Below are 72,089 nucleotides of genomic sequence, written 5' to 3' on the forward strand. Positions count from 1 at the left end.
TGTGGGCCTGCCTACAATTCAAAAAGTGAATATCAGCTCACTGTTTCACTGCTATCAAACTTTATATTTTAATAAAGCTTTGGTGATGAAGATTTATTTCCAAGCAGTATCAGGAGCCGAACCATTTATCGACAATTTTGACTTCGCGATTGTATTGGGCAGACAAAAAAAGCCTTCATTGAGAGGAGGGAAGGCTATGCTTGGATTATAATAAAATAAAACATGGAAAAACCATTCGTTATTATGTTTCTACATATGAAGTATACAGGCACTACAATTGCATTAAGCTACTCTTGTTCCATGCGCATATGGGCTGTGTGCATCACGTCTCTATAGGCTGCGTTTTCGCTGTCAAAATTCAAGCCATAACCAACTGCGTTACCGCTAAACACTTAAATATCCCTATCAGCGCTGCCTGAAATGATTACTTTGGATCATGTTTTTAAGGACACATCTCAAATATTTTCACCTGCCCATCTGAGCGCAAGAAGCTGATATGGCTGATTGGTGGCAATAATGGTGCTTAGGTAAAATCACTAGGGAAGCCAAGCCAGGAAAATGTTTGTTCTTTAACCTGTTAGTTCATTTACCTTGCCACAATGATATATAGGCCTAAGGCCGAGACAATAAGAACACACCTTATGCAATATAAATTCAACCACACCTCATCACAAAACCAGGAGAGCAACATCTGTCCTCTGAAATCCACAAAGAATGTTGCATGTAAAAAACTGTTACATGACATACAGCTTGGTCAAGCAAGTTAATGTTCTCAACATTTTCGGACTAATAAATAAGCATTGATTTAGAACCACGGAGAGTTACTACAAGTCACAAAGAAAACAGGAGCTGCCTCAACTATTCCAGTACCATTTCAACTTCAACATTTCCACATCATCAAATCACCTATGCATACAGTGACAACTGAAAGATAACAAAAACAATTTAGTCAGCTAAATATAATGTGGCTGTCCATGGTACTGATTTGTGTGTGGTTTGAAATGTGGCTTGACATATCTGATTCCCTGTGCTTTTTGGTTGTTCACACTGCAGGAAAAATAACAGATTGCAAAACTTTAGAGGTGTCAAATCCACAAGTGGCTCCGGATTAAAAATCATAGGCCTGGGGCATTCCTCTGGACCCAAGCCTCTGTTACCAGACCTCTCATACCCTTCACCAGCAGGGGACAGTGCATGGGGAACACAAAACCACAACTAAATACCCTCTCCAGTAGAATATTACCTTAGAAGCGCCTGCTGTGGCATGGAAGTTGAGAAGGCAACATTCAATCCAGCCTCTAGGCCTCAGACTCCCCTCTGGACTGTGTGAGAGGCTGCGAGGCATACATAGCCTGCAGAGCGCTCCTCTGTGTATGTGTCACTCTGAGGGCTCATCACTGTAATCCCCAGCTGGATTGATGACCTCAGGGGGAACGGTGGGAAATTAGTGCAGCTATTACTCTCCTGTCTGACATGACACTGCCACTGTGCCCCGAGAGGAATCCCTCTGAGGCCACTGCCCTGTCAGTACCGTGAGGAGTCTGAAGTGGCCAGAGTGGGCCCTGTCAATCACCCCAATGAGGAATAAGGTGTTGAAACACCCATTCATGTCTACTTAAAAGACAGGTGTCATGTTGTGCCTTGTCATAACACTCTTATGGTATAAAACGGTTTCTAGTGGACAGCGCAGGGCCCATTTAGCAAAAGGTGAGTACCCTGTCAGATGCAGGCAGCACAGCTTCAATACTAAATCCCAATCACCACAGGGCCTTTGGTTTCTTTTAACCACTACATTTTTCCACTATGTGGGGAGAGAGAAGTGGAGCAGAGGGCCCTCCAGCTAACTGCTGCTGTCTACACATGCCTGCTTTAGCTGGTCCTCTGGTTCCCTGTGAGGCAGAGGGCCCTCCAGCTAACTGCTGCTGTCTACACATGCCTGATTTAACTGGAGTCCTCTGGTTCCCTGTGAGGCAGCGGGCCCTCCAGCTAACTGCTGCTGTCTACACATGCCTGATTTAACTGGAGTCCTCTGGTTCCCTGTGAGGCAGTTAAGGGGTTGTTGTAACTCCTAACAGTATGGTGTCCATTAAGACTGTTTATCGGGTCATTCCTATCTAGATGGCTTTAAAATTGGAGACTTATGAGGCTCCTCATGTTACCCTGTATTACTGTATAAACCATACAGTGCCCTTTAGATGAGGAATGCTCAGATCTGAAAATGAGATAAAGTGAGGTTTTATACCTGACACCACAGCAGTGGACCATTCACCTCCACATCGCCCTGTGCTCCACTACAGTAAGGCACAATCTGAGTGTGACAGGTATCAACAGCCTCATTGTCCTGTTTGTAAGGGTTCTCCCATTAAACGTTATCCCTGATGCCTTAATCCCTGTGTGAGAACATAACCTCAAATGATTGTACAGGAGACAGAGAGACTGCCTGGCATGGAAAAACCTGGACAGGAAGAAGGCACAACAGGCTGGGCATTATTCTCCATGGCAGAATCCTGCATTCTGTGAACACACTGGTCAGCTGTGCCAACCCTAGATAGGTGCCAGCCATGCTATACTGTTTGTCTTACTGATGTCCACATTACACTGAGTCTGACACAGCCCTAAGAAGAGTAGCAGTATAATGAATGGGAGAGTTGTTGAGACCCAGGCTGGGTTGGGTCCAGCGATTTGGATGGACATCTGGAGCAGCAGCTGTGTTGTTGATTCACTTCTTTAATGATTTTTGACTGTAGCTTTACCAGTGTGACTAAAATGACTCTTCTAGTAAACATACCATATTGCTTTGACAGTCTGTTGATTGCTCCTTTGGAAAGGGACATCAGGCATAGACTACTCTTACTGGAAATGAGCAGGCTGTTAAACAAGAATTGTTTGCTGTTTAATGGACCCAAACAGAGATCTCTTATACCCAAGGGCATGCCCAAGTACTGCCTGCCAACAGCCAATTCGCTAGCATACCCTGTTGTCACACAGCCCCCTATGCCCTTTAATGTTGAGGCTCAATGTTAATGAGTTGAATCCATGCTCCTTGGCACAAGCTCTCATTTCCTGCCAGCTCCGAGCCTGCAGTCTCAGACCTGCACCTCCTCAGTTATTAGGGATTGACTAGTTCCAAAGGTCACTGACAGTGCAAAGTGTGACCTACTGTATGTGCCCAATATTGGGCCCTCTGCTTTGTGGTCTGTGTTTCAGAGGAGAACAAGGGGAATAGGGTCAGGGCCATCCCAATACTGTCTGTTACATTGCCTGTAGCAAATTATAATTTGGCTGTACTAATGGTTCTTTTGCATGGGTTGAATCTGATCGACCAACAATGAAACTGGTAATTACTAGGTAATAACCAGGTAAATACCTAGTAACAAAAAGTAAATGCATAGTAACTATTTAGTCCAAAACATACTTACTAGGAACCAAGCAAGTAAGTACTACATACTTATTGAGTAAATACAAAGTAAGAACTTGTAATTATATATATATATTTAGTGCCCAAGGTTAGTATTGAGGACTTTATAAGTAACTACAAGGTACTTACTGTACTATGTAAATACCTAGTCACAAAATCTATGTGGCATTTGATTTATTTATTACCACATACTTACCACATGAATACCTTCAAGTCAGTAATGCTGATATTTCTAGTCTCTCATGTTGTTTCTACGTACTTTACCTTTAGTTCTAAGATGTTTATATTAAAAGGGCTGTAAAATAAAATGATGTCTGTTTCCAGGTAGACACAATGTAGTTACTTGAGAAATCCCATCCCATGCAGACAACAGCAAATCTGTCTGCGATCTTATCCTGTTGCTTCATGTTACCACCTTCACACTTACAGGTTAGGCACAAGGTAAGAGGGCTGTAAAATGAAGCTGTTGCGAATACCATGTAAATACCAGATACTTGCAGATCAACAAACTCTCCTTATGAGTAAGTGAAATGATTGTGTAGATATAATGTTCCAATCATTTCCCTGTAGTTACTAAGTATGTATGTTGTAACAGGGCTGTAAAACGAAGGTTTCCAGGTACATCCCACGAAGACAGCAGCAAATCTGTCTGTGCTCTTACCCTGTCGTTACATAGTACAACCTTCCCACATAGGGTAGGTACGGTATAAAAGGGCTGTAAAATGACTAAGTGGTAACATTTCACAAGCACACGACTCAGAGTGAAGTTTATTTAATGAAAATCAACCAGAGGTCAGTAGAAGTACACTTTGTTAGTGTACAATCATATAAAAGTGCTAGCACATTTATTTTTATAAGGTCCTCAATACTAACCTTGGGGGCCAAAATATGTACTATATAATCACATTGTTACTTTGTACATACCAAGTTACAATGTAAAGAGAAACAATGTAGAGAAACAGACTCTTGTCTTTGTCTAAACTCCATGGAAACTGTTCAATCTGCAAGTCATCATACACAGTACATGAGTATTAGAATTGGACAGGTTCCAGTCGGCCAACGTGTGTTCACAAAAAATACAAATTCTAATATATGCAGGGTCACATTTGGTATAGAAAGTGCAAAGCAGTATGCTACAGTAGTCCATTTTCAGTTTACATAAAGACTACAGTATATTGACATGGATTCCATCCTAATTGTCCACACTACTAGAGGTATCTCTCAGCCAAAGACGTGACCTCTACATTGAATTCTGGTGGTGGTAACTACTTATATGTGTATACACCAATCAGCAGGTCACCTTTCAAAATTGCCATCTGACCCAATTCTGATGATGTGAGTTCCAACCAGACAATCTGGGCCCATGTGCTGGAATGTGACAGGACATATGCTATTTCCATCCCCATTATGTAATCTAACCGTGATGAGCTATAGACACTACTTTCAACTTTTTGTTATTTTGACCCCAGTGGCATGCCTCCCACATCTCTACAACTAATATTTTGCTTTCATAAAAATTCCTAATCCACTTTGCTTTACATTTAATGGGAGGAATTATTGTCTTTTTTTTTTCCTACACACACTGTGCGAGAAGATCAACACAGGACTGCGGTAGCTTTGTTCCGGCCGCGACCCCTGTGTTGTGTTTGTTTCAGATTTACAATGGTGATTAGCTTTTCAAAACATGCGCTCCTCCGGTTGACACAACATTCTCGAGTCCTGTAAATCAATGCGATTGTTATTAAGAGAAGATCTACAGCAGGAATTTGGGGAGATGTGCAGTGCATTGTAGTGGGCAGAGGGAAACTCTCTCTCATATCTCTCGAGGACAGTGGCATTGTGGACATGCAAGCACACTGGGCTTCTGATTTGATTACATCTCCCCACCGAACATCTGAGAGCTTGAATTCATAAAAAATTTCCCAGTTCAACTCCACAGAGAGGCAGGCAGTAGGCTCTCCCTGGTGTAAGCTGTTCTCCTCTTGATCTCATGTGGCGAAAAAATACCACACAGAAGTTGTCTCTCGTGGGGAATTTGTTGTTGAATGGAATACTTGAGACTCTTTTGGAAATAGATAAGCAGTGAGGATTAACCACAGTGCAGTTCTGAGGAAAGTTTGGAGTGTTCTAACAGGGATTCTTGATGGCTGTTTTGAATATAAGGAGATGTTTGCTTCCCAGTCTCACATCTGGTCTATCTGTGGTCATCACTGGAGACTGTTAACCCATCAGCCTCGTCAGGACAAATATGTAGGTATAGTCGTGTCATTACTAATTAGCTTGTAGTGGTAAAATGGGTGAAGATGGAAGTAGTTAAGTTAGTTAATTTCTCTTAACCCATACTTTCAGGGTGAGGGACCATCTAACATAAAGTTGTAAAATAGTGAACTACTCCTTTAATAGTTTCCAGAGCCATGCAATCTGATGAGGAATAACAAGGTGAATTCCACTGTGTTCATTTGAGAAAAGTGAAACAGCAGGGTGACCCTCTCTACTTCCTATAGGCCATGAGGAACTGTCAGCCTATCACAGCAAACAGTAACTTTACTAACAAACTATAACATGGACTGGGAGTGGCATTCAGGATTTCAAAAAGTGTTTGAAAGATCAAAGATTCCATTACACCCAAACTGCTTGCTTTTATCTTGCCAAGTGAAAGGGCACATTCCTCTCAGGGAGTTCACAAAATGAGCACAGAAATGAAACGTTCACCATCCATTGAACAAATGTATAGTGAAGAAATGTTCAAGGACATGCAATAAAACAAAAGTCCCTGTAGTCAAGACAGAGCAAGAATCATTTCTGACCTTTAACCACAAACCTGCTGTGTCTCTGCCGTAGACAGTAATAACCACATCGTATTTCAAAAATAGGCATGTGATCTAAAGTGACATGTTATTTTGTCCCTGAGTTTTTATTTTAGTTGACAAAATCACATGAAGTCAAAGACAAAGAAATGTGAATACCATGTGCTACACTCATTCTTAACAACAATAACTTTGAGCTTACAAAGCAGACCCCTCTATTTTATTTAGAAATGAGATGTACTGAATATCGTCCTCGTGCAATTTTAATGTACATTAAAATGATGATTGATGATTGAGAAGATGATTGAGAAGGAAAACAGCAGGCTAATAAATGGTGGTCACCAATCATAGTAAACAAACACAATGTCTCAAGATACACAGCAATTCAACCCCCTACATCCGATCCCATTCTATTCTGTGGACAACTTTTTCCTGTGCACATCAGCACAGGGTCTCTGCAATATTTATTTGACCTTTATTTAACTAGGCAAGTCAGTTAAGAACAAATTCTTATTTTCAATGACGGCCTAGGAACAGTGGGTTAACTGCCTGTTCAGGGGCAGAACGACAGATTCGTACCTTGTCAGCTTGGAGGTTTGAACTTGCAACCTTCGGATTACTAGTCCAACGCTCTAACCACTAGGCTACCCTGTCACCCCAATATACTGAGTAGAGAGTCAAAGGACAGGAACATAGTGGCATAGGGGCCTTCTGAGTCAATATACCATTACATAATACTCTTACATAAGGGAGTCTGAGATGGCCCGCCAAGTGCCTGCTGCTTCTGGAGAAAAACACTGACACAGAGTTACATGGAAAAACAGGATTTATTGATGCTAGCTACAAAGTCTGACACCTTGTTTTACACTAACATTCTTAACTAACAGTATGGTCAAATAAGATGATTCAATCAGTGCATTTTCCTACTGGTGCTTTAAACACCAGTTTGTTTGTTCCATTCTCACTAACATGACATTTTAACTGATGTTAGACATTTTCAACAGATACTGTACATAAACATCTCGGAAATATGAGTAGACAGTTATAAAATGTAGGCCCCTTTTCACAATTTGTCAGGGGAAACAAGCCAAATTGTTTTCTGATTGAATGAAGCTTTAAGTTGTAGGGCGTTATTATTGTGATCTATCAAATACCTTTCACCACAGGTTTGTGCCTTTCCCACTGTGCTCAACTGATTCACTCATTCCATCATGATTCTGGAATAACCCATTTACTAAAGAAGAGTGAACAGCATATATTTGAGCAGACAGAGTTTGAAATCTGAAGTTTCGCCCTTCCTCCCAATGTGAAACGTGTGTCTAATCACTAACGGTCCTCCAAGGCTGGGCCTGTGTGTGAAGATTTCCATATATTTCCAATATTCGGAGAATAGTAATGTATTTGATTGATAGCAGCTAGATAGCAGCTAACAGTGCAGTTCACAATAATTAAGTTAATTAATATCAGGAATCAAGGTAAGACCCAGATGCAGACACGTCAAATTGACAATGGTTTAATATTCCAACAGGGGCAGGCAATAGACAGGTCAAGGCAGGCAGGGGTCAGTACACCAGGGGTGGGGCAACGGTACCGGATGGCAGGCAGGCTCAGGGTCAGGGTCAGGGTCAGGCAGAGGTTAACAATCCAGAGTTGAGGCAACGGTACCGGATGGCAGGCAGGCTCAGGGTCAGGGGCAGGCAGAGGTTAACAATCCAGAGTTGAGGCAACGGTACCGGATGGCAGGCAGGCTCAGGGTCAGGGGCAGGCAGAGGTTAACAATCCAGAGTTGAGGCAAAGGTACAGGTCGGCAGGCAGGCTCAGGGTCAGGGGCAGGCAGAGGTTAACAATCCAGAGGTGGGGCAAAGGTACAGGTCAGCAGGCAGGCTCAGGATCAGGGGCAGGCAGAGTGGTCAGGTAGGCTGGCTCAGAGTCAGGACAGGCAAGGGTCAAAACCAGGAGGGCGATAAAAAGAGCGACTGACAAAAGCAGGAGCTGAGAACAAAAACGCTGGTTGACTTGACAAACAAGACAAACTGTCAACGGACAAACAAAGAACACAGGTATAAATACACAGGGGATAATGGGGAAGATGGGCGAGGAGACAATCACAAGGACAGGTGAAACAGATCAGGGTGTGACAGTTAGTGTGTTTCCTGAGAAGAGAAGAGTTGTTTTGATAAGTTGGGAGTCCTGGGTAGAAAGTCCTGGTTAGGGGCTTCAGAACCAGGCTGAGAAGCTGTGTTTTTCCTTCACCATCCAGATGCTGTCGATCACCTTACCATACTGAAAGACAAAGAGGCATTCTCCTTCATCACAAAACGGGATAAACATGCCAATGACTTCTGCCTTCCTGTATTACATAACATCAGTAAGATATTGCAGAAGGCCATCCACTTCACAATTAGGTGTAGAATTGAGGTATTCTCGCTCTGCTCACCTGGTCATCGGACACCTGCTCCAGATACAGATACAGATAGATGGATGGTGTTGTGTACCTGCATGCAGGTGTATCCATAATCTGTACTGCAGAAGGCACTACAGTCCCTTGGATTAGATATGGCACAAACAGATATGGCAGCTCTGATTCTAGCTCCTAAGTAACTTTGCAGTATTTTTTGTGTGTGTTATTTCTTACATTATTAGCCCAGATTTTTTTTGTATTATTACCTACAGCCGGAAATAACTTTTTGATATCAGAGCGGCGGTACCTCATCAGCATTACAATCCGGAATATAACTTTCCCGAATAGGGTCCTTTGTTCGTACACCCCGGGGCAATTTAAGTTATTCTAGAGGATGCTCCAAAACACCGCCGGCGGAGAAGAGGTATTCGGGGTGGACTCAGGAGGTGTGCACACCATCCACCGCTTCCGAGTATAGTACTCCCTAATGTTCAGTCTCTATATAATAAAGTAGATGAACTCAGGGCGAGGATCTCCATCCAGAGAGACATCAGGAATTGTAACATACTCTGTTTCAAGGAAACATGGCTCTCTCGGGATATACTGTCCCTGTCCATTCAGCATGCTGGGTTCTAAGTACATTGCACATACAGGAATAAAGAACTCTCCGGGAAGAAGAAAAGAGGGGGTATATGCTTCATGATTAACTACTCATGGTGTGATTGTGATAACATACAAAAATTCAATTCCGTTTGTTCACCCGACCTAGAATACCTCACAATCAAATGCCGACCATATTACCTCCCAAGACAATTCTCTTTGGTTATAGTCACAGCCGTGTATATTCCTCCTCAAGCCAATACCACGACGGCCCTCAAAGAACTACACTGGAATTTTTGCATACTGGAAACCACGTATCCTGAGGCCGCATTTATTGTAGCTGGGGATTTTAACAAAGCAAATTTGAGGAAAACGCTACCGAAGTTTTACCAACACATTGACTGTAGTACTCACTCTGGAAAAAATTGGACCACTGCTACTGAACCTTTTGAAATGCCTACAAGGCCCTTCCCCGCCCTCCCTTCTGCAAATTTGATCACAACTCCATTTTGCTGCTCTCTTCCTATAAGCAGAAACTTCAACCAATCGGAATCCATGCATCAAGATTGTTTTGATCACACGGACTGGTATATATTCCGGGTAGCCTCTGAGAATAAGTTCATCAGGAAGTGTATAGGAGATGTTGTACCCACTGTGACTATTAAAACCTACCCAAACCAGAAACCATGGATAGATCGCATCATTCGCGCAAAACTGAAAGTGCAAACCACCACGCATTTAACCATGGCAAAGTGACTGGGAATATGGCCGAATACAAACAGTGTAGTTATTCAATCAAGTAAGGTAATCAAGCAGGCAAAACATCAGGACAGAGACAAAGTGGAGTCACAATTCAACGGCTCAGACACGAGACGTATGTGGTAGGGTCTACAGACAATCACGGACTACAAAGGGAAAACCAGGCACGTCGTGGACACCGACATCTTGCTTCCGGACAAGCTAAACACATTCGCCCGCTTTGAGGATAACACAGTGCCACCGATGCGGTCCGCTACCAAGGACTGTGGGCTCTCCTTTTCTGTGGCCGAAGTGTGTAAGATATTTAAGAGTGTTTTAACCCTCGCAAGGCTGCCATCCCAGATGGCATCCCTAGCCGTGTCCTAAGAGCATGCGCAGACAAGCTGACTGGAGTGTTTACGGACATATTCAAACTCTCCCTATCCCAGTCTGCTGTCCCCACTTGTGTCAAGATGTCCATCATTGTTCCTGTACCCAAAAAAGCAAAGGTAACTTAACTAAATGACTATTGCCCCGTATCACTCACTTGTGTCATCATGAAGTGCTTTGAGAGGCTAGTTAAGGATCATATAACCTCTACCTTACCTGATACACAAGACCTAATTCAATTTGCTGGAGATCCACAGACGATGCAATCGCTATCGCTCTGCACACTGTCCTATCCCATCTGGACAAGAGGAAAACCTATGTAAGAATGCTGTTCATTGACTATAGCTCAGCATTCAACACCATAGTACCAAAAATATCATCAAGGACTTCAACCCCGCTATCATCCAGAAGGTGAGGTTAGTACAGATGCATCAAAGCTGGGACAGAGACTGAAAAACAGCTTCTATCTTAAGGCCAACAGACTGTTAAATAGTCATCACGAGCCGGCTTCCACCCGGTTACGCAACCCTGCTCCTTAGAGGCTGCTGCCCTATCTACATAGACTTGGAATCACTGGCCACTTTAAAAACCCGTTTGGGGCTAAAGGGCAGCATTTTCACTTTTGGATGAAAGGCGTGCCCAGAGTAAACTGCCTCCTACTCTTTCCCAGATGGGAATATATGCATATTATTATTACTGGTGGATAGAAAACACTCTGAAGTTTCTAAAACTGTTTCAATTATGTATGCGAGTATAACAGAACTCATAGAACTCACTTCACAGATCTCCATTGTAAAGGGTTTAAACGCTATTTCCCATGCTTGTTCAATGAACCATAAATAATGAATGAAGATGCACCTGTGGAACGGCCGTTAAGACACTAAGGGCTTACAGACGGTAGGCAATTAAGGTCACAGTTATGAAAACTTAGGACACTAAAGACGCCTTTCTACTGACTCTGAAAAACACCAAAGGAAATAGGCATGCTGCAAGAAGGCATGAGGACTGCAGATGTGGCCAGGGCAATAAATTGCAATGTCCTTATTGTGAGATGCCTAAGACAGCTCTACAGGGAGACAGGACGGTCAGCTGATCATCCTCACAGTGGCAGACCATGTGTAACAACACCTGCACAGGATCAGTACATCCGAACATCACACCTGCAGGACAGGTACAGGTTGGCAACAACAACTGCCCGAGTTACACCAGGAACGCACAATAGGCTGAGAGAGGCTGGACTGAGGGCTTGTAGGCCTGTTGTAAGGCAGGTACTCACCAGACAACACTGGCAACAACGTCGCCTATGGGCACAGACCCACTGTCTCTGGACCAGATAGGACTGGCAAAAAGTGCTCTTCACTGACGAGTCGCGGTTTTGTCTCACCAGGGATGATGATCGGATTTGCATTTATCGTCGAAGGAATGAGCATTACACCGAGGCCTGTACTCTGGAGCGGGATCGATTTGGAGGTGAAGTGTCCGTCATTGTCTGGGGCAGTGTGTCACAGCATCATCGAATTGAGCTTGTTGTCATTGCATGCAATCTCAACACTGTGCATTACAGGGAAGACATCTTCCTTCCTCATGTGGTACCCTTCCTGCAGGCTTATCCTGACATGACCCTCCAGCATGACAATGACACAATCCATACTGCCTGCTCTGTGCGTGATTTCCTGCAAGACAGGAATGTCAGTGTTCTGCCATGGCCAGTGAAGAGCCTGGATCTCAATACCATTGAGCACGTCTGGGACCTGTTGGATCGGAGGGTGAGGGCTAGGGCCATTCCCCCCAGAAATGCCTGGGAACTTGCAGGTGCCTTGGTGGAAGAGTGGGGTAATATCTCACAGCAAGAACTGGCAAATCTGGTGCAGTCCATGAGGAGGAGATGCACTGCAGTACTTAATGCAGCTGGTGGCCACACCAGATACTGACTGTAACTTTTGATTTTGACCCCCCCCTCTTTGATCAGGGACACATTATTTCATTTCTGTTAGTCACATGTCTGTGGAACTTGTTCAGTTTATGTCTCAGTTGTTGAATCTTGTTATGTTCATACAAATATGTACACATGTTAAGTTTGCTGAAAATAAACGCAGTTGACAGTGAGAGGACGTTTTGTTTGTTGCTGACTTTATATACTGTATTCTATTCTACTGCATTTTAGTCAATGTCACTGCGACATTGCTCAATCTAATATTGATATATTTCTTAATTCCATTCTTTTACTTTTAGATTTGTGTATTGTTAGATAATACTGCACTGTTGGAGCTAGGAACACAAGCATTTTGCTACAACGGCAATAACATCTGCTAAATGTGTGTATGTGACCAATTAAAATTTGATTTGATTAGGGGCGGCAGGGTAGCCTAGTGGTTAGAGTGTTGGACTAGTGACCGGAAGGTTGCAAGTCCAAACCCCCGAGCTGACAAGGTACAAATCTGTCGTTCTGCCCCCTGGCAGTTAACCCACTGTTCCTAGGCTGTTATTGAAAATAAGAATTTGTTCTTAACTGACTTGCCTGGTTAAATAAAGGTAAAATAAAAAAATTTAAAAAAAATCATACACTCTCCATCAATGTTATGGATATACTGATTATTCACATGGGAACTGACCTTGTAGCCATAGACAGGCTCCTGGGCCCATAGCTCCAGGTCCAGTCCTGGAAAAAATACATTTCAATAGTTGATATGAAACTTTAGATACAGTATTTATCTACAGACTATGGATACCATCACAAAGGACAAAGAGCAATTGCTGGATCACAAGGCCTTTTCATGCCAATATTGTATTATGAAAATATTAATTAGTTAACCCGCATATAACGTGCATCACATGTTTTGCCTATTTATTCACATTTGCTATCCATCAAAGAGCACTAAAATATAATGGTTCCCAATAGCTTAGACCACTCAATAAACTCTTAAAGGCAACAAACAAGCTAGAGAAATGTATAGGAAAACCTTTGGATAAGGGCTTTTTGGGTAGCGTCCAAACCAGCAGTCTGTCGTTGTAATAAAGGAAATGTGTTTGGATTGCTCTGCTCGCGCCATTGGGTCATTAGTCTGTCTGAGAGGACAGATTTGTGAGCGTAACACCTATTTGAGCGCAGTGCTATTGTGTGAGGTCATCAAATGGAGACCATACTGTGGAGGCATAATACATCCTCCAGACCCGGTGCAGGCGGTTTGGTGTCGTTCTGTCCGAGTTGGACCTGAAACAGAGCAGAGAGACAGACAGACAGATAGCATGCTGGGAGTAGGATCTGAAACCTGAAATCTGGTGTTGCTCTCTCATGCCAGGCTGTCACTCCATATCCATGCCAAGTGCTGAATGAAACTGTGGTTCAAATTGCTGTGATTACAACATCTAACACATACAGACGTGCTTCAGTGCTAATGTGGACTAGCCAGTTGCCTAAGATGTTACAGGTCAGACCCGGCAATTCATGTGTCCAGCAACACAGCAGAAAACAAATCCTGTAGATGTTTTCACGTAGCATAGAAGAGCCCGCTGGGACACAGCCTAGCTGTTCTTCACATATCTAACAATGCTATGTCAAGTAAATCATCAGGACCATGTGATTTATAAAGGGTATTAACAGAATGATATAGAGCCCCCTTGGCCAGACAATAATAACAATTGAATGAGTAAAAAGTTGTATGAGGGGGAGCAGGGAGTTATTCCTGGTTGTAAATCTTCTCTTATGATCAGTATAGGGGATGTTTGGCCGGTCGACCGGTTGTTGCTCAGATTTGGTCAGATTTACACCCCTCGGAATGAGGAGCGATCAGAGTGTTTCTGCATGGCGCCAGCGGAGCTCGCTTCAGTACCAAGCTCAGTCCCCCTCTGCCTCGCTCCCTGCTGGACTGCTGCATGCCGCCTTCTACTGACCTGTCAGGCCCAGGGTGATCTACACCGCAGCCCTCACCACGTCTGACTGACCAGACCACTCCAAACACCTTGATTAATAGAGGCCGGCTGTGTTCATTGTCGTTACACGTTTTGGATGCTCCCACTCTAAAACCCCTTGTACATGTTAACAATAGTTGCTGTTGAAGTTTACTTGTTAAAACAATTGCACATTAATTAATCTAGGAATACCATTCCTGTTCACAACTAATACAGAGAGTATCATTCATCCATCTATCCATGTAATTGCCCCCCCTCTCCCTAATCAGTGAGTGGTTTTATGCGGTACATACAGTACCGGTCAAAAGTTTGGACACACTTACTCATTCAAGGGTTTTTCTTTACTTAATTTTTTTTTTACATTGTAGAATAATAGTGAAGACATCAAAACGATGAAATGACACATATGGAATCATGTAGTAAACAAAAGCAAACTTCTGGCCCATAGTCCTGCGTGGCATCGACTGTGCCACAAAAGCATACTGAAGTGGCAAAATTAGGGTTGCTACAGTTATTGTTATTTTTGGTCGTAAACATTATTTTGAGTAAATTCTATGAGGGTATTCAATGTATTTTACAGTGAAAGGGGAGGGTCACGTGAAAACATATATAAAGTCTCCGTCAAAAGTTTGGACACATACTCATCCAAAAAAGTGTTAAACAAATCAAAATATATTATATATTTGAGATTCTTCAAAGTAGCCACACTTTGCCTTGATGACAGAAGTGTCTTGGCATTCTCTCAAACACCTTCATGAGGTAGTCACTTGGAATGCATTTCAATTAACAGGTGAGTCTTGTAAAATGTTTATTTGTGGAATTTCTTTCCCTCTTGATGCATTTATTTAATAGTTTTGATGTCTTCACTATTATTCTACAATGTAGAAAGTAGTAAAAATAAACAAAACCCTGGAATGAGTAGGTGTGTCCAAACTTTTGGCTGGTACTGTAAAAGTGGCTCTAAAAGTGGGTGCTGTCGTCTTTGTTGTTGTTAGAGCAGTAAATGGATCTGTTTCCTCCCATAGTGATGATCCAGGGACACTCCCCTCGGTTCCCTAGCATGTTGGCCTCCTGAGGAAGGATCAGACACCAGAGAATGAGTCACATCGGTGTGTGTGTGCGTGTGTGTGTTTGTACTGTTTAGAACACCATGGTCCAGTTCATGTTTTTCTTCATTGTCATAACATAGCTACTCTAAACAAAAAGTGTGTTACTCAAGATATTACATAATCCTAAAAAGGGCATTACTGACACTGCCAAGTCCACTAATACTGGGACTGTCAGTTAAAGGCTAAGTGCAATCAAAACCTTGATTTCCCTGTGTTTCATATACAGGTTACATATCAAGTCGAAAGGTTACAAGTCGGAAGGTTACATATACTTAGGTTGAAGTCATTAAAAAGCATGACACAAGTAATTTGTCCAACAATTGTTTATAGACAGATTATTTAACTTATAATTCACTGTATCACAATTCCAGTGGGTCAGAAGTTTACATACACTAAGTTGACTGTGCCTTTAAACAGCTTGGAAAATTCCTGAAAATTATGTCATGGCTTTAGAAGCTTCTGATAGGCTAATTGACATCATTTGAGTCAATTAGAGGTGAACCTGTGGATGTATTTCAAGGCCTACATTCAAACTCAGTGCCTCTTTGATTGACATCATGGGGAAATCAAAAGAAATCAGCCAAGACCTCAGAAAAATAATTGTAGACCTCCAAAATTCTGGTTCATCCTTGGGAGCAATTTACAAATGCCTGAATGTACCACGTTCATCTGTACAAACAATAGTACGCAAGTACAAACACCATGGGACTACGCAGCCGTCATACCACTCAGGAAAGAGATGCGTTCTGTCTCCTAGAGATGAACGTACTTTGGTGCGAAAAGTGCAAATCAATCCCAGAACAACAGCAAAGGACCTTGTGAAGATGCTGGAGGAAACCGGTGCAAAAGTATCTATATCCAAAGTAAAATGAGTCCTATATTGACATAACCTGAAAGGCCTCTCAGCAATGAAGAAGCCACTGCTCAAAAACCGCCCAAACCCGCAACTGCACATGGAGACAAAGATCGTACTTTTTGGAGAAATGTCCTCTGGTTTGATGAAACAAAAGTAGAACTGTTTGGCCATATTGACCATCGTTATGTTTGGAGGAAAAAGGGGGCGGGTTGCAAGCCAAAGAACACCATCCCAACCGTGAAGCACGGGGGTGGCAACATCATGTTGTGGGGGTGCTTTGCTGCATGAGGGACTGGTGCACTTCACAAAATAGATGGCATCATGAGGCAGGAAAATGATGTGGATATATTGAAGCAACATCTCAAGACATCAGTCAGGAAGTTAAAGCTTGGTCGCAAATGGGTCTTCCAAATGGACAATGACCCCAAGCACACTTCCAAAGTTGTGGCAAAATGTCTTAAGGACAACAAAGTCAAGGTATTGGAGTGGCCATCACAAAGCCCTGACCTCAATCCTATGGAGAATTTGTGGGCAGAACTGAAAAAGGAATGGGCCAAAATTCACCCAACTTACTGTGAGAAGCTTGTGGATGTCACATCTGCTCCCCCCCGCCTTGGCGATTGAAGGTGCCAGGCTGCACTGCATCACGCACTCCTGCCAACAATTACTCACAGCTGCCTTCCCTCGTCATGTGCATCAGCGATATTGGACTCACCTGGACTCAGTCATCACCTGTTTATTTCCTCCCCTATATTTGTCAGTTCCCTTGCTCTGTTCCCTGCTGCTGCATTCATTGTTTTTTGTCTATATTACTCATTTGCTGACCCTGTTCCTGACTCGTTCCATGTCCGTTCTTTATTAAATGCTTGACTCCCCGTACTTGCTTCGTCTCTCCAGCGTCATCCCATATGACAGAATGCAGCAGCCATCATACGAAGCATCGGGGAGTACTGGCATTCCGGTTGTTGGTGACATCGGCTCTGGGTCGCGGCCGATGGTACCGGGGGAACCTAGCCAGCTCGTCGGGCTTCCATGCCCTAGCTGGCTCGAGAGGTATCCTTGCACCGGTTGGCTTGGATGACGCCCATCCCACCTCGGGCCTCAGCCGGATCGTCAGTTCTTGTTCTCCCAGCCGGTTCAGGAGTTTCTTTTGTTTTGTTGGTGACGTTGGGGTGGATTCTGCCGCCGATGGAACTGGGGGTGCCTAAGTCAGCCCGTCAGGTTTCCACGCCCTGGCTGGCTCGAGAGGTTTCCTCCTCTCGGTTGGCTCGGCCGTTTCCATACCACGTCACACTCCACCAGGCTCCCTATCTGCAGCGGGATCGACAGGTGTCTTGCCTCAGCCGAATCGTCGGGTTTCCATGCCTCAGCCGGCTCTCCAGGCGCCCACGCTCCTGCCTGTTTGCCCAGCGCCCATTTCTCGTCCGGTTCGCCCAGGCGGGTCGCCAGATGGGGGGGGGTACTGTTACGTCTGCTCACGCTCTCCCCCCCCCCAGCGCTTGAGGGCGCCAGGCTGCCCTGCATCATGCACTCCTGCCATCTATTACACACACCTGCTTTCCCTTGTCACATGCAACAGCGATATTGGACTCACCTGGACTCAGTCATCTGAGTTTATTTCCTCTCCTATTTCCTCCCCTATTGTTGTCAGTTCCCTTGCTCTGTTCCCTGCTGCTGCATTCATTGTTTTCTGTCTATATTACCTGTTTGCTGAAGCTGGTCCTGTCTCGTTTCATGTCCGTTCTATATTAAATGTTTGACTCCCCATACTTGCTTTGTCTCTCCAGCGTCATCCCATGTGACAGTGGAAGGCTACCCGAAACGTTTGACCCAAGTTAAACAATTTAAAGGCAATGCTACCAAATACTAATTGAGTGTATGTAAACTTCTGACCCACTGGGAATGTGATGAAAGACATAAAAGCTTAAATAAATCAATCTCTCTAGTATTATTCAGACATTTCACATTCTTAAAATTCCGCTAGCGGCACCCCTCAACAACATTCCGCTGAAAAGGCAGTGCGCGAAATTCAATATTTTTTGGGGGAAATATGTAACTTTCACACATTAACATGTGCAATACACCAAATGAAAGATAAACTTCTTGTTAATCTATCCATCCAAGCACAACATATGATTATGTTTGGTCAGAGCCAAGTCACAAAAATACACACAGCTGTTTTTCCAGCCAAAGATAGGAGTCACAAAAAGCAGAAATATAGATACAATTTATCACTAACCTTTGATGATCTTCATCAGATGACACTCATAGGACATCATGTTACACAATACATGTAAGTTTTGTTCGATAAAGTGCATATTTATATCCAAAAATCTGAGTTTACATTGCCATGTTACGTTCAGTAATGTTTTGCTTCCAAAACATCTGGTGATTTTGCAGAGAGCCACATTAATTTCCAGAAATACTCATAATAAACATTGATAAAAGATACAAGTGTTATTCACAGAATTAAAGATAGACTTCCCCTTAATGCAACCACTGTGTCAGATTTTTTTTTTTTTAAACGGAAAAAGCACACCATGCAATAATCTGAGTACGGCGCTCAGAGACCAAACCAGACAAAGAAATATCCGCCATGTTGTGTAGTCAACATTAGTTAGAAATAGCATTATAAATATTCACCTACTGTTGATCTTCATCAGAATGCACTCCCAGGAATCCCAGTTCCACAATAAATGTTTTATTTGTTCGATAAATTTAATCATTTATGTCCAAATTCCTCCTTGTTGTTAGCGCGTTCAGCCCAGTAATCCATCTTCATGAGGCGCGAGCACTAGGTCCAGACAAAGTCCAAAAGTTCCGTTACAGTCCATCGAAACATGTCAAACGATGTATAGAATAAATTTTTAGGATGTTATTAACATAAATCTTCAATAATGTTTCAACTGGAGAATTCCTTTGTCTGTAGAAAAGCAATGGAATGCCGAGCTACCTCTCAAGTGAACGAGCGTCACGAGTTTGTGGCACTCTGCCAGACCACTGACTCAAAGAGCCCTTATGAGCCCCTCCTTTACAGTAGAAGCCTAAAACAAGTTTCTAAAGACTGTTGACATCTAGTGGAAGCCTTAGGAATTGCAATTTGACCCCATAGACACTGTGCTTTGAAAAACTACAAACCTCAGATTTCCCACTTCCTGGTTGGATCTTTCTCAGGTTTTCGCCTGTCACAGACATCATTCAAACAGTTTTTTAGAAACTTCAGAGTGTTTTCTATCCAGATCTACTAATAATATGCATATATTAGCAACTGGGACTGAGTAGCAGGCAGTTTACTCTGGGCACGCTTTTCATCCAAACGTGAAAATGCTGCCCCCTATCCCAAACAGGTTAAAAGAAAGTGGTGATCCTAGCTGACCTAAGACTGTGAATTTGTACTAGGATTAAATGTCAGGAATTGTGGAAAAACTGGGTTTAAATGTATTTGGCTAAGGTGGATGTAAACTTCTGACTTCAACTGTATATCTCCACACTATGAGGTTGGAATAATACTGTGAAATTGTGAAAATTTTGATAATGCCCTTTTAGAAATCTCAGCCTGTTTTGGTGGTGGGATGGAGTTTTGGCTTGCCTGGCGACATCACCAGGTGCTAAATTAGTTAATAGACCAATAATAATGAAAGTTCCAAACCTCTGCCAATTACACCTAGTTTTGTAGTTTTCCCCTCCCTGCTCGGACCACTTGCAGACAGTCTGAGCAAACTTCTTGCTTGAGAAACTCTTTGATAAGAAGCTATTTATGCTTTTTTTTATAACAATTTTAATTAAAAAAACAATCACCATAAGGTACTTAATTGTCACCCAGAAAATATTTGATATTGAGATAAAAATGGCTGCATTGGCCCTTTAAGTACTTTACCTCAAGATCCTTAAGCCACTCGTACTGCTTGAAGATGAGGTCTACGCCATAATCAAGAAAGAAGTAGATTTCATATGTATGTAGTGTGCAATCTAGGTGCCTTAAATATCTCAGTGAGATAATTAGCGTCAGAGACCTTCGCTTTCTCTTATCATTTTGTGGTTCTCTTGTCTGTACTCGTAAGCAAAGCTAATCTTAGACAGCTATTCAGAATACATTCTGCAGAAAGATTCATTCTATAACACAATGAGACTGTTTTTCTAATTGCTAGACAATTGTGGTCATTACCTCTCCCTCCCTCCCACACTCACATTCATCATGGAGATGACTATCTCTCCTAATGACTACAGAAGTAAAACATCTGCTTTAAACCTGTATGGAATACAGCCATTTATCAGACAGATGTCCACGTAAACACTACACCATTCCCCTGCTATAGCAAAGGTCTGTCAGTGGTCACCTCTCCAGACAGGACAGGATGCGATCAACCGATATTTCCTGAAATGCCACCACCTCTACCGCTGGTAATATTTCAACACTATAGCACCAGAACCACCAGACCGGAACACACACAGATAGAACCGGTTCCCATAATGAAAGAAGACCCAAACCCAAACCTGTGCCTTGGAGAGTGTTGTGTCTTTGGCTATGCCGGATTAATTGCTATGCCATGCTATTCTATAAAATAATTTCTCTGTAATTAACCTGATTGAGCTAATCATGTAAATGTAATTAACTAGAGAGTCAGGCACCACAAAATAATATTTATAGAGCTGTTATCTTCCGAATAAACTCTTAAAGATTTAGCAATATTTTACATCAATAGCAGTCAACATTAATCGTCATCTTACTTCAGTCTCATATTCTGAAAGTTGTCAATTCCTGGTTATCTGCAAGAATCCTGGCTAACAAGTTGAATCAGCAATACAAAATTGGGTTTAATTATTTATTTACTAAATACCTAACTAATCACACAGAATAACATATACAAATAATTAATTATACCTGGATAATTCTTTACGTCATAGGAAACGTCCCTAGCGGGCGGAACAGATATGACAGCTTGTTACACAAAGGAAAAGGGGCTGGGTTTGAGTGAAAGAGCGGGAAGACTGAGGAACAAAGGGAAGAAGCTGTGCTATCGTAAATACAGTATCTTGTGCATTCTAAATTACCGCCCATTTGGAAAAGGAAAATGCAATAAATATTTCCTCTGAGCTGCGCTTCAGTAGGTTGGTGGCAGATGGAAGACCGTGTTGCCAAACCGAGTCCTTTGAAGAATGTCTCTGGTGGTCACTTGGATAAGTTGTAGTAATGTCGTTGTGTGGTAGATGGGATACTCTGTCTGTTCTTTCCTAACCTGCGTTTGCAGCTGTGGTCGCTAACTCAACAGCTAGGAGGTATCACTTCTGTCGTGAATAAGAGTTCAAGGTTCATACCATTCGCAACCAAAGCTCATGCTGATGTTGGCTTCATTCTGTAGTTTTTATCTGAACCATTCTGACATGGGATCGTCATCTCACATCCGCGGAACAGGAAGTTATGTTGTCGTCAAGAGCTTATATAGGAAGGAAGAGAAGGGGTGTGTGTGAAAAGTTTACAACCTCTGTCTCTTCACGTGGGCAGGCCACTGAGTGAGCAGCCCTAACTTATGAAAACCCACATCTCACATTTTAGAAGCTAAAATCACATTTCATCCCATCACAAATAATTTCATATTCAAACATTTCAATTGAACAACAATTCCATGTGAATCTGATAACTCTGATGTATAGACTTTCCACTGTGGAGTTTATGTCATCTTATCATTGATGAGAATGTCTCAGATGACAACCGAACTGACATCATATTCATTAAGTACCACTGCATATGTTCAATTGTTCGGATTACCAGAATATAGTTCATTTCCTCCCACATACTGATGTTCCCAGATTCTCTGTTAACCAAGTTTTTTTTAAAATGTAACCATAGTAGGTTAGAGAAGAGAAAAGAGGGGAAGAGGTATTTATGACGGTCATAAACCTATCCCCCAGGCCAACGTCATGACAAGAGCGTCAGTCCCAGGCGTGCTATCCACCCACCCAAACACGTGCCATTTCCACAATATTTCAATTGGGGAAACCTGTGTTGACACACAGCATGTAAAAAGAAAAGCCTTTCTAGGAAGACGGTTACTAACAACGGCAGTCCAAGCCAAGAGCTAGCCGTGTCTTTATGAGTTTAGAGATTTTAATTTCACCAATAAAACTGGGAGCCAATCTTCCTTCCAGTTAAAACAGTAAAGTACGTGGTGAGGTGATGGGGGAGTCTGATACCTCTCCTGGCTTATGTAAGAGGCAGACAGGGTCGAGCAGCCCACCAGGAGAGCCCTGAGTGAGTATGGGTGCTGGAGGTCAGCTGACAGGGTTATTTACCCTTTACCAATTAGGTTAACTGAGAACAAACACTCTATTTATTTTACAGCAACAACCTGCGGAAGAGTCACAGAGGGGATGAATGACATCGCATCTTTGTATCTGTCCCATTATGGTGTCTGTGATTGCACAGGCAGCGCCATTAAGGCCATCTCCAGTTTGAAGTAGCCAATTGTCTTCGACTACTACGTCTATAAGTTGGCAAACAAACTGAAAGGGTGCATACTGCCACCTGGAGTGTGTTGTTTGAAGAGGTATAAAGTCAAGGTTGGCGATTTACTGCCAACTGCAGTTATGGAATGTTCGCTCACAAGTATAATTCATTGACTGATCTCTTCTGGTGACCTGGGTGGAATTATGTGATCCTTCCTTAACCCATAGGAAGTCCTACCCAGTTGACTACTTCAAAATGGTTTAAGTCCTCAATGGTGCTGTCCAGTGTGCATGCTAAAACAGGATTTTGGGTACTATGTCCACTATGGAACTTAGCCAGGACCCCAGGGTTAAAACCCCTACTCTTATGATAAGTGCCATGGATCTTTAGTGACCCCAGAGAGTCAGGACACCTGCTTTAACATCACATTCTAAAGACAGAACCCTATGCAGAGAAATGTCCCCTTCACTGTCCTGGGCATTTGGGATCAGAGGGAAGAGGTATCCCCTACTGGCCCTCCAACCCCACTTCCAGCAGCATCTGGTTTCCCATCCAAGGACTGACCAAGAGAAACCCTGCTTAGCCTCAGAGGCAGGTCAGCAGTCGGATTCAGGGTGGTATGCAGAGTTGGGTAACCAGAGACAGTTCCGGACAGAGATTAAAAGGAAAGGTCAGGTTCAGGATAATAGAGGATCTCTAGTCAATGGGATAGTGCAACCTAGGGGTTAAGATGACATGGTCAAGGTAAAAGCTATGATAACTCAATAATTGGTGGTTAAACCGTTTGTAACAAAAGACCGGTCTACCATTTGCAACAAAGATTCTGACATAATCCTCATTATGCTGTAACATACTTGATAATCACAAACCATCCTGTGTGAGTTAGAATGGGAGCCACAGCAGTATGCAGCAGTATGAAGGAGCCTGTGAACCCCTGTGAGCGGCACAGTCTGAGTCAAAGGTACTGTATTTAGTCTGGTTAATACCCCCATCTTGTGGTGGCTAGGCAGGGAAGCAGTTGACTGTCTGTTGGATGGACACGAGACCCAAGGTCTCCTTCTGGGACTCCACTTACCGCATACATCAAGCAATATACATTTAGGAGACCCTGGACAATACAAATAAAAAAGCACTTCTGTTAAGTTCAATAACATATGGACTTGTTTTGGTCAAATACTGAATGATATACTGTATGTGCATGTCTGAAGAGAAATAACTAGAACTTCCTAGAACAATAGCTCAAAAGTGTTTCTTTTTTTTCTCCTATTGACAGTGGAAAATCTGATTAGCATAATGTAATACGCTTATTTGTGTCATTAATGGATATTGTGTCCCCATGACAAACAGTGAGTCATCGGTTGTTAAAAAAAAGAGTATTTAACCTTTATTTAACTAGGCAAGTCAGTTAAAATAACAAATTCTTGCTTACAATGACGGCCTAGTTGTAACTAGAAAGGCTGTTTCCATGTGTGCTTTATTTTCCTAGAAAATAATATCAAGATAAAAATCTGAGGGGAGATGTTCCAACTTTAACCTTGTCAAATGCAAAGTGGATGGACTGATTCCTAATCCTAATCAACGTTCCCCCCAAAGTTAACTGTTTAAAAACCACACATACTAACCAATCAGATCTGCCCTTTCATGTCACTGATGAGTCTGTGCTACAAGGTGCCCACTTAATCCAGGCTCTTTGAAACGTTAAAGAAACAATTGCTGTCTGAATATCACCAGCTCACGTCATGGCTCATTGTTTCAAATGGCACCAGTTACATCCTATTGCCTCAGATGGGCCAGTGATCTATATGTGCAGGGGAACAAAGGCGCTCTTGATAGTGGCCTTAGCATCTCATGTGGACACGCTGGTCTCATGCAGCTGGAATGCTAAGGACTCTTGTGGTCAGCCGGGCTTAATTGCCTTTCACTCTGTTGGTTTTGGGCGTAAAAAAAAAGCTGAAGCAAGCTGCCACGAGTTTAGGTTCTGACGAGCGCCACAGAAAAAAACGTGGTGTTATCTGAGTGAGGGGAGAGGGTACTGATTTTTGATTTCATGTTCTAATGTCTGGTGACAAGGCCAAGAAAAACAGGCTACAGTTAGCAGCTCCTTAATTGAGGCCAGACAGTAGGCAGACTAGGCACATTACACTGGGAAAGAGTAAACCAGGCCTGGGGATACAAGGAGCACAAACATTATGGTGCATGATTAGATGTTTTGCATTCAATCCCCCCTGATGCTAACACACTCACATCTGAAAGCACATTCTCGCATCTGCACACAGATGAACAAACACAGACACACACGGTATAAGCATTTGAGATGTGTTGGCAGCTGATCCTCTGGATATGACACATCTGAATGGTTGAGCCTGTAAATCTCTGCCCTTTTTATGCAGATCTCTCACTGAGCTGATAGCCTAAACCCAGATTCCAAGGACTTAAGCTCTGGAACTCTAATATCTAAGGGGCATCAAGGTTGTCCATCATGAACTCAGGGTTACACAGAGTATGATTAGGCATAACGTTGAGGAATCTGACAAACGTTTATCAATAGCTATTATTAACGATCAGGACATACGATCAGGACTCACAGAAAGAAATATCAAAACAAACTATGAACCAACTATATTAATTTGGGGACAGGTCGAAAAGCATTAAATATTTATGGCAATTTAGCTAGCTAGCTTGCTGTTGCTAGCTAATTTGTTCTGGGATATAATCATTGGGTTGTTATTTGACCTGAAATGCACAAGGTCCTCTACTCCGACAATGAATCCTCAGATAAATGGGTAAACCAAGTTTGTTTCTAGTAATCTCTCCTCTTTCAGGCTTCTTCTTCTACTTTGGACTTTATGGCGGTTGGCAACCAACTTTAAGGTGCATTACCACCACCAACTGGACTGGAGTGTGGACCTCAGTTCATCTTTCAATCACCTACGTCGGTATATGCTCCTAAAAACCAATGAGTAGATGGGAGAGGCAGGACTTAAAGCGTATGGCTACGCAGACGCTCATTGACGCGCGTGAGAAGTGTGGGTGCAATGATTTAATAACATGTATGTGTAAGTGTATTTTGCAACGCTCGCGCACGAGACGCTGGCGGTGTGGTCAGCATGTTAGTCCCCTCCTGAACTCCCTGTTCACCCACGACTGTGCGGCCCCGCACAACTCCAACACCATCATTAAGTTTGATGATGACACGACGGTGGTAGGCCTGATCACTGATGACAATGAGACCGCCTATAGAGAGGAGGTCAGTGACCTGGCAGTGTGGTGCCAGGACAACAAATTCACCCTCAACATCAGCACGACAAAGGAGCTGATCGTGGATTACAGGAGGCCCCCCTCCACATTGACAGGGCTGTAGTGAAGTGCATCTAAAGCTTCAAGTTCCTCGGTGTCCACATCCCTAAGGAATTCACATTGTCCACACACACCATTATAGTCGTGAAGAAGGCACGACAATGCCTCTTCCCTCTTAGGAGGCTGAAAAGATTTGGCATGGGCCCTCAGATCCTCAAAACGTTCTACAACTACACCATTGACAGCATCTTGACTGGCTGCATCACCGCTTGGTATGGCAACTGCTTGGCATCCGACCACAAGGCACTACAGATGGTAGTGTGTACGGCCCAGTACATCACAGGGGCCGAGCTCCCTGTCATCCAGGACCTCTATATCAGGCAGTGTCAAAGACTTCAGCCACCCAAGTCATGGACTGTTCTCTCTGCTACCACATGGCAAGCGGCACTGATGCAGCAAGTCTGGAACCAACAGGACCCTAAACAGCTTCTACACCGTACCATAAGACTACTAAATAGTTAACCAAATAGCTACCCAGACTATCTGCATTGACCTTCTTTGCAACTCTTTTGACTCGTCACATATGCTACTGTTATTGTTTAGTATTTATCTGGGTGCCTGATCACTGTACCCCTACCTATATGAATATCTACCTCAATTACCTCGTACCCCTGCACATCAACTCAGTACTAGTACCCTGTGTATATAGCCAAGTTATAGTTACTCGTTATGTATTTATTCCTTGTGTTATTATTTTTCTATATTTTTCTCTCTCTATTGTTGGGAAGGGCTGATAAGTTAGCATTTCACTGTTAGTCTATACCTGTTGTTTACGAAACATGGGACAAATGCTATTTTATTTTATTTGAGCCCAGTAGACTTTGTCTGAGAGTCATTGTGGGGTAAATAGAGTTTCCGTCAGTTGTTTCCATTGGCTTAAACGCAAGATAGGAAACTGATCTGTCTCAGCCAGTGTTTATTTTGGACAAGGATTACTTGTTTAGATGGAGGTGGTTCTTGAACCAGCTCCAGACTTAGAAGCTGAAATAGCTCCCATATGTTCCAATGGCACAGTGGAGTTGACGAAAGTGTTTTCTACAGTGGAAAAGCTGTGGTTGCTCCACTCTGACCAAAAAGTTGTTTTTCTGAGATTCTACCCCTGCCTCACAGTACAGTAGCACATTATGGATACCAAGTCTGGGGAGGTCTGGCAGTCTGTCTCACCAAAATGAAATGCAGAATGTACTGAGTTTTTACCCAAACCATGTAATAATAGCATTGATTAGATGTGACCTGTACGGAATGCACCGAAATATGTACCAGGAGCGAAAAGCATTGGCTAATGGGGAGCAGAGAGTAAGCAGACTTCAACCATGTTGACTCACTGTTTATGAAGATTTCGTAATACTGTCCGTTTTTATCATCAGTTTAACACTGAATGACTGGTGCCTGTGTGTGTGTGGGTGTGTGTGGGTGTGAGAAAGTGAGAAAGTGAGAGAGCGAGAGAGAGAGGAGTAAATTAGTAGATAGGGTCAAGTTCAGGTCCTACTCACTATGCAGCCTCGTGGTTCCCAGGACAGGTCATATAGGGCACGTAGACAGCTATGGACTGGATCTGACGCATGAACTCATCTCCAATCCTACCGTTGCCCTGAAAAAGTTTGATTTAGTCATTTACCACAGCATAATACACAGTATTAGTGCTAATGAAGTCTGAAATAATAACGCTGACAGAATAAATGTAAAAAGCACATTCAATTATCTAAAGCTAAAGTACTGTAAATCTTTCCAGACAACTTTAGGAATGTTCCATTTGCATACCAAACAAAACCCCAATGAAACCAGAACTGTTAATTTCACAAATATTCTAATGGTGGCAATTGAGCTTATGTACACACTGTGGTGGATGGCATGGCCGTCTTCTGGTTTTCAGTGGCCATTGCCCTTAATGAGCTTTCAGACAGAATTTCTATTTCTGTTTTTCTATTTATAATATCAAGGAAGCCGCGGAACAGAGTTAGACATTCCAGTTCAAACTCAGCATGAATTTGCAGTTATTAATTTTTGAGGTTGTCTGCTCATTAATGTCCAGCATTTTTCTCCATGTTTGAGAAAAGTATAAAATGAGCCAACTTTGCTTTTTAATTTCAGGGAAACAGCAGCCGCTGATGTATACCACTGGGGATTAATACCCGTATATGTCATAGTAATTATGAAGTGGTCTAGGCTCATGACGACAGAGCCCACCTATACATCTTACCCTGAGGATACCATAAGCTTTGAGTGTGCCCCTGTATGCCATAGTTTAACTTCATGAAAATCCCATGAGAAAGTGCTTAGCATAAATGGTATGTGTATCATTCTACCAACTGACCAGTGATGGACAAGCGTGTACAGAAAACAAAAATATTTTAAAATTTTACCTCATGCATGTCATATGCAAAGTCCCCTAGAAAACAAAAAAGCACATATTCGTCATGCTTTGCACAATTTTTCCAAAGTGTGCTTCATATTTCACCTATCAGGTTTCAGGTAAGACCCAAGTGCAGACTGTGTTGAAGTAATAATGGTTATTGCAACAACAGGGGCAGGCAAACGACAGTTCAAGGCAGGCAGGGGTTGATAATCCAGAGTAGTGTGGCCAAGGTACATGACGGCAGGCAGGGTGAGGTCAAGCAGAGGTCGGTAATCCAGAGTAGGGGCAAAAGCACAGGAAAGCAGGCAGGCCCAGAGTCAGGACAGGCAAGGGTCAAAACCAGGATGACGAGAAAAAGAGAGACTAGGGAAAAGCAGGAGCTGAGACAAAATGCTGGTTGACTTGAACAAACAGGAGACAAAGGGCTGTGAGACATGGGTTTAGATCTAGACAGATGAAAAGTAGGAAGTATATGGAGGGTACGGGGCAACAGAGGAGGAACAGCAGACGGGCTATTGATTTCAGGCAATGGGCATGGCAGAACGGGCTCGATGGCACCAGTAGATCAGTCAATCGAGGGATTGTGTCGCTGGAGCCAAGAGAATCCCAATACCACAGGAATCTGCAGAGACTCAATTAGGAGCAATTGGATCGTCTCGCTGTGATTCCCTGACACTCGTAGGTTGTTGGGGATGGTATGGTGGGTGACCCGGCCTATAGAGTGCCCGTCCAGCGCTCTAACATCCATGGGAATGGAGAGGGGTTGAGTGGGGATGCCCAGCTTGGATGCCAGGGTAACATCCATAAGACTCATATCGGCCCCCGACTCGATGAGTATCTGGAGAGACTTGGACTGGTCGCCCCACCACAGTGGCATAGAGAGGGAGGTGAGTAGGGGAAGAAGCAACATTATCCTTAAGACCCACCAGAGTACTCATTCCTACCAATGAGCTAGGTCTCTTGAAGGGACAGGTAGACACATAATGACCGACAGTACTGCAATACAGACAACTCTGGGTGTTAAGTCTGCGTACTCCTTCGGCTGCATCGGCTAGGGGCAAATTGTCAGTCTTCGGAGGCTCTTGGAGGAACTCGGGTAAACTCAGATCCTTTTGGGGACGAAGACACCGGGGACTTCCGGAGTTCATCAGATGCAAGGTGGGATCCTTGAGTGAGCGATTGGGACCGCAATCAGGCCTCTTCTCCCTCCTACTTTCCCGTAGCCGACCATCGATCCGGATAGTTAATGCGATGAATAAGTCGAGATCCATCGGTAGTTCCTTTGCTGCAAGATCGTCCTTTACTTCCTCTGAAAATCCGTGCAGGAACGTGACAACAGCTCTTCCGGGTTCCAGGCACCCTCCTGGATGCCTGGAACAAGCACAAGGACAGGTGAAACAGATCAGGGTGTGACACAAAGTTAACCACAATTATACACCACTATGATTGAAGTTATTATGCAACGGCAACATTGATATACTATTCACTTATGACAATCAGTCGGGAGTTAGCCGCATAACCACTTAGGATGAGATCATAAATGCTGCCGACCTGGGTCTACTACTGCAGTCTGGCCAGAGACTGAGGGTTCTCATTGCCCATGTCCCCATAGATGGAAAACCTGGGACTCCAGCTAATGCTCTCATTCAGAGCAGTAAAGGAGAACACATCACTCCAGCCAGCCTCACTGCCACAGTGGTACACTGCAGTGAACACAGGAAAGAAAACACTGTTCTATCAATACTATGATGATGACCGAATGTGACAGGGCATAAACATCCATCATGCTAGTTCGGTGAACATGGAACCCTACCATAAGCAGAGGCAGGTCTCAGGGCAGTGAGTGTGACCCTGTGTATGTGGATCTCCCTCACTTCTGATCCCGTCCATAAAAAAATCTGTTGTTCTGCCCCTGAACAAGGCAGTTAACCCACTGTTCCTAGGCCGTCATTGAAAATGAGAATTTGTTCTTAACTGACTTGCCTAGTTAAATAAAGGTAAAATACATTTTAAAAAGAGTTGCGTTGCTCTTGGCGGTCAGCTCAAACAGTCCCCCTCCACAGGCCGTACTCCATGGTGCTCTCCTCTGTCTCATTGATGGTGGTCCAGGTCATCTCCATAGAGGCAGGGAGTCCTGGGGAGAAAAGCCCCAAAGTTATCCAGCGAGGGGGCCTGCTGATCAGACTGCTCACCCTGCCAACCTGGGTAGAGTTACCTCCCTGGATACTTACTGATCCACTTACGTAAGCTGGGAGAAACTCGCTTAAAAGGCTGCTATTGTTCAATAACTCGCAAGTCTGTGCTTTTGATCTCCCTGTTGACAGGATTTGTGAATTAAACATTTGGTTAAACTCACTGGATATGACTTGTTAGTACAGTAGTGCTAGTGTAATATACAGTAGTGCTAATGGACTATATAGTAGTGCTAGTGTACTATAGTAGTTTTAGTGTATTATATAGTAGTGTTAGTGTATTACACAGTGGTGCTAGTGTATTATACAGTAGTGCTAGTGTACTATACAGTAGTGCTAGTGTACTATACAGTAGTGCCAGTGCACTATACAGTGGTGCTAGTGTGCTATACAGTAGTGCTAGTGTATTATATAGTAGTGCTAGTGTACTATATAGTAGTGCTAGTGTACTATACAGCGGTGCTAGTGTACTTTATAGTAGTGCTAGTGTATTATACAGTAGTGCTAGTGTTTTATACAGTAGTGCTAGAGGACTGCACAATCAGTCAGTGTGTCTCTGATAAGGAAGTCAGAATCAGTCTACCAAACGGATGAAACAGCAGCCTGTGGAGTCAGCAAATGCAGTGTGGCAAGGCATGATGAGTCAATAAAAGCAGATGTGATAGTTGATGTGTGCTTGTGATTGTTGATGTGTTCTCATTTAAAGGACAATTCATTCACTTTGAGTTAATATGTTCTTGCATTGGCTTTCTAACTGATGAGAACGGTCACTTTGTGATTGCCTCCATACAAGCAGCCTTAACGTTCTATTAAAATAGTATTTTAGAGTGAAGCAGTGAAAGATCCAATCCACTACGAGAATAGGATGAACATAAAAGTTAACAAAAATAGATAATTCATTAATTCTGTATTTGAAGTAGTTCATATTTACATTTTGAATTGGACTGCACAAAGCATGTTGAACACTAGGGGGTGCACAACAATAGTCCATTATTCCTATTGTTCAATGAGTGCATTTATGAATCCCCAAGAGTGTCTGGTCATTGTTGAGAAAAGTAACAGAGGCTCCGGTTGGGTTAAGAAACGGTAGCAAAACCAGCCTTGTGAGATCAGAAAATCTTAGAACGTCTATCAACACTGACAGGTAGGTAATTGCAGCTATAGCAAGCTATATATTACAATAGGTTAGCTCGAGGAAGTTTTAGTTATCTAACAAGCAACGTTAATGAGCTCATCTGTAGCTATCCTTCCACATTCTACTGCTGTCTCGAGCTCGCTTGCTGCAAATGTTTAAACTACAATGCCGGTTTTACTGTCTGATAACTTTAAGAGAGATATGTATCGTGACAATGGTAAACGGACATTAGCTTCCTATGAATCGAAAATGTGCAACATAACCAAAAGTGGCACTAAACATAGCTAGCCAAACTTGCTCTCCTTTTCTGGCTACGTCATTATTAAAAATTAATAAACAACGTGCCCGCGAGGAATTGTGGGTAAAACAGGTTTACCCAGCTGCATGGTGTAGCTAGATATGTAATTACACATTCTTTCCCTATGCAAACATAGGCCCAAAGAAAAACCTGGGAATAATTTAGCCCCTTAATGTATCTCTGACTTTTTAAAGTGTATGTTCAGTGTGATGTAATTCAGGTTCTCGCTAGGCTGTCAACCCTTCAAACAGTTGTTCTTATACAAACAGCTGTACATTCTCTCTCTGGTTATTCCCATTACAGAGCTTTGTGTTTGTGTGAGGAGTTTTGATGTATATTGATTACAATGTGTACTTTACCCTCCAGGATATTGATGATGGACTCGGACGAGCCAGAGGAGCATGATAGTGAAGAGGAAGAATATCAAAGCCTTGAAGAGCAGGACATGGTCCAGTACAGAGTATGCTACTCTCATCCAAAGTACACCAAGGAGGTAAGTTTCGGCAGGGAGGGGTTATGATTCTTCTCAATTGCAGTCTATTATATTACTGTTACAACACATTATAGACATTATAGAACTGTATCAGCAATGTTTTGGTAACACCTCCATACAATTCATTGAAATTGATTTTGTAATATGTCTTTACCTTTTAGTTGGATTTCTGTAAAAAGGAAGACGTTAAGAAGAAGAGGTAGGTTTTTGCCATTTCAAAAGTACAGGTTTAAAGGGGCAATCTGCCATTGCTACATTCATCTTTGTATGTATAAATTAATGATACCTATGGATTCTTCAAGAATATAACTTTTTTTTGCCTCATGAGCTTAGTTCAACTATTTTACCCCATCAGAACCAAATATAAGCTTGTCTTACTCCAATGTTTGTAAACAAAGAAAATGTAACAAACACTATATAGCCTCAAAACATGGTTATAACTATAATTTTGATATCATGAAAGGTCAGTCATTGCATCCATAGCTCTATGAATTTGAGAGTGGTTACATTTCTCCAGCCCCATCCTGCTTTTTACCAAAACAGGGGCGGGGGTATTGTTCAATTGCTGATTGCCACTAATGAAATCTTCAACTGGAACAATGTACACACCTTTTTTCATTGTTTCATATAATTTATGATTGAGTGTAGTATTTCTGAGTATTCAGCCATATTTATGTTTCATACTGTAGATGTCCGGTAGGTCGTTCAGGGAACAACCCTGGGAGACAGAAGCGGGTTGTGTCGTGTAAGAGGAAGACCCACCATCTCAATATCTGTCGAAGGAAGCAGCCAGCCACATGGAAAACGTGTGATGTGGCCAACAAGGAGAACGAAATGGCCTGTGTGCAGGACATGGAAGAGATATTCTATATGGACCCATGGGAGTTTCCACTCACTGCCCCCCATCCTAACAAGACTGATGAGGCTGGTTCAAAAAACAGTGACTACTTCATAGAGGTGTGAAATATCAGTAGTGTATTATATTTGTCTAATGAGTGGGTTGTCTCATTATCTTATCATCGTGATATGCTTGTTGTCACAAATATTTGAATGTATTCCACCACCGCTCTGCTGTTTTTCAGTTATCAAAAGACCACAACACAATGACAGAGGTGCTCTTTGGAAGAAATCTGAGACTGAGTGTAGCTTTGACCCTGTGGCAAAGAAATGTTGGAGAACTGCTTACGTATTTTTTAAGGTACGGTAGAACGTGTCAAGATTGAAATATCTAAGGCTTTATTGACACAAAGTTGTGATTCTATAATAGCACAGCTCTTTTCTCCCTCAGGATCCAAGACACTGGTGTGTTTGTTGATTTTCTTCCAGTGATAACAAAAAGGTACATTTCTCATTTTATTTTTAGGGGTAAAAAGCAATGATTACAGTTGAAGTTTCATGACATTTATTTTCTATCTTTCACCGATAGCCTTGATGGTGAGTCAGAGTCACCCAGCGTTTCCATTGGCTGTTGTGTTGACCTTTTCCCCCTAGTGAAAAAGGTCCTCACTACTCCATATGAAGAGTGAGTACCACCGTTAATGACACACTTTTCATTACAAATTCTTGAAAATCCAACTAAACTAATCCCATGTGGTCTTGCAGGCACCTGGTAGCTGGTTTACGATTGGTACAGTCAGTATTAAGACATTGGTGGCCAGAGCTCTCAGCAAGTGGAGGAACTGACACGCAATCTATGGATGGGTATGTTTACTTAACATGCTGACTGGAAGCTATGGAGATGTGTATTCTTTGTGTAACTAAAACCTCTCTGTTTTTAATGATCATTGCAGAAATATCCAAGTGTTCAAACAGCAGCTAAAGGAGTTTTGGAACCAGGAGCCTCATTTGAGTTCAGTTCCAGGAAGTGCAGGTGAAATAGCAAAGGTGGGTTCTAATTTACGGTACATGGTCATTTGAATATATCTAAGACAAGTGCAAATAGTGTTAGTGAAATTTCTGTCATCTTCGTTCTTGTTTTCTAGGTTATAGACTATTACCTGGTACAATTGCCCTGATCGCAATGGTGGCCCATGCCAAGCTCCAGTCTAGTCCTGATGACATGTCGTTGGAGAGTTGGAAACCACATAAGAACACAATAGACTTGTGACACAATGATCTGCACTACTTGACTTTTGATGTGTGCAAAAGCATTACCAAATTAATTTGAGGGCTCCTGAACAGTGCCCAAAGAGTGCCTGCTGTAGAGTGCCAGAGAGCACAGAATTTTAATTACAATTTGAGATGACCAACCCTTGTCCACAATTGCTAACATGACTTAACCTCACTAAATTTCAATGGTATGAAATTAATCCAAAGGATGAAAGTGTGTGCAATTGATTGGTTACAGTAGAGAACCAATTGAAGTTGTGTTGGATGAATTAAAATGGTACTTGAAATTGTTTTTATTGTAAATTGTTTTTTTTTTTTTTATAAGTGAAAATGCCAGTAAGGTTATGTGACACCTTTGTGTTCAGCCAGGCAGTGGTGTTTCAGAGTGGAATGGTTGGCTGTTGGTTGATGGAGTCGGAGAGAAAGGGTAGAGAGAGGGGGTACACTGAGTGGTGAGAGAGAAGAGGTGAGTCTCAGTGGGAGCATGTGTTGGTCAGTGCCGACAGCTCCAGAGTGACTGCCAGCCGGGCAGCAGTACAGCACAATTAGTTATTAGCAACCGCCACTGCCCCGAAAGCAAAGCTGAACTTTTCATGTATTTTTAGTCAGGCTATACTGAAATACTCAAGCCCTAGTTAGAGCTGATAACTAGGACTGAGAGTATAACTACGTTTTTATTTGTCAGGTCACATGGTTAGGAAAGATTACTTCCCCTATTCATAAGGTACTTGTATGTGTTGTCTTAGTGCAGAGGTACTCCAAAATAATGAAGAAATGTGTTTCAATTGCAAGATTACGTTATAATACTTGTATTGCATCAAATGGTTGTTTTATTCAACATAATAGAGTATTCTTAACTATTGTGTGTGTGTGTTCTGCTGAGGATGGGCCTCTGGGAGATAACACTGACAGGAGATCTACGATGTCTTTTGGGTGATAAAACCTAAAGAGCGTTCCAGAGTATGAGTTAATGTTTTTGTTCTATACCGTACCAGGGAGAGATGGTTCCAGTTTGGAGTCGGAGGGCCAAACACTGGTCTATACAATGATAACTGTTGGAAAGCCATTTGGATAATGGCTTTCCATAGACTAAGTCTATTTTCCTATGACCATATGGGTACAATCATTTTTCTTTATGGAGTTCTTAAGAGTAAAGATTTTAATTTGTTAAAAATGGGGAGGATACAGTCCTCTGAAGTTTTGGATTGAAGTTTACACACCTTGAGTGATGTGTAGGAGTGTATGGAGTGATATGTGAAGGAGTGTATTGTTGTGTTGTTTGTTCTGTTCCCAATGGGTTATAGGTCTAACGTCCTGATCCTGTGGTTCTGCAATGAAGTTGACAGTGATAGGGAGTATAAGCCAATTTGAAATAATAGTTTCAATAGAATGTGTTGTTATTCGCTTTGAAAGTAATAATTTATCATATAGTTAATGAACGGAACTAAACTGTTGTTCTGATCTGTCCTCTCGAGGCTATCATGAAAAGTGACATCAGACGGTATCTTAATGCATGGAAGAGATAATTGGACCGAACAGTGTGTGTACCTCAAAACCCCCTCTAACTGGCTGAAGAAGAGTGACAAAGGCGTTCAATACGACCCTGTCCGCACCACTTCTACCGAGAGAAATGAGTCCGAGCCAGCAACCGGTGTACAGCATCCAAACTAAGCTATCAACTGCTTTTCTCTCATGTCTTTTCTCAGGAGTGTGAGAGGAGTCCACATGGAGTGAGCATGGGGAGAGATCTGTTCTAAACTTATCTTGTGTTGCTGGTATACTGGTTGACGAATGGACAAGACATAATGAGTGGTAAAGGTGATGGCGGCTCAGGTGAGACATTGAAATTGGGACATTATCACGACCATCCACTTTGAACTGTAAAAATATCTGAAGAAGCTGAAAAGGACGCCAGAAGAATCAGTGCCTGAAGGAGGGCGTTTGTCAACTGCCCAAAATTGTTTTAGACTTTTGGGATATCAGGTTGATTGTAGAGGTCTACAATACATAAAATTATAGTAATTTAGATTAAGAATGCATTGAGATACTGATGTGTATTATAATCGTGATACACAAATTTAATAGTAGAATTATGGGATAATTATACTGGATGTTAATTTAAATGTACATTCTGCCAATGTTGATGTGTGTTAAATTGAGTTTTTTTTACTTTGAGTGTTAGGACCAATTTGAATCACTGAGCAATGTCATTCAAGATTTGGGTTGGATAATTATTTTTTATTATGATTTGGAAACAGAATGATTTTTAAAACGGAAGGATTGATTTGAGTTTAGTATGTTAATAACTATATGAGTGAAGCCATGAATGTATTAGAGATTGATTGTTTTGATTGTTATGAACTAAAGATGTTGACACTATTCTCAGCATGCCCTGGTGAATGGAGAGGCTGAACTCTCATCTGGAGAGGAAACTGATCCTAATCTATTTGCTCTATAGGCATTGCCTTATAAATAGTGGAATCATGATGCTTGTCTTGGGTCATGTTCATTAGGCACCAATGGAATACATTTTACTTTAACTAGGAGTCACTACCTGGATTTGTCCAACAAGATATGCTAATTTTAGTTTCTGGGATGGAAATAATCATTTCCACCATACCATGCTGATCCATTGGAGTGTGATAGATAACTAAAGCTTATTTTATTAAACTCCATTGTTGCATGCACTGCATTATGCATTAAACATGTGCTTTTCACTGTCTATGAAGATATAGCTTTGAATCTCATAAACTGTATGCATTTTTAGTTTTTCTTCATGGGTTCGTGCGGGTGACTGTATCATAACCTTCCCAGACAAATTGCTAGAATGCTTTGAAAAAGTGTTGGTGGTTGAAATAGGAGACCGTGCTGAGTTTCTTGGAAGGAGGCTGAGCCAGTGCTACAGCAGCCGGTCATGTGCAGGAACCCATGCAATGAGTTATTGCTTTTATGCTTCTTGGTTTATGTAGAATACACTGTATATACATTTGACGTGAATGAATGTTCTTAAATCTTGTAATTTTCTTTTAAGTTGAGAGGACTCTTGAAATGGGGGAATGTGAGAGCAAAATTGCAAGATTACGTTATTATACTTTTATTGCATCAAATGGTTGTTTCATTCAACAGAATACAGTATTCTTAACAGTTGTATATGTGTTCTACTGAGGATGGGCCTCTGGGAGATCAAACTGACACGAGATTTACGATGTCTTTTGGGTGATAAAACCTAAAGAGCATTCCAGGGCATGGATTAATGTTTCTGTTCTATACCGTACCAGGGAGAGATAGTTCCAGTTTTGAGTCGCAGGGCGAGACACTGGTCTATACAATGAAAACTGTTGACACAGCAGATCCCTATAATACATAGCAGAATGTATCTTTCATACAAATCTTAACCTTTGGCCCCAAGGTTGAAAGGGGTGTATCTTGGCTATAAAATACCTTTTTTTACTTTTGTCTCGGGGCTCTCAAGGAATCATCAGAGACGGTGATTCGTCGACCAGCCATCGCTATTTCAAAGCTCTCCCTAATAAAGGTTCAGTTTAAGTATAACTCTGTCTTGTGTGATACGTTTGTCTCTTCTCATTTGATAATACAGAAATTAACCACCACACAATTTACTGTATATTTAATCATCATGAAGATAAGTTGCTTAGGCCTTATCATTATGGTGCTTTGTTAAGGCCTTATCATTGTCCTTACCTCTGCTGTCCCTCTGCTGTTTCCTGAAGTCCACAATCATCTCCTTAGTTTTGTTGACGTTGAGTGTGAGGTTATTTTCCTGACACCACACTCCGAGGGCCCTCACCTCCTCCCTGTAGGCCGTCTCGTCGTTGTTGGTAATCAAGCCTACCACTGTTGTGTCGTCCGCAAACTTGATGATTGAGTTGGAGGCGTGCGTGGCCACGCAGTCGTGGGTGAACAGGGAGTACAGGAGAGGGCTCAGAACGCACCCTTGTGGGGCCCCAGTGTTGAGGATCAGCGGGGAGGAGATGTTGTTGCCTACCCTCACCACCTGGGGGCGGCCCGTCAGGAAGTCCAGTACCCAGTTGCACAGGGCGGGGTCGAGACCCAGGGTCTCGAGCTTGATGACGAGCTTGGAGGGTACTATGGTGTTGAATGCCGAGCTGTAGTCGATGAACAGCATTCTCACATAGGTATTCCTCTTGTCCAGATGGGTTAGGGCAGTGTGCAGAGTGGTTGAGATTGCATCGTCTGTGGACCTATTTGGGCGGTAAGCAAATTGGAGTGGGTCAAGGGTGTCAGGTAGGGTGGAGGTGATATGGTCCTTGACTAGTCTCTCAAAGCACTTCATGATGACGGATGTGAGTGCTACGGGGCGGTAGTCGTTTAGCTCGGTTACCTTAGCTTTCTTGGGAACAGGAACAATGGTGGCCCTCTTGAAGCATGTGGGAACAGCAGACTGGTATAGGGATTGGTTGAATATGTCCGTAAACACACCGGCCAGCTGGTCTGCGCATGCTCTGAGGGCGCGGCTGGGGATGCCGTCTGGGCCTGCAGCCTTGCGAGGGTTAACACGTTTAAATGTCTTACTCACTTCGGCTGCAGTGAAGGAGAGACCGCATGTTTTCGTTGCAGGCCGTGTCAGTGGCACTGTATTGTCCTCAAAGCGGGCAAAAAAGTTGTTTAGTCTGCCTGGGAGCAAGACATCCTGGTCCGTGACTGGGCTGGGTTTCTTCCTGTAGTCCGTGATTGACTGTAGACCCTGCCACATGCCTCTTGTGTCTGAGCCGTTGAATTGAGATTCTACTTTGTCTCTGTACTGGCGCTTAGCTTGTTTGATAGCCTTGCGGAGGGAATAGCTGCACTGTTTGTATTCAGTCATGTTACCAGACACCTTGCCCTGATTAAAAGCAGTGGTTCGCGCCTTCAGTTCCACACGAATGCTGCCATCAATCCACGGTTTCTGGTTGGGGAATGTTTTAATCGTTGCTATGGGAACGACATCTTCAACGCACGTTCTAATGAACTCGCACACCGAATCAGCGTATTCGTCAATGTTGTTGGCTGACGCAATACGAAACATCTCCCAGTCCACGTGATGGAAGCAGTCTTGGAGTGTGGAGTCAGCTTGGTCGGACCAGCGTTGGACAGACCTCAGCGTGGGAGCTTCTTGTTTTAGTTTCTGTCTGTAGGCAGGGATCAACAAAATGGAGTCGTGGTCAGCTTTTCCGAAAGGGGGGCGGGGCAGGGCCTTATATGCGTCGCGGAAGTTAGAGTAACAATGATCCAGGGTCTTTCCACCCCTGGTTGCGCAATCGATATGCTGATAAAATTTAGGGAGTCTTGTTTTCAGATTAGCCTTGTTAAAATCCCCAGCTACAATGAATGCAGCCTCCGGATAAATCGTTTCCAGTTTGCAGAGAGTTAAATAAAGTTCGTTCAGAGCCATCGATGTGTCTGCTTGGGGGGGGGATATATACGGCTGTGATTATAATCGAAGAGAATTCTCTTGGTAGATAATGCGGTCTACATTTGATTGTGAGGAATTCTAAATCAGGTGAACAGAAGGATTTGAGTTCCTGTATGTTTCTTTCATCACACCATGTCACGTTGGCCATAAGGCATACGCCCCCGCCCCTCTTCTTACCAGAAAGATGTTCGTTTCTGTCCGCGCGATGCGTGGAGAAACCCGCTGGCTGCACCGCTTCGGATTGCGTCTCTCCAGTGAGCCACGTTTCCGTGAAACAGAGAACGTTACAGTCTCTGATGTCCCTCTGGAATGCTACCCTTGCTCGGATTTCATCAACCTTGTTGTCAAGAGACTGGACATTGGCAAGAAGAATGCTAGGGAGTGGTGCACGATGTGCCCGTCTCCGGAGTCTGACCAGAAGACCGCTTCGTTTCCCTCTTTTTCTGAGTCGTTTTTTTGGGTCGCTGCATGGGAACCATCCCGTGGCGCTGGTTGTAAGGCAGAACACAGGATCCGCATCGCGAAAAACATATTCTTGGTCGTACTGGTGGTGAGTTGACGCTGATCTTATATTCAGTAGTTCTTCTCGGCTGTATGTGATGAAACCTAAGATGACCTGGGGTACTAGTGTAAGAAATAACACGTAAAAAAACAAAAAACTGCATAGTTTCCTAGGAACGCGAAGCGAGGTGGCCATCTCTGTCGGCGCCGGAAGTAAATCCTGCCAACACACTGTCAATGCCACTGACTCTACTCCAGCCACTTTAATCATGGGAATTGACGGGAAATGATGTAAATATATCGCTAGCCACTTTAAACAATGTTACCTTATATAATGTTACTTACCCTACATTATTCATCTCATATGCATACGTAGATACTGTACTCTATATCATCGACTGCATCCTTATGTAATACATGTATCACTAGCCACTTTAACTATGCCACTTGGTTTACATACTCATCTCATATGTATATACTGTACTCGATATCATCTACTGTATCTTGCCTATGCTGCTCTGTACCATCACTCATTCATATATCCTTATGTACATATTCTTTATCCCCTTACACTCTGTATAAGACAGTAGTTTTTTTGGGAATTGTTAGTTAGATTACTTGTTCGTTATTACTGCATTGTCGGAACTAGAAGCACAAGCATTTCGCTACACTCGCAATAACATCTGCTAACCATGTGTATGTGACAAATAAATTATTTGATTTGATTTGATTTATGGTGCTTTGTTTAGGCCTTATCATTATGGTGCTTTGTTTAGGCCTTATCATTATGGTGCTTTGTTTAGGACTTATCATTATGGTGCTTTGTTTAGGCCTTATCATTATGGTGCTTTGTTTAGGCCTTATCATTATGGTGCTTTGTTTAGGCCTTATCATTATGGTGCTTTGTTTAGGCCTTATCATTATTGTGCTTCGTTTAGGACTTTATAGTTGAAGATCATCTATCTTTGTAATTCGTTTTTAAAATCACAAATAGCTTTAAAATACCTCTTTGCATAACAAGGTGAAACAGGAGGTGTGGGGATGGGGAAACAAATGTACGGTATGCGTGTGATTGATAGTCAATTTTAAAAGATGTTTTGTTTGTTGTTCCACTTGATCAACTAAAACAAACTGACATTGCAACACCAAGACTAAGGTCGCAATCTCTACTTCCCAAGAGTGGAGGAAGTGTTTGGAAGGTGAGATATGAATCCCACTTGACACAGATAAGTGAAGGCTGGCTTTAACCCTTGGTGTTTCCTATTGTGACATGAAGGAATCTTAGGCTGAAGTCCAGTCGTGACTGGCCTGTAGAGGCTGTGTGGAAAGGACTGCACCTCCGTGGACTCTGGGTCTATGGTTGGCAGCCTGATTAGCCTTGTTTGCTCTCTCTCTCTCTCGCTCTACCCTTCTCTCTCTGTTTAGTGCTATCAAAGTACAGTTGACTGTATGTTTGACAGCTTATAGTCACAGAGCTCAGCACACACAGGCAGTGGTGCAGTAACAGTGAAGGTAACAGTTTAGTAAGTTTCATTGTTACTAAAGTAGGATTTCTAGTCATTGTATACAGTGGACTGTTGTGCTATGAACTGTGACAGAAGTAGAATTACACATTTTTGTCCATGTATGAAAATGGATAATTATCTCTTGAATGGGTGTAGTAAAATTGTTTGAGAAATGATGCATTGCCACTCGGTGAATCCACATGTCTGTTCACCATGAAGGAACATCCAGTTAGAAGAGTTTTGGGACATGGACAGTGGCATTAGCAGCAGCACTGATGATACGTCTGATGGGAGTACACACTGAATCCCTGCTAGCTGAAAGGACACGTCTCCTGGCCTCTGAAGAGCACAAGGTGGTCCTCAACCAGGGAATTAATGGTATGGACATTCATGTAATGTCATTACTAACAAAATGTAGAGATGGATTCTACAGTACAACGTGTGGCTGTATCTGTAGCAGACTTGGGTTCAAATATGTGTATTTGAATATTTTCAAATAATGTGGCCTAAATCAACTACAGCTTTTGGAAGTATTTGAATGTACTTGTAATGTGTCTGTGTGTAGCTGGTGTAGATGAGTCAGGCGCAGGACAGCAGATGTGAGTAATGTACGCAATTTAACTGAACAATAATCACAATACACGTCAAGTAATCCAAGGCCAATAATCACACAAACATGGGGGAACAGAGGGTTAAATAATGAACAAGTAATTGGGGAATTGAAACCAGGTGTGTAAGACAAGGAAAAAACAAATGGAAAATGAAAAGTGGATCGGCGATGGCTAGAAGGCCGGTGACGACGATCGCCGAACGCCGCCCGAACAAGGAGAGGGACTGACTTTGGCGGAAGTCGTGACAGTACTTTCAAAAATGTTCTATAAAAAGCCTAATATTTGAAAATATTTTCAAGTACTTACTTCCAAATATACCGAACAGACCTGGGTTTAAATGCATGTGTTACGGCTTTCTAGTTGTGATGAAGGAGAGTCGGACCAAACTGCAGCGTGTCGATTGCGATCCATATTTATTTAAACAAACGTAAACACGACTAAACACGAACACTACAAAACAATAAACGAAAACCGAAAATAGCCTATACTTGTGCAAACTAACATCAAACAAGGACATCAAGACACTAAGGACAGAATAGGACAATCACCCACGACAAACTCAAAGAATATGGCTGCCTAAATATGGTTCCCAATCAGAGACAACGATAAACACCTGCCTCTAATTGAGAACCACTCCAGACAGCTATAGACTTTGCTAGATAACCCACTACGCTACAATCCCAATACTAACACCAAAACCCCAAGACAAAACACACCCCAATACAAAAACCCCATGCCACACCCTGGCCTGACCAAATACATAAAGATAAACACAAAATACTTTGACCAGGGCGTGACAGAACCCCCCCCCCCTAAGGTGCGGACTCCCGAACGCACCTCAAAACAATAGGGAGGGTCCGGGTGGGCGTCTGTCCATGGTGGCGGCTCCGGCGCGGGACGAGGACCCCACTCAGTCAAAGTCTTAATCCCCTCTCCCTTCGTCCCTGGATAGTCCACCCTCGCCGCCGACCATGGCCTAGTAGTCCTCACCCAGAAACCCACTGGACTGAGGAGCAGATCGGGACTGAAGGACAGCTCGGGACTGAGGGGAAGCTCGGGAGTGAGAGAAAGCTCAGGGAGTGAGAGAAAGCTCAGGGAGTGAGAGAAAGCTCAGTAGTGAGAGGAAGCTCAGGAGTGAGAGGAAGCTCAGGAGTGAGAGGAAGCTCAGGAGTGAGAGGAAGCTCAGGAGTGAGAGGAAGCTCAGGAGTGAGAGGAAGCTCAGGAGTGAGAGGAAGCTCAGGCAGGTAGGTAGATCTACCAGATCCTGGCTGGTTGGCAGATCCTGGCCGACTGGCGGATCCTGGCCGACTGGCAGATCTGGAAGAGACCGGTTGACTGGCAAATCTGGAAGAGTCCGGTTGACTGGCAGATCTGGAAGAGTCCGGTTGACTGGCAGATCTGGAAGAGTCCGGTTGACTGGCAGATCTGGAAGAGTCCGGTTGACTGGCAGATCTGGCGGTGCTGGGCAGACTGGCGGCGCTGGGCAGACTGGCGGTGCTGGGCAGACTGGCGGTGCTGGGCAGACTGGCGGTGCTGGGCAGACTGGCGGTGCTGGGCAGACTGGCGACGCTGGGCAGACTGGCGACGCTGGGCAGACTGGCGACGCTGGGCAGACTGGCGACGCTGGGCAGACTGGCGACGCTGGGCAGACTGGGGGCACTGGCGGCGCTGGGCAGACTGGCGGCACTAGCTGCTCCATATAGGCTGACAGCTCTGGCGGCTCCGTGCTGACTGGCAGCTCCTTGCAGACTGGCAGCTCCTTACAGACTGACAGCTCCTTGCAGACTGACAGCTCCGTGCAGACTGACAGCTCCGTGCAGATTGACAGCTCATTGCAGACTGACAGCTCATTGCAGACTGACAGCTCCTTGCAGACTGGAAGCTCCTTGCAGACTGGCAGCTCGGGCCGCTTCATGCAGACTGACAGCTCTGGCTGCTCCATGCAGACTGACAGCTCTGGCTGCTCCATGCAGACTGACAGCTCTGGCTGCTCCATGCAGACTGACAGCTCTGGCTTCTCCATGCAGGCTGGCAGCTCCAGCTGCTCCATGCAGGCTGGCAGCTCTGGCTTCTCCATGCAGGCTGGCAGCTCCAGCTGCTCCATGCAGACTGACAGCTCTGGCTGCTCCATGCAGTGTGGCAGCTCTGGCTTCTCCATGCAGGCTGGCAGCTCCAGCTGCTCCATGCAGGCTGGCAGCTCTGTCCGCGCTGAACAGGCGGGAGACTCCGGCAGCGCTGTAGAGGAGAAAGGCTCTGGCAGCGCTGGACAGGCGGGAGACTCCGGCAGCGCAGGAGAGGAGAAAGGCTCTGGCAGCGCTGGAGAGGTGGGAGCCCCCATAAGGATGGGCCGGAGAGACAGCCTAGTGCGGGGAGCTGCCACCGGAGGACTGGTGCGTGGAGGTGGTGACGGATAGACCGGGCCGTGCAGGCGCACTGGAGCTCTTGAGCACCGAGCCTGCCCAACCTTACCTGGTTGAATGCTCTCGGTTGCCCTGCCAGTGCGGCGAGTTGGAATAGCCCACACTGGGCTATGCAGGCGAACCGGAGACACCGAGCGCAAGGCTGGTGCCATGTAAGCCGGCCCAAGGAGACGCACTGGGGACCAGATGCGTAGAGCTGGCTTAATGGCATTTGGCTCGACGCTCAATCTAGCCCGGCCGATACGGGGAGCTGGAATATACCGAACCGAGCTGTGCACCCGAACTGGAGACACCGTGCGCTCCACAGCATAACACGGTGCCTGCCCGGTCTCTCCAGCCCCCCGGTAAGCACAGGGAGTTTGCGCAGGTCTCCTACCTGGCATAGCCATACTCCCTGTGAGCCCCCCCCCCCCCCCCCCAAGACATTTTTGGGGCTGACTCTCAGGCTTCCATCCGCTACGCCGTGCTGCCTCCTCATATCTGCGCCTCTCCGCTTTCACCGCCTCTAGTTCTTCTTTGGGGCGGCGATATTCTCCAGGCTGAGCCCAGGGTCCTTTTCCGTCCAGTTCCTCCTCCCATGTCCATTTATCCAGGTGGTGCAGCCTCTCCCACTGCAGCTGCTGCTGCTGCCTCTGTTGCCTCCGTTCCTGCTGCACCTTTGGGCGGCTACACTCCCCTGGTTTAGCCCAGGGTCCTCTCCCGTCGAGGATTTCCTCCCATGTCCAGGAATCCTTATTGAGCATCTCCTTTTTCGGCTGCTCCTGCCTGTTGACACGCCGCTTGGTCCGTTGGTGGTGGGTGATTCTGTTACGGCTTTCTAGTTGTGATGAAGGAGAGTCGGACCAAACTGCAGCGTGTCGATTGCGATCCATATTTATTTAAACAAACGTAAACACGACTAAACACGAACACTACAAAACAATAAACGAAAACCGAAAATAGCCTATACTTGTGCAAACTAACATCAAACAAGGACATCAAGACACTAAGGACAGAATAGGACAATCACCCACGACAAACTCAAAGAATATGGCTGCCTAAATATGGTTCCCAATCAGAGACAACGATAAACACCTGCCTCTAATTGAGAACCACTCCAGACAGCCATAGACTTTGCTAGATAACCCACTACGCTACAATCCCAATACTAACACCAAAACCCCAAGACAAAAAAAAACACCCCAATACAAAAACCCCATGCCACACCCTGGCCTGACCAAATACATAAAGATAAACACAAAATACTTTGACCAGGGCGTGACAGCATGGGAGTATTCATGTGTAAAATGTGTAGAATATTATTTAAATTATTCACAACTGTAATGGAAGTATTGACTCTGGGGTGTGAAGACTTACGCAATCAAGACATCTTTGTTATTTTATTGTTGTAACGGGATTCTTACGTTGAAGGAGAGGCGGACCAATATGGAGCGTGGTTGAAGTTCATGGTTTTTTAATAAGAAAAACTATACATGAACAAACTACAAAACAATAAATGTGGAAACCCGAAACCAGTCCCGTGTGGTACAAACACTGACACAGGAGACAATCACCCACAAACCCCAACACCAAACAGGCTACCTAAATATGGTTCCCAATCAGAGACAATGACTAACACCTGCCTCTGATTGAGAACCATATCAGGTGGGGCCAAACACAGAAACAGACAAACTAGACACACAACATAGAATGCCCACTCAGCATTCAGGTGTGACAATTGTTAATTAATTTAGAACATTTTCTCTAACTTTCTTTCACTTTGAATATGTGGAGCAGGTTTTGTAGATCTATAGGGAAAATAATTCCATCCTTTAATTGTCCATCCTTTAATCTTTCTTGTTTAGATTTACCTTAAAGGCAGCAACATGTGAAGACTGTGCAAGGGGTGAATAGACTTTCACTAGGCACTGTATAGCATTTTGCAACAAAAAAAAACATTTTAATACACATCTTAAATCTATGAATAAAGCATCTGAACAGTACTATTTTACACTCACACAAGAAGGCAATCATAAGCAATAATGTCTGATGAAAAAACACCAATATAAAAAATGTATGTATATAGCGTTTTGGAACTGTGTATTTCCAAATACATTCCTACACTACTTGTGTTTAAAAATAATAATCAAAACACTTACTTCCAAATACCTTAAATAGTCTGATCTGTAGCTGTCATGTATCATTTCAGGGGGATTTCATTTGGGCTTTAAATGGTATTGATTGAGAAGGGCTTTACTTCTCTGATGATGTAGAATGAGAAGCCCTACTGTATGTGTGGGCTATGTGTGGTAATTTTAAATCTCATATCTTTGCTGATAGACAAACAAGTCTGTTTTGAGTCTCCATTATTCTGGAGGTAGTTCAAATGCCAAAGTCTAGACCGAATGACTTATTGACCCTTCTGCATCATCCTTTCTATACACTTGTTACGCGTTTCACATTTGTTATCTGCTAATAAGAGCATTAGTGTATCGTTGTGACACACTTTTGTCATACTAAACAGCTGAGAAATGATGTTAGAGCATCAATGTTTGATGAACACGTTGAAATCCCATGTGTGTTGGAACTGCCAATATCCATAAGGATTAGTCCATCGCTGAAAAGACAGGGAGTGGCAGGTTCAATGGATACTTTGGGATTTTGTCAATGAAGCCCCTTATCTACTTCCTCAGAGTCAGATGAACTGGTGGATACAATTTTTATGTCTCTGAGTCTTCATCCTGTATGACGAAAGTTATAGGTAGTTTCCCGTGCCAATGCTAATTAGGATTAGCGCAATGTCTGGAAGTCTATGGTATCTACTAGCATGCTAGCAGTTGCCATAGACTTCCAGTCATTGCGCCAACACTAGTTAGCAACTTCCTTCAAACTGCATGCAGAGACATACAAATCCACCAGTTCATCTGAGTCTGGGGAAGTAGATAATTTAATTTCCTTTAATCATCATCATAGTACCTTGAATAGGTGTAATTAATGCTTAGAAAAAGCAATCCAGATTATCTGCTTTGATTTACTCAGCTTGACCTCATGTTACCCATCATCTCTTTGTGTGATCTAAGTACTGTGGGTGTTAATTCAGTTTGTTGCTATTTCACCCTGCAGAGTACCCCAGATACTGTTATGAGATGTTGATGGGTTCAGGGGTTCAGGCCAGAGATGGAGTGTACCTGATTCAGCCTGGTGATTACCCCATCCTGGCCTACTGCGCCATTCAAGAGGGTAGTTGGACCGTAGTACAGCACATCACGGTTAACAGCAGCGTGGACTTCAACCGCACCTGTATCGAATACAAGCAGGGTTCCTGACTGGTGACCACTGGCTGGGGAATGAACTCCTCCACCACCCCCCCCAAGGGCCTGGACGCTACAAGCTATGTGTCAAGCTAGTGAACAAAGATTGCCATCACCAAGATGGGCGAGTATGTCCTTTTATGGTGGAGGAAGGGCGGTTTGGGCTCAGGCTGCATCTTGGTCTGTTCCAGGGCTCTGCCTTAGACACTCTCACCCAAGACACAGAGAACTAGAGGTTTACCACCATGGACAGAGACAACGACAACTACTTCCAGAACTGTGCCGAACTGAAGTTTTGGAGTGTGGCGGGAGGGGGCTGGAGGTACGACGCCTGTGCTGGAGCCAACCTAAACCGCAGCAACGTCATCTATTGGCAGAAGGACTGCAACAAGGAGCACCCGTGTAAGACACAGTGATGGTGGTCCGCACTGGGGACTGTACGAAGGATGAACTGTGAGTGTTGTTTGGAGATTAGGTTGATCAATACCATAGATGTCACGCCCTGATCTGTTTCACCTGTCCTTGTGCTTGTCTCCACCCCACTCCAGGTGTCGCCCGTCTTCCCCATTATCCCCTGTGTTTTCTGTTGCCAGTTCGTCTTGTTTGTTCAAGCCTACCAGAGGTTTGTCTCAGCTCCTGTTTTTTCATAGTCTCTCTTTTTCTCGTCCTCCTGGTTTTTGACCATTGCCTGTCCTGACCCTGTACCTGACCACTGCCCGTCTCTGACCCTGAGCCTGCCTGCCGTCCTGTACCTTGGCCTCTGCTCTGGATTATCGACCGCTGCCTGCCCCTGTGGTTACAATAAACATTGTTACTTCACACAGTCTGCACTTGGGTCTTACCTTGATTCCTGATAATATGTGGTTGTACTTATGCAGTGGTTCTCAAAACATTGTTTACATAATAGAGACAATAGTTCAACACTTTTAATTCAGAAATACACAGAGACCAAAATACTGTAATAGACTTGTCACACATTTTTTTAAGTAATAAAATAATCTATCATTATTTTGGGGATTTCATACACGTAAGTCTCCTCCTTGATCTTCCCCATCAAAATTGCAAGTGCAGTTTTCTTGTAGTCTAAATGATCAACGATACCAAACATTTTGTGGTCATGATATCATAGCTTATTACACGTGTAATACAACATTTGCAGTATTTTTACTCACTCACCCAATATCACTGAATGAATAACCTATGTATGTGTTGGTTGTTGGTAGAAAAACCAATATGTACTGAATCAAACAAGATTATATACAGTGAGTTTACAGTAGATTTTCTTATGATCAATTGCAAGGAGTACTCAGCGATGTCATTATAATTTAAAAAAAATGTTATTTCTATCAATGGGTAGATAAGAATGATAAAGTCCAATACAGAATGACCAAAACAAAGGCCTGTATCCTGAGGACAGATGGACGTAAAACAGATTGTTATGAATACATGACACAGAACAGTGCATGAATCAAACCCTGCTCTCCCCCTGAATGTAAATGTGTAGAGAGCTGTCACTGTGCTAAGTGACTTATAGTGACCCTGGGCTGATGAAATCACTCCCTGATAAGATTTCATCCACTATAATTGATTAAAGGCTAATTCTTAAAGGCTAATTCTTATCTGAACTTGATAACGTCACAATGACTTGGGTGCAGTGAGATCAGAACAACAAAAACACCAAAAAACACCAAAAAAGTATATATACCACCATCCAAAAGGGCACTCGGCGAGTGGGAGGGCAAAGGGGCAGGTGGGATGGCACAGGTTGACCCCTATCTGTGCACTTGCCTGGTTAGGTGTATACTTTATGCGGAAGTGTCCAGTGAACTATAGAATAAAATCACGTTTTATGAAATGTATGTGCACTTTAAAGCTGCTGAGTCGATAATAAAAGTAATAGTTATTTGGAAGAATTTGATACTGAAACCTCAGCATTTACTTTCATCAAATCTCTTCCCCTGTGTTTCTGTGCTGTCTGGCTTCATTTGGACTGTATGGGTTTGTGCTTGTGGAAAGATTGGCTGTTGAAGGTTTTATTGTTTGTATCTGACTAAAGTGAATGCCACACGTGAACAAGGCTTTGATGAGTGTACAATCGTTTGTTGTCCAGCTCGCACGACAAAAACTGTGATAGCCCTTAAAGCAAACACAATGTAGTCTAACATAATACCTCTAAAACAATCAGAGCATGTTTAAAAAAACAACATCTCTCACTTTTTTGTGCATGTCGGGTTATGTTTTTATATTTTCATATTCAATGATGTATTGGTGTACAGTGTCAACATTTTCGGCAAAGCACTTTTGTATTTCTTATGAGCAGTAAGAAAAGTACTGATTAAAGAACAATACCACGAACAAACTAGTCTTGTCTCTAACCTTTGTACATTTGACACACCCTACCTGTAGGCATAATTCAAGTACCAAACAGAAATATATCCATGTGTATCTGAGTCATATGGTCTTCATACTTGTTCCTCTGGAAGGACAGAGTGAATGGCTCAAGTTAGTTTGCTGCTCACTACAGGGTTTTGCCCGTACCAGTAGAGTTTCTCTTCCACTCTCTTCTTCTTCCACTGACAAAGCAGCAGCATGCGAAAGGTCTTCTGAAAGGTCTTGTTGCAGAGCGCGTAGCACATGGGGTTGACTGTGCTGTTTACATAGCATAGCCAGTAGCCCAGGTGCCAGAGAGACACAGGGATACAGTCAGAACAGAAGGTGGAGATGAGCACCATGATGTTGTATGGTGTCCATGTCAGGATAAAGGCCAGCAAGATGGCACTGAGAGTCTGAGCAGCCTTCCTCTCCTTGATCAGCACCATCCTCTTCCTCTTGGTCAGCTGGATCTTCAGAGTTGCATCTATTGGCTTGCAGGAAGTGGTGGAGGGTGGGGCACTCATGGAGTCTGCTGAGGAGAAAGATGATGGGACCATGTTGGTGTCCCCATTCTTGCTCTGATGGGCACCGCTGCTAGTGTCTTTGGGAACTGGTTTAAACTTGTAGGACACACACTTCTTGCTCTTATGGGAGTGGGTCTTGGGAGGCGTGTGGAAGAAGTTGTCCTCGTAACTGCTGAGCTGCTCATTCTCACAGCCCTCTGCACCCGTGCTCGGCCCACATGACTGGTTCCGGTAGGTGGGCTGGAAGACCCCCGGGGACACGGGCTGCTCCTCGTCCTCCGAGGAGGCATAGCTGTTGAAGGTGGTCAGCTGGTCGCTCTTGGACCACTCATCGTTGGTGGCAGCGGCTGATTTGGCTGCGTGGCTCCTGTTGGAGGAGGACCAGGAGGCCTGGGTTCTGTCCCGGGAGGCAGAGCTGAGCTGGTTGCAGTTGAAGCAGGATCTGATTATGGTTTTCTGGGGCTTGGTGGTACCAGCGTCTGTGGAACTGTTGATGCCCTGGAGCTCAGCGAGGTCCTTGGTGCGACGCTCCGTCTCCTTGTAGATCCGACAGTAAAGGATGGTCATGATCGACACAGGGATGTAAAACGCAGCAATGGCTGTCCCAAATGTTATCACTGGCTCAGAGAAAAACTGGATCTGACACTGCCTCTCAGGGACTGTCCTTTTCCCCACAAAATACTGCCAACACAGTATGGGAGGGGCCCACAGGATGAGGGACACCAGCCAGGCCATGCCTATCATGACCCCAGCCCGTTTGGGGGTGCGCTTGGCTCTATAGGTCAGAGGTCGGGTGATAGAGAAGTACCGGTCAAAACTGATGACCAGCAGGTTCATCACTGACGCATTACTGGCCACATAGTCCAAAGCCAACCAGAGGTCACAGGCAATACTCCCCAGCGCCCAGTATCCCATCAGTATGTAGGAGGTGTAGAGGTTCATAGAGAACACACCTATAATGAGGTCAGCTACAGCCAAACTCAGTAGGTAGTAGTTGTTGACTGTCTTCAGCTGGCTGTTTACCTTAAATGACAGCATCACTAGGATGTTGCCCACTATCGTAATCAGGCTCACGATGGCCGACACAGTTGCTATGGTTATGACCTCCCATAGACTGTGTGTGGCAAGGTGGATGTCGGTCGCATTGCCATTTATAGATGAGTTCTTTATTCCTTCACCTTCCATGTTGTTTCTCTCAAGTTGTCCTTATTGTGGTATCAGTGGTATAACTATGAGAGAGTAGTCTGTCGGGTGCACCATCTTGAGTAGGATATCCTGAAAAGAAGAAATAATAAAGTGAGTTAATAAAATAACAAATGCAGTTTATAGGTGATCTCCTGATGTAAACTCAAAACTCCATGTAAATGTACAATGAGTAGTGCCACAAGAGACACCAGCCGCTAGATGGCAGTAATAATCAACAATCATCAGCTAGTGAGTTAGTGGGTAGGGCACCAATGTTTACACTGGCCAAAGATGGGGACCATGCACCTTGAAAAACCACTCAGTAAGACTGTTTAGGACCTCAATGTAATTAACATGTGATAATAGCACCTATGTGTAGTATGCATGTTTGTGCTGTGTCATATAAAAGTGTATGATTACTGCCAAAAAAAAGCTCATGTAGAACAATGTCATATATGAATGCATGTCTGAACATGTTAGGGCCATTAGGTCATATAAGCACTCACGTATCCTTTGCTCTAGTTATTGTTAATTAATTTAGTATATATGCATAGGTGGCTGTGTTGAGGTCTATTACAGACAGTTTGTTACAGTACAGAGGTACATCAGCAGACAACAAGGCTTCACAGATGAGCACATTGTTCATTTTAAGCAGTCTAGCCAAACAGCTGTGACATTTGAAATCCGGGTCATTCAAAAATGAGTCCTTTGCTCATTAATATCAGCAAGCATGTTTGTTGTCTGTATTAAATGGATTTAGATGTCACAGTATTGTCTCAGTGGCTCTCTGTACCCAGGGAGATGAAGGGATCGCTTCTGGATGACAAAGACTGATTTCAGTGGAGCTAGAGGAAATATGCTTGAGTTTTGTACTGAGGGATCAATCAACTAGCAGACAAAAGGAGCTGTCATTTCTGTCCCTAGAGCTTGTTAGAATTGTCTAGTGAGATGTAGGTTGTAGCAGGTGTTTGCTCTGCCTCCTGGCTGAGTTCACCCAGCTGAAAGAAGAGCAGCATCCCAGTTCTTAGATCACTTGGCTTAGAACTCCATGTGTACCGACGGGGATTGATAAAGCACAAATTAACCTGGACCTTTGCAGTTTCTCCACACACCTTTATGTGAGATTAATCCACCTCAGATCACTATGGGGATGCTTGGGTGCTAAATCCCAAACTGTGGCATATGTCTTTGTTTCAATGTTTCCGTACTGTTATCCTGGCTTCAGTCTCTTCACTATGCTTCTGACTGGGTTGACTGGGTTTTTAAACGTCATCGATGTCATGGCTTGTGATTAAGTAGATTGAAACTGTGCAACAAACAGACAGGCTACCTGAATTGTCCATTAGTTATTTAGCACTTCTTCTTAGGGATAGCTCCCTTTTTTTCAATTTTCGCCTAAAATATCATACACAAATCTAACTGCCAGTAGCCCAGGCCCTGAAGCAAGGATATACATGTTCCTGGTACCATTTGAAAGGAAACACTTTGAAGTTTGTGGAAATGTGAATTGAATGTAGGAGAATATAACACAATAGATCTGGTAGAAGAAAACACAAAGAAAAAAACAACCTTTTTTTCTACCACCATCTTTGAAAAGCAACAGAAAGGTCCCACCTCTAGCCATCACTCTGGTTGTTCCGATTGTGTCCACAAGATGGCAGCAGTGTATGTGCAAAGTTTCAGACAGATAACTTGAAGTATGAGCAAACTACAGGACATTTAGCGTGAAGTCGCCCAGGTTAATTTGGGCAAGTCATGAAGGAGACATTTACATTCACATTACATTTTTCTGTAAGAATATCGTCAAATCTGTATACTTGGACTTTGATTTAGCTTTTTCAGTATTAGTTCAACATTTGTAAAACACCCAGTTTTCATAACTTCATAACTCTCCATATTCTTATAATTTTTGTCCAAAAGGAAAAGGCTTGCTGTCGCACAAGGTTAGCAGCTACATTTTGTGATACTCCCGTAAAGCCCAGCTCATTGGCTATCTAGCTAGCTTTGGTTGACCCCGATTGGTGCTTTTTTGATAAAGTTACAGTCGATCAAGTGAAGACCGCCCGCGTCATCGGTGTGCCATGAAGGTGTTGCTCTCTGACCAAATTTGGTGTCCTATAGGATATACTACACTCCTAATGATATAGTGAAGTGTGGTTCCATTCTAGGATCTCTGAGGAATAAATGCGAACGTGATTTGACTGGTTGAAATCATGTTTAGGGTTAGATTTTCACAGATTCCTTTCTTTGCAAATTGAACAAGTGGAAATACAAAATTGATTGTGCATGCTATATGGAAAAATTATTTTACCTAACAAAATGACACCATGTTATCCCTGGGACCCTTTGGACAATAAATCAGAGCAAGATTTCAGAATGTAAGTACACATTTCACCTTCAGAGGTGAATTTATCAAACCTATTGCGGTGAAAAAAGTGTTTTGTTGTTAGGAGCGCTCCTCAAACAATAGCATGGCACTTTTTCGCAGTAATAGTTACTGTAAAGTGGACAGTGCAGTTACATTAACAACAATTTAAGTTTCAGCCGATATAAGACACTTATTGGTACCGACATTTGTTCTTTCTCTAAAATCTGCGATTGTGACACAAGGCACTGCATGATTTACAACTGTCCCATTGACGGGACGCCTATCCCTATGATGAACACTTTTTCTCCAAAGTCACCTACAGATTCTGACGTGTATGTTATAATGCCTCAATGGGACATTGAACATGCAACCTTGGGACCGGTTCCAGCCAATTGGGTTATAACAATGTCCTAAATCTAGCCCTGGAGACAGGCACTTCAAGAACTCGTTTCAACATTCTGCCTATTTCTTCCTGCCAGGTTATTCAGTTTAATGATGATGAACTCAGGAATTTGTCAATGTAATAGCACCCTTAGAGTCTGTGGGAATGAAATAGTGATTGGAGTGATTGCTATCATTTATTCTGCCCTGTGGTTCTCGGTCACATGAAAGCAATGTTTTTTTTCCTATCATTTCTATTTTTTTCTGAACAACACTACAGGTAGGTAAAAGAAAACCACAGCTCTAATGCTGGTGAGATGAAAGAATGGTATGGTTCGTGGCGGCAGGGTAGCCTAGTGGTTAGGGCGTTGGACTAGTAACCGGAAGGTTGCAAGTTCAAACAAGGTACTGACAAGGTACAAATCTGTCGTTCTGCCCCTGAACAGGCCTAGGAACCCACTGTTCCTAGGCCGTCATTGAAAATAAGAATTTGTTCTTAACTGACTTGCCTAGTTAAATAAAGAATAAAAAATAAAAATATGTGAGCAACATATAGTGTGTTATATTTGATGTATAGGTTTGACTGTGTCTACGACCATGAACATACATCTAATGTGTGATACTGTGCATGAAAGTTGGTTGAAGCTTGAAGGTATCTGGATGGTAGCATTTGTAGTGTTTGCCATTGCCAACCTGTGCCTATGTTTGAAGCCATGCTCCCACTAGCTAGTCTCGCAAGCCTCCTGATCTTGCCGAGCTGACATGGATGCTCGCTAAATTGATATCACAGCGGTAATCAGTCGAAGCCCACTAGCACCTCTGTATAGTATTTCCGTGCTGCCATGAGCCTAAAGTACCCAATGTCCCACGTCATCTGGAGTGCTGCTGGAGAATATCCAACATAGGTCATGTTATTTCCTAGGGATGGGACAATAATCATATAATCGACAATTATGGACAATAACTGTGAACAAAAAATTATAATCATCAATATTGTCTTATTATATACATTTTAGGAAGGAGGGTATTACACTTTATCTTCAAGTAGGCGGCAGGCAGGGTAGCCTAGCGGCAGGGTAGGCTAGTGGTTAGAGCGTTGGACTAGGAACCCGAAGGTTGCAAGTTCAAACCCCCGAGCTGACAAGGTACAAATCTGCCGTTCTGCCCCTGAACAGGCAGTTAACCCACTGTTCCTAGGCTGTCATTGAAAATTTGAATTTGTTCTTAACTAGCTTGCCTAGTTAAATAAAAAATAAAATGATGTAGTTTACTCAACAGCAGTTTGTCATTTTTACATAAAGTTGGCAGTGTTGGGGAGTAGTTGAACTCAGGGGCGCAACCTTCACTGGGAACGGGGGGACTTGTCCCCCCCCCCCCCCCCCCAGTTTTATCATTGGAATGTGATACAAAACAAGGCAACAGTGTTCTCTAGGAAAATGTGGACGCCTCCGAGCGGTTGGGTAGGCTGTTTGGAGTGTTTATCCGACAGGATAAAAAAAAATATCTCCCCCACTTCTAAAACCAAAGTTGCACCCCTGTTTGAACTACTACTCAACTAACTTAACTACATTTTGCAGTAGCTTGGTGGTAGTTGAACTAAATTCAAATCTTGGTGGCTAATTTTCAGTAGTTAATTACTTTATTGCCATGTAGTGGTGTAGCTAACTACAGGAACTACACACAAAAAATATGGCAAGAAGTAGGCAATCATCTCCTTAATTGTTTTCGGCATGAGACCTTCCTAATCCTCACTAGAAACATTGTTTTAATGTTTAATAGGCTAAATTAAACCTTCTGTTAACATCTGATTCCAGTGTGAGCTGTTGCTATTTGTTATCTATGATATTTCAGATTTAGATATGATTTTTGGTAAACTACATTTTCAGAGTAGCTTCCCCAACGCTGAAAGTTGGTAATCATCTTACGAGCAGAACTGCATGGTAGGGAGGAGAAGCTTTTTAGCAAAAGTTCCAAACGGTCAAAATCGTTCTGGGACAGGGGTGTCACTAAAGCTGTGTCGTAAATGCTGTAGCTAATTTTCAAAGCTAAAAAAAAAATCGACAAAAATCGACATAATCGTCCTATTATTTTCCAATGTCCATTTTATTGAGAGGGGGTGAAGGTGGCATCACAGATGCTGAGTTTAGGGCATCCACCCTACAGTACCTCGTCCATGATACTTAAGATCAATGGGATCACTCAGTAATAGACACCTGCTTGGTCGATCCCTTCTCAAAACATCTGCATTATTTTTGTCCCAGAATGAACTAAACACACTATTCATATGGTCTTCAAATACATTTTGAGTCCTGCTGTAAGTTGTAACAATGGAAACATTTACAGTACATGTGTGCAATATCTTGCTGAACTTGCTGTCCCAGTTTTAGATTGGCTGTCTCAATAAAACTATTATGATAGACTACCACCTCCTCCTTTTCTGATCCTGGATATCAGAAGACCTCATCTGTTATCATCTCAGCATTGGTAGATGAATCTATAGTCTCTGTCAGTTCACCTACCAATAGTATTTTGACCCTATCGTGACCTATAATAATAATATATGCCATTTAGCAGACACTTTTACCAAAAGTCATGCATGCATATATTTTATGTGCAGGTGGTCCTGGGAATTGAACCCATTATCCTGGCGTTGCAAGCACCATGCTCTACCAACTAAATTACAGTGACCTATCCTTCTAAGTAACTTCTCCACTCATTGGTATTCTGTTGGCACACTGTGGTAGCCTGAGGCCCACACAAATAACATTCCACTCACCACAGGGAGGCTCAGCGAACCCTTGGATCGCCCTTCAGCTTGTTACTGTGACATTTTATCACTCACACAATCGACATCACAGCACTGGAGAGCCCAGGTAGCACTTGGCATCTGTTTTTTTTTCTCTGCACTGTCCTTTTAGATTCTGAACTAAACTCTCTTCTTCTCTCTCCCTTTCTGTATTTTTTTCTTCAATCTATCAGTCTCTCACGCCGACGCTCTCATTCGCCATGAACTGCTTGCCCCGAAGAAATCGATTTTTTATTTGATCATGAGGAAAAATGGCAGACGTAATCAAGTTCAAAGTAACCTTACTGGCCTCCCTCGACAATGGTACTCTAGGTTGGCACCTCTGTCCATTTTTTTTACGCCTGACGAATGGGAATATGTGTGCTTGAGGAGTACGCCCTCGTGTAGTAGACTGAGGGTCTCCAGCAAGAGCTTGTTCTCCTCTTGCAGTAAAAAGGGCTGGAGAGGTAGGCCAGGCCACTCTCTCAGTCAGCTACTTCCATGCCAGGAAGTGGATGAATTAATTATGACTAGTATGCACGGACACTTGAGTGACGAGGCGTTCTTGAGATCAGTCTCTGACTCAAAAATGACTCTCATGCTTAAATATACACACACACACTCAGGCAAAAATGCATGCACGTATACAGGTACACACAAACACACAAACACACAGCACGAGACACTAAATAGTAGGGCCAAAGAAAGCCATTGTTCCATTCCACAAATATTTTGTAAGCAATTGAGGAGGAGGTGTAGCCTGAGAGAGGCTTGAACAAAGCAAGAACTCACAACTTCCATTTTTCCCCCAAAATGGTGCAAAACATAAGTCATAATGGTCAGACTAACACCAGCAGTGAGTTCAAAGCTTGGGGACTTCAGCAGCTTGCCAGCACAATGGACCTACACTAAATCCGTAATTGTAGGGGAAAAAATCTTAACGCTACTGTATGCTCAGTAAGGCAAGCCCAAACATAGCTCCAGTTTTACTCAAAATAATGAATAAATAGTCTGTTTTAGCAATTTTGGGGGGATGTTTGCAGAACAGCAACAAGCTTGATGCACATGGGGGAATCGTCTGTTATCGTTGTCTTGTTCTGAGGTAAAAGCTTTTTAAATGGGGAAAGATGGGGTGGGAAGTAGGCTAGTCTACTCTGACATTTTGTCAGAGGCGGAAGTGAGATTTGAGCTATTTCTATTTCGATCTGACTATCTACAGTATATTTGTATCCTTTTAAATAATTTGGCTGCCTTCCGTATCGTTTCGTTTTGAGCGTTAGCTCAACTACACTCACCATAAAACCTGTAAGTTACATGGATTCTAAGGGCTGCATTCAATCCGTAGAGCGAAAGATAGGCATTATAGTGCAATCATAATTTAAAGGTAATTTTAGATTGAACTGACATATGCAGCGTCTTTGCCAATGCGGAACATAGCCTTTAAATCACGCTAGCTATGGTGCGGATCTTTGGCACTACAGATTGAATGCACGACTAAAGGCTCTATTCAAACAGATCCGCTTTAGCCGACATCCGCATAGTGGTTGTTTTGAAGGTGTCTGAGGTGGAACTGTGTTAGAGCTGTCAAGTCCAGAAGTGGCTCCTGGCATTATATCTAAAGTGAACATTGCAATTGGCAGCAAGGAGTCGCATTACGAGAACTCCCATGCAGCATTGGTTACAAGTTCAAACACTGGAAGGGCACATGTAATGTACATGTCGATAAGGCTGATAGAAATCCTCATTATTTTGTTTAATGATTTTTAATTTGAGCCTCATTATTTCAATATAGCCTACACTTTCTCCTTCTGAACTTCTAACGTGAGTGGGATGGGTGTGCCTTAATGACAGTAATCAAGAGCAGCTGCTCATTGATTTGACAGTTCCAACGCAATTACACCTCCGACACCGCCTAAACATCAGCTATGCGGGTTTTGGCTATCGCCGGTTAACGCTTGATCTGATTCAATCTTGGCCTTCACCTCATTACATTGGTCAGGTGTGTGTGCGGTCAGGTGTGTATGAATGAACCAAATCTATGGCACATCTCAGAGGTCCATTCTAAAGGATGACAGGCTCATTACCTCTAGGTCCATTGGCAGTCAGCTACCAGCCCTCCCCTGCCATGGCTTCTCTGTCTACTAGTCTCCACATGCACTGGCATTGACCACTCCTCAGAGTCATGCTGAACCTTTCCCTGCACCCTACTGTGGCTGCATGACTCCAGCCCAGCACTGCAGTGCTACTCATGTGTGTGCTTGGGTAAAGCTAAGAGTGAATGAAGATGAGGATGTGTATGTGTGTGTGTGTGTGTGTGTGTGTGTGTGTGTGTGTGTGTGTGTGTGTGTGTGTGTGTGTGTGTGTGTGTGTGTGTGTGTGTGTGTGTGTGTGTGTGTGTAAGAGAGAGAGAGAGAAAAAGCCAGAGTGTGTGCACGTGTTCTGTGTGTGTGCTCTGGAGAGTGGCCGAAGGCTTTTTGGCACAGTGTATCCCGCATAACTCTAGTCATTCCAGTGACCCATGCTTAAGATCCCAGCATATCTGGCATTCTAGAGGAGGACCTATGACAGGATTCTCCTGAGGCAGGGTGCAGTGTAGTAGGTAGAGAGGGGGATTATATGAGCAAAGAGACACATTTCAGGTGGGATGTTGCGACAGTCTTCTTGATTATTGACATTTACTTTTCTCAAGTAAAACCAGTCCTCTAAAGCTTTCCACATACACTCTTATACCATACACTCTTATACACATACACTCTTATACCATACACTCTTATACCATACACTCTTATACACATACACTCTTATACACATACACTCTTATACACATACACTCGTATACACATACACTCTTATACACATACCCTCTTATACCATACACTCTTATACACATACACTCTTATACACATACACTCTTATACACATACACTCTCAGAGAAAAGAGTTCCTAAAGGGTTCTTCGGCTGTCCCCATAGGATAACCCTTTTTGGTTTCAGGTAGAACGCTTTTTGGTTCAAGGTAGAACTCTTTTGGGAACCCTCTGTGGAAAGGGTTTTATGTGGAACCCAAAAGGGTTCTACCTGGACCCAAAAAGGATTCTTCAAAGGGTTCTCTTATGAGGACAACCGTATAACCGTTTTAGGTTCTAGATAGCACCTTTTTTTCTAAGAACATAGCTACTGTTGACATGTTTTTGTCATGAATCTTTTTCACATTTGTTTCAAATCATTCATTTATAGCTATTACTGTATACACATTATCTATCTCCTAATGTTCAATTCAATTAGTTTCAGTGTGTACTATTTTCCCCTTCGGCACTCCAAGTGTCTCTTTTTCAACCATGAGCACAAACTTTGTAATTGCATTTCTGTTTAGACGAGAGACGCTAAGTCTGATCATTACATTCGTTTTATGATCAGTTTGATGGAGATGACAATAGCGGTCTGATGTCTGTTGATGAGGAGGCTGACTCTCCCCCTGGGGATTTATTTTTCTATCATCACTGGAGCATTGCGTTTCTGCTGCATCTCTACTTCTTATCGTTATTATTGTTTGACTTGAGTCATTTGTGTTATTAACAGCTCGGTTCTAAAACTGCAAAACTGTGTGTCTGTGCCCTCAGAGGGTTTTCTGTTGTTTCTATCCCAAGTCCAAAACACGCCAAGTCATTCCAGTCCGAGAATCATATCTCTACTGTATGTGAGTGCCTGTTTGTGTGTGTGCCAAAGTCCCTGGTTTGATTAGGACTTGGGCACACTGATGGGATTATTTGAATGAACCATGCTATTATAAATATCCTCTATGTGTCCTAACTCTCTCGCTCTCTCACACACACACAGCACTACCTCTGCCAAGGCCTGCATGGAAAGGGCTTATGGACATTGCCAACAAATTCAGGTCAATAACTCAATTTCTCAATATGCTCACAATTTTGCCTGTATGAAAATGGGTGAAATGTGCTCAGGTGTCGTGGCTGCCAAAAAGTCAGTCGAACTGAAAGGAAAAATGCATATGTACAGTGCCTTGCGAAAGTATTCGGCCCCCTTGAACTTTGAGACCTTTTGCCACATTTCAGGCTTCAAACATAAAGATATAAAACTGTATTTTTTTGTGAAGAATCAACAACAAGTGGGACACAATCATGAAGTGGAACGACATTTATTGGATATTTCAAACTTTTTTAACAAATCAAAAACTGAAAAATTGGGCGTGCAAAATTATTCAGCCCCTTTACTTTCAGTGCAGCAAACTCTCTCCAGAAGTTCAGTGAGGATCTCTGAATGATCCAATGTTGACCTAAATGCCTAATGATAATAAATACAATCCACCTGTGTGTAATCAAGTCTCCGTATAAATGCACCTGCACTGTGATAGTCTCAGAGGTCCGTTAAAAGCGCAGATAACATCATGAAGAACAAGGAACACACCAGGCAGGTCCGAGATACTGTTGTGAAGAAGTTTAAAGCCGGATTTGGATACAAAAAGATTTCCCAAGCTTTAAACATCCCAAGGAGCACTGTGCAAGCAATAATATTGAAATGGAAGGAGTATCAGACCACTGCAAATCTACCAAGACCTGGCTGTCCCTCTAAACTTTCAGCTCATACAAGGAGAAGACTGAGCAGAGATGCAGCCAAGAGGCCCATGATCACTCTGGATGAACTGCAGAGATCTACAGCTGAGGTGGGAGACTCTGTCCATAGGACAACAATCAGTCGTATATTGCGCAAATCTGGCCTTTATGGAAGAGTGGCAAGAAGAAAGCCATTTCTTAAAGATATCCATAAAAAGTGTTGTTTAAAGTTTGCCACAAGCCACCTGGGAGACACACCAAACATGTGGAAGAAGGTGCTCTGGTCAGATGAAACCAAAATGGAACTTTTTGGCAACAATGCAAAACGTTATGTTTGGCGTAAAAGCAACACAGCTCATCACCCTGAACACACCATCCCCACTGTCAAACATGGTGGTGGCAGCATCATGGTTTGGACCTGCTTTTCTTCAGCAGGGACAGGGAAGATGGTTAAAATTGATGGGAAAATGGATGGAGCCAAATACAGGACCATTCTGGAATAAAACCTGATGGATTCTGCAAAAGACCTGAGACTGGGACGGAGATTTGTCTTCCAACAAGACAATGATCCAAAACATAAAGCAAAATCTACAATGGAATGGTTCAAAAATAAACATATCCAGGTGTTAGAATGGCCAAGTCAAAGTCCAGACCTGAATCCAATCGAGAATCTGTGGAAAGAACTGAAAACTGCTGTTCACAAATGCTCTCCATCCAACCTCACTGAGCTCGAGCTGTTTTGCAAGGAGGAATGGGAAAAAATGTCAGTCTCTCGATGTGCAAAACTGATAGAGACATACCCCAAGCGACTTACAGCTGTAATCGCAGCAAAAGGTGGCGCTACAAAGTATTAACTTAAGGGGGCTGAATAATTTTGCACGCCCAATTTTTCAGTTTTTGATTTGTTAAAAAAGTTTGAAATATCTAATAAATGTCGTTCCACTTCATGATTGTGTCCCACTTGTTGTTGATTCTTCACAAAAAATACAGTTTTATATCTTTATGTTTGAAGCCTGAAATGTGGCAAAAGGTCGCAAAGTTCAAGGGGGCCGAATACTTTCGCAAGGCACTGTAAATACTATGAAATAAGGTAATACAGGAACCCTATACACACTCAGAAATAAAGGTTTAGATGTGTTCTTAAAGGGGTACAAACGTCACTGTAGTGGTACCCTGTAAGGTACGTCCTTTTAGTTATAGGTACATAATTGTACCCTTGCAGTTCATACCTTAAAAGAGCCAATTGTGCAGCTAAGAGGATAAGATAGTACAGGTATGTGATGCTCCACTGGACACAAGGGAAACAACAGCTACCACTAAACCAAGCTTGGCAGATGCTTCCTGTTTTGTGGCAACCTATCCCCGAATATTTGATAGCCCTGTGCTTCCCCACATTTCTTTAACGCTCTACCAAGTTTGAGGGCTCTGCAAGGACTCGATAAAATCACGCTCGAATTCTTAATCCTTTTTTTGTAGTTTTCATTCAGTCAAAGAGCAGGCCAGGGGATCGAGGAATGGGAGGGTCACATAGGCCCTGTCAATGTAAAAAAAAAAAAAAATGTTTTAATTGTATTGGGAGGTGGAGGAGTGGAACCTTAGGATAAGAGACAGCCTACTGTGGGTTTTAAAGTAACTAGTTCCTCAGGCCCATTTGGAGACAATTCCACCGTGTACAAAATCCAAATTGAATCTAATAATCTGTTGACTTGACAAGGTAGCAAGTTTAGTGTTGTTCTCCTCATATGCCACTGTTTTTTTTTACGTATGCTCATTCTTAGTCCCGTGCCTCCAGGTAGAAATGAAAGGTATATGAAAAGGAGAAATTGATGGAGGAGAGAAGGCTAATGAGAGGAGAATAAGAAAGCTCAAAAGAGCCAGAGTGATGAGATGGGAAGGGAAACAGAAGGAGTTAAGGAGGAAGATGAAGAAAACCTAATAATATGGAAAGGGAGGATGAGAAAAAGACACAGAAGGATATAGAGCGTGAGATAGGTCAGGGATATGGAAAAGGGGATGTATGGGTGGGGGTGCACAGTGGGCTGCCAGATGATAATAGAGTGATGGATGAAGGGGAAGATTAAAAGTGATGAATTGGGGAGGAAAATGTAGTAAATGTATAGAAATGTGACGTGAGGTACAGAGACAGACATTTCTAGAAAGGTGACCTGAGAGAGAGGTTTGAAGTTTCCATGAGCTGTCTGTTTTGTCATCCATCAGTGATTTACTGCAGAAACCTAAATGTGCTGCTATTTGATACAGTAACCCTATGTGGCTGTACACTGTAATTCTTTCCCTGTAGCCCGGTTTATACCTGGTGCTAACATGTATCCTTTGACCTGATCTTGTCCACATTCTGATCGTGCCCACATTTTTGGACAGGTGTATTGGTATTTGGTATTTTATTAGGATCCCCATTAGCTGTTGCAAAAATAGTAGCTACTCTTCCTGTAGACGATTAAAATACGCATTGTGATCTGATTGTCATGTTGTCATCCTGACCACCTCTAGAGGTAGTCAGGGACCCATTGTGTCTGGATATCTTTAGTGTAAACAGATCTGGATAGTGAAACCATTTAAATCCTCATTATCCTGTCCTGTAAAATCATTGACAGGTGGCAACTTATTGCATCACTATGTGTCTTAAAATAAATAAATATTATTTTGAAAGAATATCTGCCAAAAAATGTGCATACAGGGAATGATCATTAAATCTGGTCACAATGTGAACATAGTGGACGGATAAAAGACACATTTTAAAACCATGTGTAAACGCATGCCTGAAAATGTGGGCACAATCAGAATGTGGACAAGAGAAGGACAGGATAAGGCAGCATTAAATATACATGCTAAGACCTCTCAGACATGCTTGTAGCAGTTTGCGCTCGCCTTTATTGAGGTCACACGTCTGTGAATGTAAAACTTCCAGAAGAATCACTTGTTTTTCTCTAGAGACAACCGAGCAAGCCAGAGAACAGACACATACTCACAGTTGACTTTCACCATCCAAGCCCCGTTGCCTTCAGAGTAACAGCAGCTTCTCCTTGATATGTAAAGATTTCCAGTTCATATTGAATCCATTTGTTTTTCTATGAACTCTCCAGGTAATTTTCAGGGCTGAAAAGTGTTATCACAAACCTGGGAAAGAGGATGAGGACACTGCTGATAAGAAAGCCCTCTGAATGTATCCCAACATGCTACAGAAGTCCAGATAGATAGATCCCAGAGTGTAGAGTAATAGTAAGACGAGGAACAGAAGGCTTTAGTCATCACCGTTCAAACGCTGACAATAGAAGAGAGGACATCTCTTTGGAGAGCATCTCTTTGGAGAGCAAAATCAGTCAACGTAGCAGTTCAATTAAGAAAAGTATCCACAAATTGCATGATATCCTTACTTTGTTATTTGTGAATGAATGAGAGAGAGAGAGAGAGAGAGAGAGAGAGAGAGAGAGAGAGAGAGAGAGAGAGAGAGAGAGAGAGAAAGGAGAGAACTTTCCCCCTGAATTGCTGTGGGCTGTCTGGTGACGCTCCCTCCCTCTCAGTAAAGTGTGAGCTCAGTCAGTGTCTGTGGCAGAGAGGACAGGAGAGGATGCCTGATCCTGCTGCTGCTGCTGCTGTCGTCCTCCCTGACAGACAGATGTAGCTGACGCCAGCTGGGAGGAGAGATTCCCATAGGGCTGAATGGTCATCATGTTTCGGGACAGTAAGCGTGCAGCCCAGCTGTGGAGCTGAAAAGAGAGGGGGGAGAGAGGGAGGAGGATATCTTAAGGGAGGTGTGGAAGGTTAGCGCATAAGCAAGAGAAGGATTGTGACTGGAAGGAAGGGTGGTGTTGCCGGTTTATCTGCATTTCTGTGAGTACGCAGCACTAACGAGCAGAGCAGAGCTGTCTCATACAGAGTGAGCCCTTTAATTACCCTTAGGGCACAACTATTGTTGCTCTTCAAAGAGCAAACGGGAGACAAATCCCAGGTTATCAGCTGTGATTGGTGTCTGGGCATTTGAACAGCTTTGGGTGAGTAGCGCCTATCACAGACTCCATCTGTAGCTTTCTATGCCTCGACACAAATCACACTGCTTTTCCCCTTTTCACAGGCAGCGTTGACCTGGCCTGGCCAGATAAGGATGCTGCTGAGGCTACAACGTTTCCCCATAGGATCTTTGTGTCTGTGTGCTCCTGCCTGGCTGCCTTGCGGAGAATATTTTTGGGGGCATTATTAGGAGGGAACGGCTAGGGATGAGGCTGTGACAAGGGTTATATTAGACTAAACCCCTTGTGTCTTTCTAATCCTGGTGAAGGGTGCTGATCTGTCCCATGCAGCCCCACTAAATCACCAGGGGAATTGCACTGAGATATGACAAGTACATTCAAGTAGGACACAGAGATATCAGTACAGCACGTAGAATATACTGTACATTTTTCCTATGTTAACTGAATTAGGTCACTCTCTTTAGGTCCTAGTGCCATCCATGAACAATAACCTCCAAAACCACAAAATGAACATGCTAAATGATTGCACGGTAACCTTGATTTCTAATTTGCAGATAAAGAGCAGTAATATTATGCACTGCAACGTGGTTTACTCAGAAGTCCTATATCTTGGCATGTCAATATGTACTACTTGTTCCAACTGGAATAATACTGTATAGTCTCCCTGGTCAGAAGATTATTATTCTGGGATAGTACCTATTATACACGTATTAGTGTTGGTCACCCGAGACCACTGTCATTACACACAATTCAGTGGATCGAGATGTGCTCCAACTGGCTTTTATCTCCCTGGGGGCAAAGTGAGCTTACCACTGGCCCATGGAGACACATGACAGTCCCTGAAACCCCCACATCACTCTTACCACATCAGGAATTATGGGATGCTCTGTCTGAGATGATAATGAGGCCATGCCACAGCTATATGCGAATGTCATGCTGTGCACTTTTGCATGAAATCCTATCGCCACATCTGCCCCAAAAATCCCCCTTAATAATGACTCTGTCAGGCACCAGGCCACAGGAGAGTGGACTGGGCTAAACATCTGAGATGTATCACTGACCTGCTCTTGGTTTATGGCTTGATCTTCATGAGATTACCCTCACCCTACACACACATATTTTCAGTATTTTCCAACCATTAATGCTGAACGGTTTGTATATTCCACAAATGATCCATTCAAAACGTACATGATCTGCCTTATTAACTTCTCCACTAATGCATTGGAAAACAACAATAAATCAATTATTCCAATGTCCACAACGAACTTGGAGGAAGTAAAATAGAACATCTGATCTTTGTACTGTGAATAGAGCAGTACAACAGCTAAATTATGCCTTTCCAATACACCAAAACCCTGCGGCTTTTCCTCAGACCCAGTGGGAGTGAGTTTTAGTGTGATCATGGCTGGCCTATGTTCTCTGTAACTCTGTGCTTTCTCCCATCGCCTCTGATAATGTATCTATGTTTTCTGTTAGCTGTGCTCTCTCACATCGCTTATGATAATTTGCCCATGTTCTCTATAGCGTGATGCTTTCTCCTATGGCCTGTGATGATGATGGCTGATGTGTCAGATGCTCCTTTTGCCAGTTAGACCCTCTTCAGAACAACTAGCCCTTATCTGACTGGCTCTATCTGGAGGGATTAGATGCAGATACTGTACCTGTTTAGGAAAAATATGCTCGTCTCAAAATATGATTTGAGACTTGAGATGATTTGAGACGAGCATGTCTCTGTTGTCTTTTTCTTCCTCTCTCTGTGTCTCTCTGTGCCAGTAAGCAACAGGTCCTTTTTGGACATACTGTATTGACTCATCAATTACTCACCTTGTTTATGTGGATTTACAAATCCCCTCTGAGCGACTAGCTTTCATCTATTAACTTTCTGAGGGACTGAGTTGTAAAACAGCCTCACAAACATTTTAATTTGTCATTCCTTCATTCAAAACGTATTTCTTGTAGTGATGTAATCATTTTAAAGCATTTCTATCTCATCTTTGACCATTTGAAGAAGGCTGATTCACAAAGCAATCTATGGTTTCATTCATGTTGAATTAGTAATCTAAATAAGAATTGAAAACCAAAACAACAGAAGATGAGTTATAGGACTAGCAGAATTGTTCATGGATGACGACTGGCTGCACTCACCGTGCCACATGACTCCTCCCCTTTCCAATGAAACTTTGATGATTTCTTGACAGAACAGATTAGCTCAGCGGTGGCTCTGATTGAGCTGTTATTGTGAGGTTGTGGTTTGCAATTCTTTAAGGGCCACTTATATCATTCTTCCCCACCAGGCCCTGCGTCAGCGCCAATGACCTTGTCTGGACCAAACTCTGGTTGACGTGTGTGTGGAGTCAGAGATAACTACTACCTGCCTGGGAGAGCCACTAACTGGGCCTCGGCCTCAACCAGCCAATCAGAGACAGATTCCAAGAGGATATATCTGCTTCTTACAGTTCCTGGCTTATACCTTCTATCTAGCAGCAGATGCAGTGGTACAACAGTAATTGTAAAAATATTTTTTACAGATTTGTTTTTAATGAGGAACATGAAGCCAAAGGTAGTTATCCTTAAATGGCCCTTCGGGAATAAGTCCAGGACATCAAATATGTTTGGTTTGGTCATAACTGAGAGATTGGGAAACTGTGTAGCCAGCACGACAAGCACAGCTGATAATAACTTGTAATTATCATTATAATTGGTACCAATTCAGTCTCTTTTAAGACACCAGGATTGTAATTTCAGACAGTGAGTGCTGGTCAGGGAGTGTCAACATTACCCTTACAGATGCAGACATGGTAAAACGGATTTATCAGTCTATCTGTGTCCTTGTACGTGCAGGTGTGTCGGGGTGACTGTTCTGACTGTAGCAGACAGTGGGCGGTTGGACTGGACAGACAATATGTACAGACTCTATCTATCTGGCCTCCCAGTGTCTGTGTGATTTATTGCCCCCTGCCATGGTGTCAAGGTTCTGGGAGTGCCAGGCCAGTGCCATGGAGAGAGCCTTAAAGAGACGGGGTGGGGACAGAGAGGGGTGGGGAGAGAGAGGGGTGGAGAGAAATGGGATGGAGAGTGAGGAGACCTTAATTAATTGGTCTGGTGCTATCCTGCCAACATGTAATGCTGGTATGCCAGGACTGTCTGTGTCTGGGTAATTGGTCTTATTCAGGGACCGCCCGCTTCACACCTCCATCTGCTTCTCAAAGGTGGAATAGATAGATAGGTCCTTAGGAGACAGAGCCAAGCCACGCCCCTACTGAGAGGTAAAACGAAAACACAACAAAACCAGCTCCGAACACAAGCAACCTATAGGCTATCTATTGCTGAGGTGAGATGTTTACTATTTTTGTATTTTCCCTGGAAACGATTACATCTGTTCGGCCACACATTCTGATTGGCTAAAAGGTGGATTCCAGACATGTATTGCCCAGATTCCACTAGTCTTATTATAATGAGCTGTATCAGCTGTGCTGCCAATTCGTCTAATATCAGCCTGTTGCCATGTAGGGAGAATAGGTCTTGTCAGAGTCCTGAGAACATCATCTGTATCTGCGTGATATGTTTGACCACATCAGAACCTCGTCTCACAAGCAAGGTCCTGAAGTAACTTTCACTGAATCACGCTAATGGGAATGGTTATTTAACTCAAACTCAGGGTATGAGCCACTAGCTGCTGTCTTTACTGAAGCCACTTATCTGAGCTGATGTTTTTCTCCAGTAGAGGCATAGTAATCCGGGGGAAATGTAATACTATTTTGGAATACTGTTGATTAGAATAGATATCACTACGATAAATTCCCCATTAAGGGTCTAATATCCCCATACTAAAACCCTGAAAATATAAACTCCTCTAAAGATGCAAACATGCTCTTTGGTAACACTTACTTCCTTATTGGTCATCCTTTATCAGCATCATGTTTTTGTATTTCATGGCAACCCTTACATTAGTATTCATGATGCAACCACACCAAACCTGCTGAGTTCAAGTCAATCTCTGACCACCGTAGTTCTCCCTAAATATACACCTTTAATGTGCAGGTTATTTTCCACTTGCACGGTCACAAGGCCTTGGTCACATTTCTTTCTGCATGACCAGCTGTGGGGCCAGATCTAGCTGTCTATCACCCATGTCATCTCTCTCCTGGTGAGCACCTCCTAGTCTACACTGTCTGCATCTTCTCCTCTGTTGGGCCTGGACACAGATGTGGGTTTTTTTAAAGCAAAAAAAGCTTTGGTTTATGTCAGTAAAACAAAAAACCTGGCAAGCCGGACTCTCCTGACTCTCTACACAGCGTAGCCTAGATATCAGTGTGATCTTCTTATTTAGTGCCTCATCCCAAGAGGTTGTGATGTATGTTTGTCCAAATCACTCAGCCCATTAAGCATTATCCTCGGGCTAAAGACTGCCAGACACATTCTGTCCTTCTCTCTAGAACTCCAGGCTGACTGTTCCACCTGTCAGTCTGTCTTTCTTTTACAGTCTATGATGGTCAAAATCACATGAAGAAAATTTTAAATAATGAATTGCTGAGTATTTGCAGAATATTAACATCTCCCATAAATCAACGATTCAATACACTAGATATGATTGACTCTGCTACTATGCCTGCTACACTAGCCTACAATGAGGTATTCTGAAGGACTGGGTTCCTGCTGTGTGTGCTAGAGTTGTTTTGCATTTGGAACATAGCAGTTGTTCACAGACAGATTGTGGAAGAGCTAGTTAATAAAATACATAATAAAATTTCATTTTAAAATCAGGGGTTGGATACGGTTCATGGAATCGAAAACCAGAAAATAATGAAATTGATTGAGGAACAGAACTGTGAACGAAAGAGATCTATACTGTTCTGGAAAATAACAATTATTTTAAAAGCATGAGAACAGGTTAATAACATTAATTTACATTCAGGGCATTTTTTTCCAGTCCACAAAAAGTGGAACAATGCAAGCTCTCACTGTCAGAAACTTCCAGTGTCTGCCTGTCTGCCAGCTGTAAATCTTCGCCTGTGCATGTGTAGGCAACCTGCCCCTCCCAGTCAGTGTTGCCAACTTAGCAACTTTGTTGCTATATTTAGCAAGTGTTCAGACCCCTCTAGCAACACATTTTTAAAAAAGCGACTAGCGACAATTCTAGCGACTTCTTCTTGTGTTATTGGAGACTTTTGGAGACTGATGTCAAAGCACGCATCGTTCTTACTCTTTTCAACAAGCAGCGGGTGCTGCCGTGAGCCCCACCCCAGTCCCAAAGCCCAGTCCTCGCGCAGCAGGAGACGTTCACCTCTCAGCGTCCTGATTGCAAATGAATCGTGCATGTGGGAAGCCGCCGCTGGCTGATCCCGCCCTGGCTTACATTCAGGGCGGGGTGTAAATGGAAAAAACTAAACAAAAAAAACAAAAAACAATTTTTTTAAATAAAAAACGAAGTAACTCCGCCAGAGTGTCTCTTTTGGGTCACTTTTGCCGGTCCCAAGCCCGGATAAAGGAGGAGGGTTGAAATTGTGACATAAAAAAAAAAAAATAATCGACAGAAGAAAGTT

The 72,089-nt window shown here is 43.2% G+C and overlaps 2 protein-coding genes and 2 pseudogenes across 2 annotated transcripts; 2 read left to right on the plus strand and 2 right to left on the minus strand.

The window, feature by feature from the left end:
• Positions 1–8,442: 8,442 nt before the first annotated feature.
• On the minus strand, positions 8,443–30,506 carry LOC109904534 (acid phosphatase type 7-like; annotated as a pseudogene).
• Positions 30,507–31,583: 1,077 nt separating this feature from the next.
• On the plus strand, positions 31,584–38,165 carry LOC109904025 (KATNB1-like protein 1). Its single transcript, XM_020501086.2, has 10 exons — positions 31,584–31,722; positions 32,378–32,504; positions 32,666–32,703; positions 33,194–33,461; positions 33,587–33,702; positions 33,793–33,843; positions 33,931–34,026; positions 34,107–34,205; positions 34,295–34,388; positions 34,487–38,165. Exons 2-10 carry the CDS (start codon positions 32,385–32,387, stop codon positions 34,517–34,519), a joined length of 915 nt encoding a protein of 304 aa, XP_020356675.1. The 5' UTR covers positions 31,584–31,722; positions 32,378–32,384; the 3' UTR covers positions 34,520–38,165.
• A 3,816-nt stretch (positions 38,166–41,981) lies between these two features.
• LOC109904533 (fibrinogen-like protein A) lies at positions 41,982–48,965 on the plus strand (annotated as a pseudogene).
• Positions 48,966–49,707: 742 nt separating this feature from the next.
• LOC109904021 (muscarinic acetylcholine receptor M5-like) lies at positions 49,708–52,540 on the minus strand. The gene has a single exon (XM_031788206.1). It carries the CDS (start codon positions 52,454–52,456, stop codon positions 50,873–50,875), a length of 1,584 nt encoding a protein of 527 aa, XP_031644066.1. The 5' UTR covers positions 52,457–52,540; the 3' UTR covers positions 49,708–50,872.
• Positions 52,541–72,089: the final 19,549 nt, after the last annotated feature.

Source organism: Oncorhynchus kisutch, linkage group LG14, assembly GCF_002021735.2.
Source record: "Oncorhynchus kisutch isolate 150728-3 linkage group LG14, Okis_V2, whole genome shotgun sequence".
Classification (NCBI taxonomy): domain Eukaryota; kingdom Metazoa; phylum Chordata; class Actinopteri; order Salmoniformes; family Salmonidae; genus Oncorhynchus; species Oncorhynchus kisutch.

Coding starts and splice junctions, on each gene's coding strand:
- LOC109904025 (XM_020501086.2), top strand. CDS start 32,385: ATGATGGACTCGGACGAGCCAGAGGAGCATGATAGTGAAGAGGAAGAA. Junction 34,206..34,294: donor GACACGCAATCTATGGATGG/GTATGTTTACTT, acceptor TGATCATTGCAG/AAATATCCAAGTGTTCAAAC. Junction 34,389..34,486: donor GTGCAGGTGAAATAGCAAAG/GTGGGTTCTAAT, acceptor CTTGTTTTCTAG/GTTATAGACTATTACCTGGT.
- LOC109904021 (XM_031788206.1), bottom strand. CDS start 52,456: ATGGAAGGTGAAGGAATAAAGAACTCATCTATAAATGGCAATGCGACC.